The following is a 72,089-nucleotide window of genomic DNA, read 5'->3' as shown; positions in this document are numbered from 1 at the left end:
TGTTTAACTAAAACTTTAGAAAGTCTGCTTTCTTCTGTTTATATTAGCTGTGCCAAAGGCTCTTGCATTTCATCAATGGGGTGATGAGTATTTTTGTCTCCATCTTAATTAAATTTAAATTCCAATTACGAGATGGCAGATACTCTATTTCTTGATCTGGTTGAGCTCTCTTGTGATCTTTACATCCCACCTTTGGGAAGACTGCTATGCTTGCTGATTCCTTTTCTGGGAGAGATATAAATAGCATGCATATTCAGGATATTCTTTCTGAGTGTATATTATCTGTGTGGGTAATTTAGAAAATGTAAGCAGTACTTAATCTGTGCACTCAGTTCTGTAGTAGGATTTCATTACGCAGAAGACTTACGAATGTCTTCTGTGTTTGACTGAAATTCATTCCCAAGGTCTTGTGAGAAAAAAAAACTGTCCAGACTGTTTATTGTGAATGTGTTTTTCATGACCAAAAATTTGTGAAAACAAGCAAGTGTGGGAAGAGAGGCAGTCTCCCAGATGTAATTATATCTATTCCTATGCAGCCTCAGTGTCTCTCCTTCCTTTCCTGACCATCTCCAAAGAATCACATTGTAATGGACAACATAGCATACACCAAAATTTACATTTTCTCTCTATTTCAACCTTTTCCTTTTTCACAAAAGCAATTTCCAGTACCGTACAAATATTTTCTCCCAAGTACCCTTGGTCCCGATTCTCAGTTGATCTGTGTATAATACAAGGATCATTTCTAATATTTGGGAAATCTCTATCAAGTGGGTATCAATGGAAATGTGATATTGCCATGTGCAGGAAAACTTCACAGCATCTGAATAGCTATTAAAGAATGCAATGGGACAGAAAACCATTGTGCTGACCCAGTGTAGCCAGGACAGAACAATAGAGGCTGAGAGGCAAGAAGGGGGAAACAATTCCAGAGAGGCTCCTTAACTGCAGCCATATGGAGAAGGACTTGGGGATTTTGACGGATAAAAAGTAGGACGTGAGCCAGCAGTGTGCACTTGAAGCCCAGAAGAACAATTCTATCCTGGTTTGCATCAAAAGAGTAGCAGCCAGTACAGTGCAGAGGGTAGTTGTACTACTCTACCCTTGTGGAATCCCATTTGGAATAGTGTTTCTAAGCCTGTGGTCCCCAGCACAAGAAGGATGCAGCACAAGAAGGATGCTTTTGGAGTGAGTCCAGAGGAGGACCAGGAAGATGATCAGAGGAGAGGACAATCTCTCCTTTGAAGACAGACTGAAGGAGCTTGGTTTGTTCTGGCTGGAGAAAAGAAGGTGTCTCCACAGAGACACCTCATTGCATCTTTTCAGTAATAAAAGTTTGGTTATGAACATGTAGAAGACCGATCTGATAGTGATTAGACAAGTGGGAATAGTTTTATGCTGAAAGAGGGGAGACATAGATTAGATGCTAGAATATATATTTTTTTTACTCAGAGGGTGGTGAGATACTGGGACAATCTGTTCAAAAAATCTGTGGATGCCCCATACATGGAGATGTTCAAGTTGCATGGGGCCCTGTGTAGACAGAACTAGTGTCTGACTGAGTGACTAGCAAACCTGCCTATGGCAAGGATTTGGAATTAGATGGTCTTTGAGGTCTCTTCCAAACCAAGCCACTCAATGATTCTGTGATATGCTCGGTAAAAAAAAAAAAAAAAAAAAAAAAAAAAAACAGTTGTGCAGAGATGTAAATTGTCTTAGTGATAAAGGGCAAGGTTGACAATTAAGTAGTCATATTTGTAATACATGCTATCAGCTCCATCATTATACATATTCTCTCCCTATTGCATTAAGTGATGACTTGGCAAGTCAAAGAAATTGCAGCAGAATTAAAAAAAAAAAACAATTCTTCATAATTCATTCTAAGTCCTTCTCAATTTTTGGACCTTTCTCTAATTCTCTTTCAAAGACATCAACACCTTTAGTAAGGTTCAGAAGAAAAATCTGAGTTTACTTTGATTACATAAAGAAACATACTCACCTTAATGCACACCAACATTCATCTCATCTCTTCATGTAACTTCTTTATTTCTGAGATTTTCTCATGCAAGCACAGGTTTCCTTGGATTTTTCTTCTAAAATCAGGAGAACCTTATTTTAGAAGATATTATTCTATTAGACTAATAATTATGAATGGAAAATAAAGTGATCAAACTAAAATGTGCATTTTCTATATCCCCTGGATTAGGAGAACATCTGTGATAGCTGTTTGACTACAGAAGTGCTAAACAATTAACCACAGTAGGTTATAAAAAAGGAAAAGAGGGCTCTGGGGGAACTTTATAGCAGCTTTCCAGTACCTGAAGGGAGCCTACAAGAAAGCTGAGGAGGAACTTTTTATAAGGGCAGATAGTGACAGGGCAAGGACAAATGGTTTTAAACTGGAAGAGGATAGAATAGATATCAGGAAGAAATTCTTTACTGTGTGGGTAGTGAGACACTGGAACAGATTGCCCAGTGAGGTTGTGAATGCCTCCTCCCTGGAAGCATTCAAGACCAGACTGGATGGTACTGTGAGCAACCTGGTCTAGAGGGAGGAGTCCTTACCTATAGCAGGGGGTTGGAACTAGATTTTATGATTCTATGACTATGAAAATTGCTACATTACGTGGGAAATAATGAAATCATGCCTTCTCTTGGAGTTCTCCCTAGCTTTCATTTGACATCTTGTTATAATTATATAGTTTAAATAATAAAACTCAATCTTTAAATCAGTCTCCTTCATGAATTTCTTGTTTTGATTTTCTCTGTACAATCACTTTGGTATCGGGAGATACAATTCCCAGTCTTAAGATTCTGTTTCCTCATCATGGTTTACAAATTTTGCACACAAACATTTCTGGAGTGAAGATTTATTTCACTTAAAAGAAAAAAGCCGTCAGATTGTTCAAAGATTAATGAGATGTAGATTTATGTGATCTTATAGTTGCTGAATGTTTTATTTACTTATTAGGGAATACCTTTTTAAAGGCTTTCAGAATTTGCTGTATCCCTTATAGAAGGCAAGCCTTCATTTTCCACAGATGCTTTGTTTTTATTATCTCTATAGCAGTTCAGCTAGCAAAATAATAGTACCTAAAAGAGAATAAGTGAAATGCCCTCTTCCCCCCCTTTTTTTTCTGTTTGTTTTTCTTTTTTATTCTCCTTTATAATTCACCTGCAATCATGTTTTGCTTCAAATCTTAGTAAAGATCACAAATTTGAGGGGAAAGAGTAAAGGTTACATAGCGCACCCCATAAAATGGTCTACAATCTCTGGAATTGGTATTAACCTCATGAATCTATTTCAGTTTATCACACTGGATTGAGTAGTCCCTAATAATTGCCTTAAATGTCCTGACATCCCTCTTTATAACATTTGTTGTCCGCTGGTTTGGTAGCATGGGAAAGCTATTGGACATCTTTCCCATTGCATGGGAAAGCACCTGGACAGTTTCTAAATGTTAATGTCATGCAATGTTTTGAACAAATGGCACCATGGAGTAAATGTCTGAAAAGGCTGCCTTCTCACTGACTGACAAGCATCAGGAAATTCTGCATTGTCTTTAGAAAACAAATTTGTAGAAGTCTCATGGTTTGAGTCCTGGTAGGGAATTTGTGTTCTCAAAATCTCAAACATCAAAGCTGCAGCACAAAACAAATTTCCCTGGGTTGGCACAAGTTAGACAATGAGGGAAGAGAACAGATAAAAGGCATGCAGGTTCTCTATCTTCTGCTGCTCAGTGGAAGTAACCAGAAGCCAAGGAGTTACAAACCATATTTGGAAAAGCACAAATTATGTCCTGCTGGGATCCACTGACACTATTCTGCTTTTGCTGAGTTAGATATAGAATAAATAAAATTTAAAAATCTGAAATTACAGAACAGTGCTGTGGCCTGGAAGCAAAATTCATAAACCATATTTCTGAACTGCTCTGTCATTAGGCAGGCCTAATCCCTCATTCCATTTTAGTTTAACTCTTTGGCTTTCCAAAATCTGCGTTAGACTGGGGGTCAACATGTAAACCACTAACTGCAGCACTAACTGAAGGAATAGTCTGTATAGGAATTCATTATTTCACCCAAGGAAATGGCCAATGCCTTACTTCTATCCTAAATTCTAGAGTGAAAAGACAAAAAGGAGTTTTGTCAATGATTTTAATGATAACATGTTTGTTTGGTGAAGTTGCTGATGCCTCTGGCTTCCATTTCCTGTGTTTCACTATTAACAAAATCTGTGTCCAAATTCTGCAGGTCAACAAGGACTGGTAGATCATACCCTTGAAATCTTCCTACTGCATCTTCTCACTGCTGTTGAGCCAGAGGAAATCTATGCACTCATAAATAAATATCTTTTGGATTTGTATTTTGGTAAAAAAAAAAAAAAAAAAAATCATTAAAAAAAAATTAGATTTTGAAAAACAATACATGCCATGACCTTGTGTCCAATTTAACAAAGTTGTAAGGCTGCACTTATTTGAAATGATCAACTTTTGGTGTAGGAATGGTCAAGGTCACAGCAAACTCAGCCACTTTCCATTTTATGATGTAGATTAAATGTTTTGCATCTCAGCTTCCATAGTAAATAAAAAATACTGTAGTTAAATATATGACTCTCATCTTCAGAGCCGAAGGTCATATAGGACTTGGGACTGAATACAGAAGAGAAGGAAGGCTGCTGTACACAGCAGCAGAATAAAATTAGAGATTCATCTTTAATATTTTCTTATTTGTGCTTACTGCATCTATTTCTCTGTTTCCTTGAGCTTTAATAATTTCCTCTGATATTAAATACTTAGAAAAAGACTTTGTTTCACATCTGAAGCCCAAAATATTCAATGTCAGAAAAGTAAAGGATTTACAGTATAAAATATCATGTAGTTAAGATAGAGATGTTATTCCCTGTGAACATTTTCCTCAAAAATAAAAGGAAATAGGAAAGAAAATCTCAAATAAATACAAAGATTCCACTTCAGAGCAGCAAGATTTTTTTTAATTACATATGATTATCTGTGCAGTTGATATCAAGAGAGGAAAGCTAGGTTTTGAATGAAATCACTGCATTACTGTGTGTTGGAATAATATTATGTAGAAAAATGCATTATTTTTAATAATAACAGTCAACTTTTTTTTTAATTTTCTCTTTGAAATTTTCAAAATACTTTGTAAACATTTGGACTTCAGATGGCATTAAAGAATAATTATTGACTTAGTCTTTGTAAAATTACAATCTATTGAATAGTCCAGGGTGGAAGGAACTGTTTTTCCTGAAAAAATGGTGTGTGAAAGGATAATTTAAAAATTCATTATTGCTAATGAATAAAAAAGTAACGCAATATCACAGACTTCTCACTAAACATGGGAGAAATCCTTTGAAGATCTGAAAAGTATAAAGTATAAAATATAACACTGTGGAAACATTTCAGTCAGAATAATGATTTTCTAATGGATTCCTACAGTAATATAATGCAGAGTTTTGAGAACTGAAGAGAATTATATCAGTTTTCTTGCCTTCTCCCTGCAGTTTTTCAGCTTGGGTAGACAGTCACTTAGAAGCCTTTATCAGTGTATTCCAAATTTAGCTGATATGTGATTCCACAAATCATGACGTTCTTGTAACAGATGCAACAAACCATGCTGTCTCATGTGTAGGAAAAATAACTTAATTATATAATTTTCAAGTGGAAACCCAATTTTTGACTGCACCTGAGTTTTATCTTAGAGAAATATGTGTGTTATATACTGCTAAAGCAAACTTTTAAAACCAGAAGAAATTCAGAAATTGTAGTGAATAAAAAGATGATGAAAACATGAAGCCTGCTTTTGAAAGGAACAAAGACAGTCATTATTTCTCCTGGGACCTGTAGAGATATCAATATACTCAGGAAGCAGAAAGGGCCACTGAGTCATGTAGAGCCTTGTGTCGGATGAATGAGGAACCCTTGCAAGTTGCAGGTTTTCCCTGTCTAGTGCTTGGTGAGCAGCAAACAAGAGGGAGGAAAGCAAAGGAGAGGAGCCACCATGACACAAGGAGTGAATATATACAGTGTCCAGACTGTAAAGTTATCACTATTTAGTGATAAGTGTGTCACTTCCCATTCTCATTATGTTTTTTGTCAAGAGAGTGGATTTATGTGCTGCCATTTTCAGTGCTCATTACAGTGTTTGTCAAGTTAATGAATGGTCTGAGAGCTTGAATTTCCAATATTGAAGGTTGAATTATGGTGCACGCATTAAAATAACTCTTCCTTTTTCCTAGACTCAGTATCCCAAACTAATAGACACTTGATCTGTTTCCTGTATGAGCCATCAGGAACTGTAGCAGGATAAGAAGTTGTGCTGAAAAGTCCTGAGTAGGTCAAAGTATAGAAGCTCACACTTCTATAATATATCAGGCTTTAAACTTGTAGCACCTCATTTTTATGACAAAGCATAGACAGAAAATGGTATGAAATTAATTGGTAACATTTTATTATAAGTACTGAATTGTTATTAATTTATTTGATACTCCTTACAAAAACATTAATCATAGCAAGCACTCTTGGACTTACTCTGACTGTTGATATGATCATCTGGAGGAATTTGGGTGTAACTTAGCATTAATTAATGTCCACTTACTGCAGAGCTGTAACATATTAATCTAGTTTCTGTGACCAAGGAAAGAAAGGAAATAAAATAGAATTAGACACCTTTTCTTGTAATCTCAGTGTTTTACTCCAGCAGCCTGAAATGACCCAGATTGCATCATAAACTAAAAGTAAAAAAAAATTGTGCGTCATAATCTTTCATGGTATCAGAGGTTAAGGTCAAGTTAATAAAGAAAATAAGAAGAGAAAACAAAGGCACCGACTTTTGTTTTAAGGAGCCAGAATGTGCAGGAACAAATTATCACAACTAATGCTTCTAGCTAACTTCTTTCCAAACAGTGAATAAAAAGCAACCCACTGACACAGTGGGCAAGAAGCTAAAAAACTTGTAAGAGCATGTTCTCTCAAAAGTAGTGTTTTGACTGTTAGTGTGACAGTTCAGCTGCAGTTCACCTACAGATCAGTGCAAGAACACTTAGTAAGAAAAAAATCACAGCTATCAGCTACGTAAATTATATGATAAAATAAATGTTCATGGAATCATAGGATGTTGAAAAGTACCCAGTTTAAATCCCTAGCCATAGACAGGAACATCTTTGAGTAGACCAAGCTGCCCAAGGCCCCATTCAACTTGGGAACTGAGATAAGAGGTAAATAGTTCCAGTGCCTCACCACCCTCTGTGCAGTGCCTCTTCTTCTGAAAGAAAACAGTGATCAAAAGGCCAGTGTTTTAGATCTTGAATAGGTGGATGACTCTTTCTTCTTACAGAAGAAATTGTCCCAAATAGCTAAAATTCTCATCAGGAAATTCCAACACTCTCTTGGAACTGTTAAACATATGTGTCATCTCAATATACGGCTGCCCATCTTAAGGCTGTTATTCCAACTCTCTTCTTGTATTTGCATAAACATACATTTCCTGTAATATCTGTAGCATCCTAAGATGACACTTCCTACATTAAACCAAACCACACATAGTTTTCTCTAGCCATTCTTTAATTGCTTAAACACACACACACACAAATCTTCAAAAACATGATTATTCCGTTAGTTTTGTAACACCACCTTATATGTTAATAAAATAATGAGCTTTGTGTGTGTGTGTGTGTGTAATTCAACTGTGTTGCTTGCTCTTGACGTTTCTTTTTGTTGGGTTTGTTTTTTTCATTTTTTTCTTTTTTCTTTTTTCTTTTTTTCTTTTTTTTTTAAATATAAATTGATCTTCTCTTCCTCTTCATCCAATAACTAACCTCTGTGAGGCAAAAAAGTAAGAACATCAGAGACAAAACTAAGACCACCAAGAGGAGCCCTGAGGTGAAGGATTTGGGAGTGTTGGTTGATGACAGATTCAATATGAGCCAGCAATGTGTGCTTGCCAGAAGGCTAAGCGTATGCTGAGTTGCATCAAGAGAAGTGTAACCAGCAGGTCAAGGGAGGTGTTTCTGCCCATCTACTCTGCTCTCATGAGACCACACCTGGAGTACAGCATTTAGTTCTGGAGCCCCCAACACTAGAAGGACATGGAGCTGTTGGAGCAGGTCCAGAGGAGGACTACAAAGGTAATCAGAGGGCTGAAACACCTCCTCTACGACTACATACTGAGAAAGATGGGTCTCTTCAGCCTGAAGAGAAGGTTTTGAGGAGACCTTATAGCAGCCTTTCAGTACCTGGAGGGGGCCTACAGAAAAGCTGAGGAGGGACTTTTCATAAGGGCAGGTAGCGAGAGGACGAGGATGAATAGTTTTAAACTGGAAGAGGATAGATTTAGACTAGAGATAAAGAAGAAATTCTTTACTGCAGGGGTAGTGAGACCCCGGAACAGGATGCCCAGGGAATTTGTGGATTTCCCCTCCCTGGAAGCATTCAAGGCCAGAATGGATGGGCCTGTGAGCAACTTGGTCTAGAGGGAGGTCTTCCTGTCTGTAGCAGTGGGTTGGAATTAGATGATCAGAAAAATCCAATCCCTTCCAGTGCAAACCATTCTATAATTCTGTGATCTAATCACTAGAAAGGGCGGAGCTGTGCCAGTTTTACATACAGGTTGTCATGTTCAGGCTATTAGACTGAAAAAATCTCTCCTTTCTGGGCACACAGACAAAAGCAAGGCACATGTGATGTTTTAATCATGGAAGACTTTCTGATAAATTACTTCCTTTCATCTGTCTGGCCGAACACTGGCTTTTGTCAGTTTCTGTTGTGGGACAGTCTGTGTACGTATGTTATTTCTACTATTTTCTGACTCCCCATCTTTTTCTCTGGTTCCAGTCAAGTCAGCAACACTTAGATGTAGGGCTCTTGGTTTCACTTGTTATCCAAGATGAAGTGCTTTGTCATCATCAGTAAGGCACCAAAGTCTACTTTTCCCTGAGGGTAGGAGAAGAAGCTCTTATCTAAGTGAACCCCATGGTGAATAATTACTATATGAAGACAAATAACAGAATATTTATTAATTCTCATCTCTTTAAACATTTATTACCTTTTAATTCAGAGTGAATATCAGGATTTTTTCTTTTTCGCCTTGAGATGACAGTGACAAATGCACTCCTGAGACGTGATATGCCAGACTTAGAATGGTTATTAAAATAAAAACTTATTAGATAATCAATTTCAAACTGGAGGAAGAGAGAAGAGAAACATGGTATCATTGTGGAGCTTGTGGATAATCCAGCAGCACTAGTATCTTTTCTTTGTTAGATTCCAGAGACAACCAAAATGGCTACTGTTATGGTCTGCAGTACTTTCTCATGTTGTGAACCAATCACTTTTAAATAGTGCTTACACTTCTTTTCTGAGTTTGCACAGACAAGGCTTGTTGTAGTGATTTTTGGACCCGTTCAGTTGATGTTTAAGAGGTGGACTATAGAGTCTCTGCTCTTTTCTGATACGAAAAATGACTTATTAATTGAAAAGAAATGGCTGAAATCATTAAAGGCTAACACTGTAATGAAAATTAAGATGAGTTTAAATATAAGTTTAGGAAAAAGAACAAACTGTAGATCCAGTGATGGGGAGAAAACTATGTGCAGGCCTTCCAGATAAATAGGTGAGATACAGATGAGAAGCTGGTGAGGAAAGGCAAAATGTCTGCAACTCGTGTTAATGGAAAAAACTTCAAATATGTGAATAGGTATGTGCTAATATAAGTAAAGAAGTAAAAAGGGTAAAGAAAAAGGTACTGTTCTTTCCAAATGATGCCATACAAAGTACCTATAAAAGCAATTTGATTTTTGTAATGTTTTTTTCTTAAAATATTTGTGGTTTTGATTTGTTTTTAATATTTTTATCATCCCACCGATATATCATATTGGAATTTACTTCGGTCTGCATGTGGTCATTTACCACATGCATATCTTTATATACCTGATTAATTTTGAGAATTAAAAAAAAAGAAAAAAAAAAAAACCTTACCTGAGGTCTCTCACTTTTCTGCTGGTTTCGTTTCCACATTACATTTGTTGTTTGACACAAACAAACCTCCGTGCCAGCAACCAGAACTTAGGAACAAATAGGAATCTTCAAAGTGAATATATTACAAGAAGAATTTTTGCTTTATATGAAATGTAAACTTAATGCCAATTCCAAAGCTGCTTCATAACTCAAAGGTCTCACAAAGGTCTCACTGTGAACTGACATGTCTCAGATAAATTGAAGAACATTATATAATGACCTTAATAACCAATTCAATTAAGAAAAAAGGATGAAAAATAACACGGATGAGACCAGGACTAAGAATGCACTTTTTAACCTCTGATGAAATTGTGTTACTATTTACTTAAACTGCCTTACATTTCTACAGTGAATTGTATTAGTCAGTAGCTGCAGACTATATAATGATATCATTATTATATTTAGACAGTTGACTGGTTTTAAGACATTTCAGATTTCTTTTCTTTCCCAAAGATGGATGTAGCATGCTTGGTGATGGATATCTATCACCCTAATTCTACAATCATGTCATCTTGCTTCACTTCCCTCCAACCAAATGCATTCTCAGTAGCCGAGAGCTTTACTGTATAAAGCCAAGAATCTGAGTCTGCAAGACTAGATTTTATTTATCTATCTATCTATCTATCTATCTATCTATCTATCTATCTATCTATTTAATATCCCAAGTCCTACAGCACAGTTAAAGAATGTCTTTCAGTCCTGAAAGCATTTGTCCTCTTAACATCCCCAGAATGATATTATATCCTTTAAACACAGGGGAAATAGTAGTGCTGAAAGACAAAGTGACTTGTCTGAGAAATCCTGCACTAAAGCAGAGACGCGAAGCAGAATTTTACAAATAGCAATAATCATCAAAATGTCGTTCTGTTCATAGTGCAATCATATAGTGACATAGTGGGGACAAACATTTGTTTCCTTCACAAAAATTACTTTCCATTTTTTCAGATAATACAGAACTTTATTCCTAATTATTTATTGTTTTCTACTTTTTAGAATTAAAAATACAACGTAACTCTTTTAATCCAATCAGAAAAGAAATGCTTTTTAATTATTTCTTTTTTTAAACTACTATGCTAATGCAACATGTCAGTGCTTCAGAGAGAGAACGCTATCAAGTCAGTGGTTGTATGATTACTGCATATTAAAATTCCAATTTCCAGACTTTCACAATAATTAATAATATCCATTAGGTAATATGCTGATGATCTTCATGACGATACAACATAAATGTCCATTTCCTTAAATTTCTAATACCATTTCATAGAGAAAGAAGATCTAAATTGCAGTTAAGGCTTAAGGATAACATTTATTCTCCTTTTTTCCCCTCTGAAATACCATAGCACTAATATTAAATTGAAAGCAATTGAGCAAATTTAACTGCTTGTTTCCCAATAGCCCTTCCAAAGCTAAATAAATAAACAAATAAATAAATAAATAAATGAAAATAACAACAACAACAACCAGAATAAAATCTTGAAATCTAACAGCTGATCAAAATCCTGGCATTACTGATGTTAGTAACTGTTTTGGCATGAATTGAAAATAGCACCATGATACATTTAAGGAAACTGAACTAGCTGGAAATCATAGCATAAAACTTAATATTTCAACTTGTCATAAGAAGTTGAAAAAAATCAGAGTGAAACAAGGCAACCAAAATTATTTGAGATTGCAGAGGTTCATGGCTCCCCAGCTCAGCACCCATCACTGACTCCTGAACATAAGCACTGCACTACTGAAAGTTTTTGTTATAAAATTCTGGCAGGTATTTCCCAAGCCACTTCAGCAAGATTTCCCTCTTTTTTTCCATCCATGGAGAAGCTTTCCATCATTTCCCTGCTTAGTGGCTAGGAAATCTTCTCAGATGTTATGCTTACATATTTACTTTTCTCTCACTCAGACATTTATTTTGGGGCAACAGTTCACTTTTCTTTGATTAGCTCTTCTCCTTTCTTGATTTGCAGTCTTACTAACTAATTATACAATCTTAATAGCAATAATTTCATAGGAACAGGTAAGTGTAGTTTTGGTTTGTTTGGTTGATTTTTGTTTGGTTGGTTTGGTTTTTTTTTTTGTTTGTTTTGTTTATTTGTTTGCTCTGTTTTAGTTTTTGTTTTTTATTCCTCTGTTTCTATTTCAAGTATGTAGACTGTGAAAAATCCTATGGAATGTTGCTCCTTTTCCATCTTTGATGAAAATACTTAGTGTCACACATACTGAAATACTGCACATCTTTTGGATGGTGTTATATCTGTGGCTCATGATCACTCAGTGATCAAACAGCCAGGTTTCTGAGATTTTCCAACAGATGGCCTCATGTTCTCAGCAGAAATTACTATTATTCATCCTCTTGCACTTCACTGGTAAATTCAGTATTTTCCTGCCATCATTTATTTCATAGATTTTCATCTCTCTCCTTTGCAGATGCTCAAACTATACTCATAACTCCAATAGAGATTTTTTGATGTGTTGCACAGTGCCTTTAATATTGTGCTGTATCTAGTTATATTGGTGGACCATGCTGGTATTTGTCATGGTCCTTCCACATTTCTGGCTAATAATCTTCTTTGTTCACTCTGATTGTCTCCTTGTGGATCATCATGTTGGAGCAGTAGCCCTTGTTATCAATCTCCAAACTCACAGCCTCACTTTCCACTAGCACAATCATTGCAATGACATTTTTATTCCTTCTATCCTCACTTTCATTGCAGCTTTCCTATAGGATATTCCTGTCAGTCCCAGTTTCTAGCTCAAGAAAATATTATTTACTATTTGCCCAAAGAATAAACCTGCTAGAAAATTCTCCTTCATCATGTCAGTAATGCCTATTGTTATCTGACTCCTTACTAGCTGTTTGTCAAAAGAGCTTTCTTACCGTCATCCCATGTTCCCTCTTGATAATCAAGAATTCCTGTGATTTATTGTATCAGAATGCTAAAACAAATCCAGATCTGCTAAAAGCTTTTCTTTCTGACAGATACACAAGGAATTTCTCTTTGCCATTTTCTGCCCACATCCAAAGTTTGGATTATTCTTCTCTCCAACCAAGCTTCACACACTATTAAAATCACACCCCAAAATACAATTTTCTGAATTGCTTTTCCTGTTGTCTAAATATACATCATAAATTGTCTGATCTTCACACATACACCTCATTTCTGAAATTTAATTTAATTTCAAATAAGTATTTTAAAATGTATAGGAATTCTGATATTTGTGTATGATTTCAAATATATTTGCTTTTTATATCACAAGGCACTTCTGAAATTTCTGAGGCAACCTCAGAACTTTTAAATTTCTATGCATATGAGCTGTTACTATCAAGAAAGATTGGGCCACTGGACATTTTTCTAAGAATATGAAAACCTAAAGCAAAAATTAATAGAAGAGAGGAGAGCCTGGAGGAGGAATGTTGGATTTTGAAAGCTATTGTGTCCAGAAGGGTCAACTGCTGACAAGCCCCAGTGATCTTTGACATGCATATCCAAAAGCCCTGGCCTTCTTAATGTAAGAATAGACCTAAATATATACACTAAAATAATTCTTGAGGGATGTTGAACTGCAGAAATAAAATTTTATATGGAAATAAACTTTTATGGATTATGAATAATTTTGCAGATGCTTGATGCATTTAGGGAATCCAGCTGCTTGCTTAAGTCAGAAAGGTCTCACTGACATGCCCATAACCCTTGTAAGATAGAAATCCAGGCATCAACCTAGATTTAGGTTGCATATTTAGGAAGCATATAAACAGGAGGAGGTATGACTGTTTACAGAGGTGGTTAGTGATAGGACAAGGGGGAATGGTTTTAAATTAACACAGGGGAGAGTTTGATGTTAGGAGGAAGTTTTCACACAGATGGTGATGACACACTGGAACAGGTTGCCCAAGGAGGTTGCGGATTCCCCATCCCTGGAGGCATTCAAGGCCAGGCTGGATGTGGCTCTGGGCAGTCTAGTCAATTGGTTGGTGACCCTATACACAGCAGGTGGGAGGGGGTGAAACTAGATGATCTTTGAGGTCTTTTTCAACCCAGGCCATTTTATTATCTGGAGCAAGACATTGGATGAGACAGACACACCCATTTTCCCTTTCTTGGGAAAATGCCTTTCCCAAGAAGGTTGCAAACACTCAGCTACCTTCTGCAGCTCCTATCATTCATCATTCTCTTCCTCAATTTCACAGTTTCCTGGCTTTATTCATTGCCTTCCTGGGTTTTGCTGGTTTTTATAACAGACCTCAATTCCCTAACAAGAAAAAGAACTGCTATAGTGTTACAGGAATCTCATGAGAATGTAGCTAATAAACAAAGTGAGCAAAGTCTAATTTAAACATGTCTCAGTAAAATTAATAACACTATTGGATATGAGAAAGATCAATTTGGTATGATCAGGGAAACTGAATGTAATTTTCAGGCAAAGGAATCGTTAGGCGTAAATATTTTTACTTTCTCAAAAAATATAATTTGTATTATGCAAAATATTTGTGCAAAACCTCATATTATATCATACAGGCTTCTAAATGGAATTCTGGCAAAATCTTGTACATTTCCAGATAAATCATAATTATGATTTATAAGCTGATTTCATAAGCTTGTATTTATTAGAATCATCTCCAAATCAGCCTTATTTTTTAAATTTTTGCTGCTTGTTTACCCTGGACACTCTTAGGTGTCTGGCAAAGAGGCAAAGAAGAGAAGACACAGTAATTCATACCAGTGGAAAATGCATAGATTAACAGATATACTTTTCATGCTGGGCATTGTTAAAGATTAAACCCTAGAATCTGGCACTTGGAGGAGGTAGAAGGATATTACTTCTTGCCTGGCAGTATCTTAAATAACACTTTCTGTCAATGACAGTTATTACTCCTCTCTCCTAAATGATCAAGTGAATATGTTTACCGGAGTAGATCATTCACATTTATGAGCCCAAACTCACTAAACAGTTTTATTTAAAAGACAAAACTCATAGATGCATTCTACCAAAATTGGTATAAACATCTAAATGGAGAGCAGAAACCTCACTCACACACCAGGAAGGTAAATGTTTCAACACAAATTTTCTATGTAGTAGTCACCAGAGAATCCCCATAGTCTACCTCTACCAAAGAAACTCAGATTCAATATTTTATTCCCCAATGTAATTATCACTCCTCATTTTTCAGACTGAAGTGAGCCCAGCTATACAGACAGAGATCTCAGTGGAATACAAACCTGCATGATTCCCTCTCTCAGGAATCCCGAGCCTTTGAACAAATGGTTTCATTATGGGAAAAAGAGGTGAAGTGTTTTTCTGCACAGCCAAGGTTCTTCATGTCAACAGCAGCCTTTCCCAGCACTGTAACTGAGTTTAAATCTTCTTTTCATCTGTAAGCTTTATGTAAGGGCTTTGAACTGGTGAGCCACTGATTGATGGTAAGGCGAGAAAAGTGGTATTTACCTTGCAGATGTGCCTCTACCAGAAATTCATCCACAATTATTAAGAATTGTGTTGGTGTAACTGAGGCACATTGAATGCAACAACACTGTTACAGCGCAGAAAGTCATCTTCCACTGCAGAGACATGATCAGCTTTCCTCCTTGAGGAAAGCAAAATGAATGCCATAAAACCCATGAAAACCATGGCACTAGAGCAATGAGAGACAGCCCAAGAGATAAATGCTGTATTCTGCGTGAAAGAGAGCAGAACTTCACTTTATTTACTCCAAAAATAACTTCCCTGATAAAGTCCAGGTTCTAACAGAATTGAGTAAGCCAAAGTATTTTGATACAGAGAGGAGCTTTACCTTATGACAAAAAGTTTTGTGGAATACAGCCTTCAGGATGCTGCTAATGTAGTAGTCTTTAAAGCAAATCTCACAAAATCCCTTTTTAAGGGCAAAAAATAAGCACCTTCAGTTTTCTATGGCAGCTACTACCAGTGCTGGACTGAACAACAGCACAATTAATCCCAGCTCATAGCACTGGCAAGATACATTTTCTACTGACTGTTTGTCTCTGCTGTCAAGGAAGGATTGAAATACATGTCTGAGTGCTCTTGTTCTCTCACAATTTGATTTTGAGATCTGACAGAGAAGACCTGGGGATAATTTTGCAACTGTTTACAAACAAAAAATAGAATATATACACACATAAAAAAGCACAACCATCCTCTGCCTGCCGAACTCAGGCCAAGAAAAACCAGGCAATTGTGAAAAGTCAGATGTATTTATTTCTATTTTTAATAGCCAATCAGTGTCTTCTTTGCAATCACTGTCTCATTCTTTTTTCCTAATGGGAAGATACCCACAGGGAAATTACTGCTAAAAGAGGCGGGTCCCTTCATTAGTCCCAGGAAAAAGTATTTGCAGCCAATCATAGCTTTAATTAAGGATCTGACCCCACTCCTAATCCAGACAGTGGCAAAACAGCCATTAGCTCCAGAGAACAGGATGAGGCACTGAATAAAACCCATTGAACCTGCAAGCAAGTTGCTTGTAAGCTTATCACAATTCCCATCAATCATTGAATATGGGGCTGCAAGGGACCTCGAGGGACTGACTGGTTTGTCTCTCTACTCAAAAGCTGGCAAACTGTTCCTAAACTACTCCTGACAGCTGCTTCTCTAACCTGTCTTTATAGCCCCCTACAATGCTGGAGTTTCCTCTATTTCCCCCAGGCAGTCTCACACCAATCTCTGAGCCTTAGAAAAGTTTGAATTTTGTTTTTCCTTCCCCTGCTGCATGGTCTAAATCTTCTCAGACATGGTTTAGCTGACCACTGGACCCTTGCTCTGGGTTTCATTCTCTTTAGCCTCTTACCAGTGCAAAGAAGGTAGAAAGCTTAATATTTCACAGAGTTGATGATATTTCAGACCTGAGCTGGACAAACAGTACGCCTTCAGATGTGACATGGGTCACCTTGTCTGGAACTTCACTAGAACTTGAGGGAAATTTTCAGTTCTCCGTCTTTGGAAACATGAAGCCTTTGATTAAATTCACCATTTCCCAGAACTGCTGCTTGAGGATGATAATTGTAGCTTCAGGAGGGCTGACTTTCTGGTGTTAAGCCTCCCAATCATTCTAAGAACAAGGAGCTGGAATAATCTGTTCAAAAGAGGCACATTTTAAATACATTATTTATGCCACCCTGCAGGGGGGAAATTGTTGTTATTCTCAGTTAACCACCATTTGGTGACCCAGGACTCCTCCCATTACCTGCTGAGTCAAGTTAGCATGTTGCAAAATGCAAAATAAAACTTAATTTATTATGATTAAGCACTATGTGACAAGTAAACAGTCCCAGCACAGCAGTGGCCAGAGTGACTTTCTTCCTGAAAGCTCCAGTTCTCACTCCTCTGATACTTGGACTTGTGTGTCTCCTTGATGCATTTCTCCCCTTCTTCATTGTTTGACACTGTTTGGGAATGTTTTGTTTCCTCTCAGACTTTTACTCTGTCATGCAAATAAATAAACAAACAAACAAACAAATAAATAAAATTAAGAAGACAAACAGTAATAATAATCTCCTACGCTAAAACTCCGAGTTATTGCAAAAGTAAAAGAACATCCCTTGATGGTGATAATGCTAAGAATCACCTACGGAGCTCTGCCTGCAGAGCTGTAGGGAAGAAGTCAATGCATAAACCCTCATTCTCTAAGCAGAGGGGGCTTCTGCCATTCCTACCCTACACCTGACTATCTCTCCAGGGATGACACTGCTCCCTGTACTACTTACTGATACCCACTTGCAAACTTGCAATTTCAGTTGATTGGAAACACCAAATTGAATACATGCTTGTCCTGGAATTGGTTTACCACCACATTTTGGTCTCTCTGGACCACTGCTGCCAGTTTTTAAGCCTCACAGCAACTAAGCACTTCTTTCTGTATTATTTGCACAGATTTCCTAGAATGTGATCAAAAGCTCAGTAAGGGCAACAGATAAAAGTCTGGCTGATTTCAGGGGACATCAAATCAAAAAGAGTCACTATCTGATTAAGATTTAAGCATTAATCCTCATTAGGCACTAGCAAAGTACAAGTGACAGTATTTTTTTATTTTTTATTTCTTGGTCAAAATGCAAGATTTAACAGTTGTTCAAATGATTGTGCATTAGCGGGATAAGAAATGGAATAAAAGATTTTACTTGAAGCAGAAGTCATAAATAATTTAAGACCTTCAAAGCACTTCAGAATATTGGGACTAACCTTTTGCATGCTACAAATCATATCATAGAATCACAAAATGGCCTAGGTTGAAAAGGACCACAGTGATCATCTAGTTTCAATTGCCCTGCTATATGCAGTGTCATCAACCTCTTGACCAGACTGTCCAGAGGCGTCCAGCCTTTCCTTGCATGCCTCCAGGGAAACAGCATCCACCTCCCCGGGCAAACTGTTCTAGTGTTTCAACCAAATGGTAGAGCCTGAAGGTGTTTTCATTCCTTAAAGCCTCTCCTCTTGCAAAATGTAGAGCTAGAAACAGTTGTAGCTCTTCTCTGAAGTGACCTGCAGAAACTAACAATTGTTGTTCATTTTCTTTTTTTGTTTTTTTTTTTTTGTTGTTGTTGTTGTTTGTTTGTTTTTAATTTGATTTGTTTATTTTGCATTTCCAATGCTAATAAAAATTTGACCTTATTTTCAGTATTCTGTTTCTTTCTGTGTTTTACACAATGAAAGCAATGATTATAGTATCAGTGATAATATAGACAATGAATGAATTTTATGTCTGAAATTTCCTATATGAGATGGATTCTTTTTTGCTTGTCCTTGTGATTTTGCATCATAGTTCTAAATATTTGGCACACGTTATCTCTCAAATGTTGGCCATATAATCCAACAGGATACCTTCTATAGCTTGTAGATAATTAAGATGTGGGCAGGACTGCCTCTCAAAATTATTTGCACCTTTTCAATTGCCAGAGTGATACAAAGAGGTACATATAGCAGTTGAAATGCTGAAGTACACATATTTTTTTCCTATTAGAAGTATAAACAGTCTCTGCTCTTACATAGAGGTTAAAATGGGTCAGAAAGAAAAGCAAAACCTATGGTTAATTTTTCACCATTCAAGCTTTATATAGTTCTGTATAACCAAGTTTCAGCTTTGCTCTGTCCCAGTTTTTGATACCAGGTACTTCTGCTGTATCCTAACTCATTCAGCACTCATACAGGAAAATGTATTTGTCAGTTTATCAGTAATGTAATCAAATTGTGTCAGAAAGGAAGGGGAGGCTGCAGGGATTTAAGGGTGAAACAAGATTTTTTCTTTTTATGAGTCCAATTCATATCAATCAAAGTCAAAAGGAAACAATTCCAATATCTTATTTTAATGCTTTTGTTTATCCTGGAGTTCAGTTGCCATAAAAACTGTATGTTTAAAGTGTCCTTTGGGGAGTTAAAGTCCCATAAACTCTTGTAACCCAGTGATGTGAGATAATGAAACTACCTATAAAAGTACGGCAAAATTAGATTTTTTTTTTTTTTTTTTTTTATTGTAATCATCAAATAGTTTTCCTCAAGGTATTGATTGAATTATACATAAACTTTACATGATGGTGGAAAAGAAAAAAAAAAAAAAGAAAGTAGAAAGACAGGGAAAGTGAAAAGGAAAGGGAAGGAGAAGGATAAGGAGGAAGGGAAGAGAAAGGGAAAAAGGAAAGGGAAAGGGAAGGGGAAGGGGAATGAAGCTGTTTGCAGAACTTCTTACAAGCAACCAAAATAAAATCTAGGCTAGCACTTGCAAACAATAATATTTAACTGTACATGTATCCACGGTTTCTTTTCATAAAACATACATGCAGAAATGTCCAAGGACTTCTTTGGAAGACTGGAAGAAGCTTTTACTTCCCAAAGTTCTTTTTTGAAGGTGGAAAATTCCTTCTATTATCAAAATTTGTCTCATTAATAATCTAAAATTACATGCTTCTAATCCTTTCAGAATTTTTGTTTTACATTGATTTCACTATTGGATATTTGTCCCCTGAAATTGAACCTTCTGCATAACCTAATGAAGTTCTGACAGATATAAATGGGTTAAAAGCACCTGTTGAAATGGGGATTCTTCTTCTACTCATGATTTAGCAGTGGCATTTAGCAGGGCTTCACTATGTGCTACATGACCCCAGGACACAGCCAAGTGACAATTGCCTTCGGCACTCAGCAACTGTCACCAAAGCTGTGATGATCAATGTTTCACTTGGCCTTCATGTCAGTGAGAATATTTTTTTAATGTGATCAAGTGTGAAACTTTCCTTGAGTTCGAAAGCAGTTAATTCAACAGCAGAGATTAAAGGAAGACACAGGTGATGTGAAAGGAGGGGAGGAGGAATGCCACTTGCTCTGAAAACCAGACAGCAGCAATCACAAAAGCCTCAAGGTCTTTCTTGCCTTGTCTACCTGCTCTCAGTTCCACAGATGTCAGGGGTGATGTTTTTTTGGCAAGATACCAGTGTGTGTGTAGATAAAAGAGCATTTGTGGCCGGACAGACAGCCTCATGTCTGTTCCTTGATGATGAGCTTAACTGAGTTTTATTTTTAAAAAGAATTTTTTAAAAATGTTTTAAAAAGTGGTAAATGAATAAAAGTGAGATCACTAATTCAAAGGGAAATTTCTACATGATCAGAATAAACCTGTGTTTATTTCAGCTGTACACCTCCAGTGACATCTATATCAGCATGCAGTGCAAGACCAGGCAACAATTCCAGTGGCTGGATGACTGTAAAGAGGAAAGGGACCTGGGGTGTTGGTTGATACTTGGCTGAACAAGAGCCGACAGTGTACCCAGGTGGCCAAGAGGGCCAATGGCATCCTGGCTTGCATTAGAAATAGTGTGGCCAGCAGGAGCAGGGAGGTGATCATCCCTCTCTACTCAGCACTGGTGAGGCCGCACCTCGAGTACTGTGTTCAGTTTTGGGCCCCTCACTACAGGAAAAACATTGAGTCCAGAGAAGGGCAACAAAACTGGTGAGGGGTCTGGAGCACAAGTCTTATGAGGGAGCTGGGATTGTTTAGTCTGGAGAAGAGGAGGCTCAGGGGAGACCTCTTTGCACTCTACAACTTCCTGGAGGGAGGTTGTGGTGAAGAGGGGTTTGGCTTCTTCTCCCAGGCAACGAACAGGACCGGGGGAAATGGCTGCAAGTTGTACCAGAGGAGGTTTAGGTTAGATATAAGGAAGAACTTTTTCTCTCAGAGAGTGGTTAGGCACTGGACTGCCCTGCCCAGGAAGGTGGTGGAGTCACCGTTCCTGGCAGTGTTCAAGAGGTGTCTGGATGAAAAGCTGTGAGATATGGCTTAGTTTGTGGTAGCAGTGGTAATGGGAGTATGGTTGGACTAGATGATCTTGCAGGTCGTTTCCAACCTTATGATTCTATGATTCTATGATCTATGCTGGCTGCTTGAACTTCTGTGAATCCAGACATCAGAACTTAATTATCTTTGCAGTTAATTTAAAAAAAAAAAACAAACAACAACAAAAAAAAAAAAACAGTTTTGGGCAGAATTAATTCATTAACATCCTCTGAACACCATTTCAGAAGGCAGCATGGCTTAGCATCATTCCTGGTAAACCAATCTAGATGCAACTGCGTCATCCTGAGCAATAAAGCACTTCATTAGAATGTACACTGTCTGGTCTGTGCTATTTGTGGCAGCCTGGTAGACAGCTGGTGTGTTTGTGCAGATGGAGATGTATGGGGACAGAAGGCATCACACCTCAAAGCCTTCAGTGTCTATCAGATTGCCAGTGAGAAGTCTCCTGTGGGCTGTGTGGACCTCTTTCCTGCTTAAAGAACAGAGCACAATTAGATTTTCTTCTTTAAACTCAGACATAAAGCCCTCATTCTGAGATAGGGCCTGAAGGCAATAAACAGCAGGTCTGAATGAATGGGAAAGCAGAGCTGATGTTCTCAGCTCCAAGGAACAGTCTGTTGTGTGTTCTGAGATGTATACTTATATAGAGAAGCACATATATGAACACGCTTGTACAGTTACCTTCATATTTTATAATTTTCAGTTGACTGCAAATATTTTCCTATAGATTCCAAAGGTTCTCTTTCCTGTAAAAAAAATTTAGAATATAAAAAGGACAGATGATAATAATATCATTCCATTCTCAAACCATTACAAATATATTTATATAAAAATATTTCTACAAAGCCATCTGAATCTAATAAGCATCAGGTCATTTTGGATGAGTTATTTTAAATTTCAGCCTTAGGTAGGTATGAAAGTAAAGAATGAAAAATAGGAACCATTTTCTTTAATTGGATCCATCACTGACTTATAATGAAAGAGTACTTCATATCTCCCAAAATTTAAAAGACAATAAAATATGTCTTGTTTGGCAGCAGACTGAGATTTGCTCTTCTTCTGCTTAAAATACTGGAGCTATGTATGATAACTATCCCTCTTAATTTTAATGAGTCAAAAGTAGTGCGCTGATACTTTTCTTACATCAAGGACTGGTATGTAACAAAGCTAATTTTTTCCCTCCTTTTCACTAACTGAAAAGTTTACTCCTTCTGGAGTGGAATTAATATAAGCAACACTTATTGAGGACATCTTCCGCAGAGAAGTATCTCTGTTTATGTCCAGATGCGGGGAGATGAAGGTCACAGAAGCTTATTTTTCTAGGCTGTATTTGAGCTTAGACCGCTGCGTTAGTGCCATGTTGAAACTGGAAGATAGCATCCAAACACTGCAAGGGTAAGGAATTCACTAAGCCTAGAGTATGTAAGGCTAACGTTTCCAAGGTCCAGAGCTCAGCACAAAAGAGGAGAGGTTAATAAACAGGCACTGAAGTATCTGGATCCCTATGGTTCATGCCTATTTTTGTGCCACCAAATACTGTGGAATGCATCACTCTCTCAGAAACACAGAGTAAAGCTAATTCTGATTGGCATTGAGAAAGTGCAGTATCAACCACAAATTAAGATTTTACAGGTAATTTTTTTTATTACAATGTACCAGCAAAGTTTACCCTCCCAACATCATATTTTGATTTTGAGAGTGGAGTGTATATATATTGATATATATATATATAGTGATAAGAGATGATAATTTCAAGCAAGACTACAGGCTTCCTGCAAAACAAACTTTAATTTCGTTAACTTTAATTTCATTAACTAAAAAAAAAAAACAAAAACAAACAAACAAAAAAAACCACCACTAGTTGCAGTCAGAATTGCATTTTCCTTTATCATGTGCAAAAAAACAAAACCCAGAGAACACCAAGGGTTGTAAAGCAGGTAGTTATCTACTTTTCCCAGAGGGGTTAGAGAAAATATCTTACTCGGTACATGACTCTCTTGAAGCAAGAATACACTCATTTGCCAAAATAGCATAAGTTAGAGAATTTTAAGTGATTTTTCCTTTCAGTTCTTCAGTGCTTTGCCATTATCCCAGGAATTGCAATACAATACAATACCTCCAGCAGTGGCAGAAACAAGAAACTAAATTGTTATTACATTTCTATTTATTGAACAGTGGAATTACAGGCCCTACTGAATGATAACAAAGGATTTTTGTCTTTATTATTTACACAAGATTCAGGTAACTTTATTTCTTGTCTATAAATAGAAACTTTCTTTTATCTTACCAGTGAATGCAATGCTGGTGACTCAAGAAAGGCAAGCTAGATAACTAGCTGAAAACCAGGAGTTTCCCAAGAAAATAGGTAGCTTTAGCCCCTTAAAAAGATGACTTTAAGAGATCCAGCTACTCTTCCTGAAGGAGCAGGAGGAGCAGCTGAATCTTGCTCCTTACGACCAGACTAATCTAGAAGTTTAGTCCTCCACATCTCAAATGGAATTTATGTGTCTCAGATGTAAAGAAAACTGTGTGTAAAGGGACAAAGAAACATAATAAGAAAGAATTACTACGACTCAAGAAATTTGCTAAATTAAAGGGAAGGATGTTCCACAGGACTTTGTAGGATCTGAGTTTCTGTAGAGAAGCATGAGCTTCTCCTTTCTAGCCCAGACAGTTCTTTAGTAGTTGGAACACTTCCCTGAAATAGGAGTTGAGCCACATTACTACCTAAGAGGATACAAAGGCAAGTGGCTAAAGTCTTCAGTCATTCATGAAATAAAAATATCTTTAGTTGTCTAGTACTGAATTTGGGACATGCTATCCTTAAAAATACTTTAAAGTGCATGATATGTTGGGCTGGGGTGTCAAGTTGACAAACTTCAGCTGTGATTAAAGCTCCTATAAGTTTGCCTATGTCTTTTACTACCTTTGGTACTTTGCAGAACGCCAGAACTTGACCTCTTGTGAGTCTAGCCTACTCGATGCAGATTGACATGACACATATATATTCACCTGAGAGTTCAGCAAAGGCTTTACTTGTAAAGCTTTACTTTACATTTTCCTACTTGTAAGTGAATGCTTAGCTCAGTTTTCACAACTATGTCTTGAATCTCCTGGGGGTGCAACTCTACTGTGATTTTTGATCTACTCATTCCTGTATAAAGCAAGCATTTCAGCTCATTAGATACCGTGGTGCAAAAACAACAGTATTTTGCGCCAGTACCTACATCATGCAGGAAGAGTAAATACAGCAGTTTTACCCAAAGACTGCTAGATTTGAACAGCCCAGCAATGATCTAATTTTCAGCAGCTGGTCTGAGAACCTGACCTCACCCCTCTGGGCTTATAGCAGTGAGACTGCAGCTACAGCTACTGGGGATTGCTCTCCTGGGCTGCATTTGAGTCACTGATCTGATAATGGGTCTGCTTTTTCTATTACACTCCTCTGAGTTTTTCAGCTTCCCTTCAGTTTGAGAAGTTTCATTTATTTAAGTGAAATAATAGCAGGTGAGAGAGATGTTCATTACTAAAGTAGGCTCCAGAATGAAGCAGCTACATGTTGGCTTATAACCACTGCCCAACACAAGCTGGGCAAATACATCTAGATATAGTGCAAAAGCAATGATATATGGAGTTCAGCATGGCCTTTTACCCGAAATGGTATTTAAGCTTTGAACCTTCAAGCAAAGACTTCCAGTTGCACCTCATTTTGCTTCCTCAATTTCTAATTTGTAACCAATACTTGGTTTAGTAAATGGCAGGAAATAGCTCAGAGGATGAATGAAAAAGCCTCGGGAAACTACTGACCTACTTAATAAAAGAATACGATAACTTTACTGGACTTAACATTTCAGAGATCTATAAAGATTGGATTCAAAGGATTTTTTTTATTTTTTATTTTTTTAATTCTCTTCTGCACGGGGAAAATAAAAGACCTGGACCACACAGCTGGCAACAAGATACTTTATGAAGTGATAGGAACAGAAAGTATTGGTTTTTTATTACAAGCCTGAAACAGGCAAGTAGCACACACATGCACACAAAAACACCTTTGAAATATGTGCCACAGGAGGTGAAAGGAGTATTTGCTTTTCCAGGGGTTGTTCTTTTTTAAAAGGAACTGAGAATTTAGAAGTAAATATAAAATCCATCCTAGATGTTTTGCCTTCAGATTTATACTTGTTTTTACTCCTGCTTACAGAAGATGTTAAAGGATTGCCAAATCTAATCATTTTCTCAAGCTGTTTTGTGTGAAGCTGCCGTTATTCCCTTTTAGAAAGTGATTCTTCTGGCATGAATACACAAGCTGAAAGGTGCTGCAAGAGCAAAACCTGGTCCTACAAAATGAAGATTTTTTCAAATATTTGTTCAGCTGATCATTCAGCAAAAGATTCCTTATGTTCAGCAGTAAAACAAAATAACGGCAAAGATAAACCTAATAATCTACACTTTTTAGTTGAATTCACTATAGGATTAATCATATCTGGCTTTAACCACAGAAATGAAGTACCTCAATTTCCCATGTAATTAAAAGCAACACATATATACTATAGAATCTTTTTTTTTTTTTTTTTTTTTTTTTTTTTCCTTGAGAAACTTAATGGAATTGAACATGAAGAAAGCTGAGATTTCTCAGTGATTTCCTTTCCTGGCATACAAGATGAATGTGCATACCTAAAAGCTATGGACTGAACTTATGAAACTTGAAACTGCATTTGGAACACCTAGAGACAATTTATTTTTCTTTTGTAAACTGTATTTTTAATTCAAAAGAACAAAAAGTAATTTCTTAACTGAAAATTATGTACTTCATTCTTTCCACCTTGTCGGAAATATGGCATTTCCATCATTCAAACATGTGAATAAAGAAATCGTTTAAAATACATGTACATATATATTTCCAAAAATATTAATTTTCTGGTCTTGAAGCTAGAATATTACTGAGTAGGCCTACTTGATACAGAAATTTAAGTAGTACAGGCTGTATGTAAAAGGTCTGGAACAAATGAGATTTTACCAGTCTATTGAGGCTGACTTCTATTTGGGAGATTGTTTTAAAATTTGATGGTGAGAACACTTTATTTATCAAAAGACAGCCAGAGGGGACTGATGATGATCTGACTTGTCTTTAAGCATCCTATTATCCTTAAATCAAAATCCAGACTTTATTGCACCATGCAAGCAACAATAGGCTGAGCTCCAAAAGAAATATTGTGAACTCTTCTAAGCATTTTCATGACCAAAATACAATTTATGAAACTCAGAAACTAAAGAAAGTGTTTTTAAAATGCCTTGTTTGCAAGTGAGTTTGATATATGAAATATTGCCACTAAAGACAATAGGAAGTCATTTGCAGGAGCACCAGTTCAGGCCCTAATGAAAGAATATTTTCAATAAAATTGCACACAGAAGTGAAGTTAGATGTAATAAACGTCTTCAGGTTTGGTCTTTTTACACAGGTATCACTCCAAATATACAGAAAATAAATTTTCTCTGGGCAAAAATAGTCTAAAAAAGAGAAAGAGAGAAAGAGAGAAAGAAAGAAAGAGAGAAAGAAAGAGAGAAAGAAAGAGAGAAAGAAAGAAAGAGAGAAAGAGAGAAAGAGAGAGAGAGAGAGAGAGAGAGAAAGAGAGAGAGAAAGAGAGAAAGAAAGAAAGAGAGAAAGAAAGAGAGAGAGAAAGAGAGAAAGAAAGAAAGAGAGAAAGAAAGAGAGAAAGAAAGAAAGAGAGAAAGAAAGAAAGATAGAAAGAAAGAAAGAAAGAAAGAAAGAGAGAAAGAGAGAAAGAAAGAGAGAAAGAGAGAAAGAAAGAGTGAAAGAGAGAAAGAAAGAGAGAAAGAAAGAAAGAAAGAGAGAAAGAAAGAAAGAAAGAAAAAGGAAGGAAGGAAGGAAGGAAGGAAGGAAGGAAGGAAGGAAGGAAGGAAGGAAGGAAGGAAGGAAGGAAGGAAGGAAGGAAGGAAGGAAGGAAGGAAAAATGAATGAATGAATGAATGAACAAACAAACAAATAAATAAGATAATACAACCCAACACATAACCATAAGTGGAAAGACTTTAGAGAGAGTTAAAGTCACACTGACATGAACACACCTGAAATAAAGGCAGGATATCTGATCTAGTATCCCAGGCACAGTGATCAGGAAAGAAATGTTACAAAGTTTTAAGTGCCTTCTTATGTTGTTACTACAGAAACAATGAGCAAAGCCACATCATTTCGATTCTAGTGGTGCGTTGTCTATGTGCATGAAAGGAGTGTTAGTAATGGGAAAAGGAAAACAAACAAACTCTGCAGAATTCTACTGAGCTTTCAAATATTTTGGGGTCTTGGCAGTTGTTCAGGAAAAAAAAAAAAAAAAAAAAGTATTTTGCTAGGGACAGGAAGCAAAAGCTGTCTCTCTGGGTTTCATTGCATTAACTGATTAGACATTAGTCTGAAGCAGAACCTGAAATAGATTCACGACTCCAAGGTCCAGCTTCACACACTCTTTGGGTTGATGAGATATTCCTCTCCCAGACTAGTAATCTTGTCTACTTAAGGAAGGCCAGATCTTGATATTTACAACCTTACCTCATATTTCTTCATTCATTTCAAGGAAATATATAACGAATGATCCCCAGCTCTCTTCATCATCTAGGAAAAATACTTGCCTGAAGAGGTTAGCAACATCATTTCCATTTTACAAATGGGAGGAAAAGGCATGTTCAGGCTACACATTTATCATGCTTCCCAGATTGATGCCTTAATGGCAAGCTGCACTGTTCACTCCACAATCCTTCCTTCTGTACCTGTGGTCATCATCAAGTCTACTCTACTTTTATTTAATGAGCACATCAATTATAAATCAATTAGATGCATCACTATTTTGATTTTCTGCTGGATATACGAAAAAATAATAATAGTAATAATAATAATAATGAAATTACATTTCATACACATAAGGTCATCTTTCTGTTTTGTGTATTTCCTGCATGCAGAAATTCTTTCTGGAGCACAGCTGGGGTCAGTGTTGTGTGAAGCATTGTTCTTGAATCATTTGGACAGACTCTAAATACCTGAATAGGTCATAGCATCAATTGTTGAAATTTTAGAAAGGCATAAAAATCCCTTATACTGATGTTGTGTTAACACGTCTACACTTTGTATTTACATACAGCTGTTTGGATGTGAATCACACCTCCTTTGGACCAATAACTCACCTCTCCACAGGCAAGACTTCAAGTAGTGGAAGGACTTTGTGAATAAAAAGAGAAGGAAAATTCAAGAAAGGTTAGCAATCTCTATCACCTACTTCCAAAGTTGTTAGAACTCTTTTTGGGCGATCAATAGAAAGAAGCTTTTGCCATCTCTAAATTAGATGAAGCTCTCTCTGATACTCTGCAACCAATATATTGCCTGTCTCTCACCACCCCACGGGGGCTTGCCTTCTTATCACTTCTTTTCGTATTAACACTTTTCTCTGCTAGTAAGAAACAAGCTACCTTTTTTCTCAAACTGACAAATCGACATAATGAAGTTAAACTCAGAGCAATTATTCTTAACTTGCAAGTACTTTTGACATTTGCTGTTATTTCAGGCTGATGAAGGAGCTAGAGCTTGCCTGCTCTTCTGTTGCTGGTTTTGTTTGCTGCTTTTTCAATATAACATTTGCCTAATAAGACTTGCTCAGCATACTACCAACATAGATTAATATAATAAGCCTTGGATAGGCTCTGAATGCTCCTGGAGGAATTTAGGATGCATGTGCAGACCCAAGGAAACAGACCAATAGCATACCAAATCCTGGTGCTGCAAATATGAACTTACAGTTTTCCAAGGGCTTCAGTGGAAAGTGGTTTTCCAGCCTCTACTGGCACCATGAAACAAGAGTGACAGCAGCTGCATAGAGAGCATGCAGTCTCACACTTTTGGCTTCCTATCTCACTGGAAGGGCAAGAGGCAGAAATGCCAGAAAAGCAGCTTGTGGTGCAGAGGTCACTATTGTTGATAGTGGTTGTGCATTTAGTCGTATAGCACTTCAGTAAACTCACATCTTCTTGGCCTGAAGATGATTAGCAAAGTCCTCATTTTGCTACTTGGAAAGCTGTAGAAAGAGCATCCAATGGAGACTCTCAAATCTTATCAAACAGCTTTCAAAAAACAAACAAACAAACAAACAAACAAACAACAACAACAAAAAAACAACAGAATACAGAAATTGCTAAGTATAAAAACAGAAAGGCAGTAGTTTCAAGAGGTAGAGAATATTTGATGATCCGTGGGGGGGGACCCAAAAAGTCAGAAGGATCATGAGGCCCCGCTTTCACGGTCTGTATTCGTACTGAAAATCGAGATCAAGCGAGCTTTTGCCCTTCTACTCCATGGGAGGTTTTTGGCCTCCCTAAGCTCACTTTACGACACCTGCATTACGCTTTGACAGGTGTACTGCCCCAGTCAAACTCCCCACCTGACGCTGTCCCCGGAGCAGGGAGGGAGGGAGAAAGGAGATAGAGGATATTTGACGATCCATGGGGGAAGGGGGAGGGTGGGAGGGGGAAGAGAATTTAAAAAAATGATTTTGTTCTATTTGATTCTGTTCTATCAAAATTTAGAATGATTACATCAAACTAAGTAGCGTTCACACTTTTTTTTTTTTTTTTCCAATTAAAATTCTTTTTAGATTTTTGAAGTGACCAGAAGTCTGGCCTATCTAAATTTTCATCTATAAAACCTCTCTGAAGAAAGTGGTTTTATTACTTTTTATTATAATTTGTCATTATAAATCATCTAGATTACCATAGTGCCTAAAGCTGTAAATGCAAATGATAATTACACTGACAACTGGGCATCTTTTTATGGAGCTTTATATGTATCCTGAAGGCATTTCCAAAGGACACAATTAATCCATTATATCTATCTATTTATTTATTTATTTATGCCTCTTTTCTTGAAATAAACGAAAACTGAATCGAGCCTTTCCACCTCATTGTACATGTGGGAAAGAGAAATCCCAAAATCTGTCCAGCTCTGGTTCAAGTGAATCAGTCATTGCTTTGACCACACAGAGAGAGGCTGTGGTGTCAGTGAGAAGATGTCAAGAGAGTAGTTTTCCTCTGTCTGCCTTTGACCTCATAAATAACTCAATAAATATGACGATTCTGCAGCTCTGTGAGCAGATGCTGATGGATTTCCCTGGCACTGAGGCACTGTTCTCTCTTTTCTGAATCTATTATTTATTGCACAGCTCTCAGCAAGTGTTGTCACAGCAAATGAGAGACGGTTTTCTGTTGCCCCTGCTTCAAAATCTACCCAAAGGTGGGATGATTATTGAAGACAGATCAAATACTAGGAGGTATCTTGCTGCCATCAGTTTCACTGCAGCATAATGTCTGGGCTACTACAGCACCATGACTCAGTTTCCCCTTGTATGAATCTCAAATGTGTCTTTTGAGAGGAGACTAATTTCTGTTTTGAACTGATATTATAGCTGGATTCTGTCATCAATTCTCTGTGTGATTGTCAGTTAGGAATTCAGGAATTTAGGAACTAATTTGCTCCCTGGAACAGGGAGCTCTGAAGCAGGAAGAATTCCCCACTTTCATGGTTATTGATGTATATATACATCATTCAGCTACTTTGGGCTAAATATTCCTTTCATACATTGCTCTCCACAAACAAATTCTTTTCTCTGCTGATATATCTCAGTTCTTAAATGCTGTATGCGTGTACTGGAGCACTGCAGTTCTTCTGTGGCATGAGAGCCCTTTGCATGACTGGTGATGCCACCTCTGAGTCTGTGATGATTTGGAAGCATTGAGGTAATAAAAGTGACCTAGACTGCCATTTCCTGGTGAAGTGAAAACATATGTTATTTACATAGTGCACAGGGGAATTAGTCCATCCTCCACCCCAGTTCTGCGCTGCATAACACATCCTCAAATATCTCTGATGCAGGGAAATATGCTTTGGATGAAGATACAGCTCACAGCAGAGCAAGTGAACAAGAATCAGACAGAAAGCTGATGCTGAAGGAGCCCTAATCTCTGTCTAAACACAAGAAAAGTTAAGGGTTTTGATATTCTTCGCCCTGCACAGGCATACATTCTCCCTTAAGGCATTAGCGGCTAAATCTCCTTTTTATGCAGCATCAGCAGGGAAATGATGTCTGTCTTTTCAGACTTACAGGAATGCTTTGCATTCAGCTCCAGTTCCTGCCACTAGGATTTGCAGTTGCCTTCCCAGAAAAGTCAATATCAGTGGTCAAAAAAGATTTTATGGTATGAAAAACTTACTCCCAGAACACAGGCAGAGGCAAACCTAGGCAAGAGTAGAATGCTTTTAATTATCCATCTAGTCCACCAAGTTTTAACTGAGTCTCTGAAAAAGTTTTCCCAGATTGCTGTGGGTGAAGCACTCCTGGAAGTGTTCAAGGCCAGTCTGGATGGGGCCATGGGCATCCTGATCTGGTGGTTGGCAACCCTGTCCTCAGCAGGTGGGCTGCAGCTCGATGGCCTTTGTCCAACCCAAGCCATTCTACGGTTCTGTGATTCCATGAATTTATGAAATAACTCATCTGAGGATGTATAATATGAGCCTATTGACTGGAATTTCCCCAAACTATTAGCTAGATGTCTGCCATAAATGTCTTGAGAATTCAGAGCCACGTTTATTAGTCCATCCTCAGCATCTAATATACAGAGAAATAAAAATTAGTTTTTCAAATGCCTTGAAGAGACTTCGCAGTTTGAGTAGACCTCCTGGCTATGATAGCATCCTTATTTCCTTTGATGGATGAGGAATCAAGAAACTGTGCCAAAAAGTGGATCCAACCAAGTATGTGTACAGGATTGTACCATATATGTATGGTTGGACTGGACAATCTTGTAAGTTCTTTCCAACCTTGTGATTCTATGACTGGCTCACACACAGAGGTCATCTCTGAATCATGCAGCCATGGCAAGAGGAGGTCAGAGCATTCAGAATTCAAAACCTCTTTCACTTGATTTATAAAATGAGAACAAAACAACACAGACTTCTTGAGACTGACAGACAAAAGGTATAAAGGCAAAATAATAGTATGAGGCAGGAAGCAAGCTTTCTAACTTCCCTCTAGGGAAAAAAAGAACAAACTGCTTTATTTTTCAGCATTTTACAGAAGTACATATTCTTTCTTAGTCCAGAATACGATATTATAGAACATCCTTCAGGAAAAAAGTCATTTGTCTCAGAGTTGAAGCTGTCCATGAGCTTGGCAACTGTGAGCCCTTGCACTTAATACGAAGAGAACAGTGACTGCTGCAATATCCTAACTTGAAAACAGTCCCTATTGCAGTGTTTGTTCTTGCACGTCAATGCCTCTAGGCCATATAGCTATGACATACGGATGCACAGACATGCTACAGACAAACTGCTATCTTTGGATACTCCTCCTGTTTCCACAGTAACCTTACAGAAACAGCTAGCAGTCAATAAAGAAAATCAAAGGCAGGGATAAATCATAATATTAGGTTAGGAAGAAACAGACCTTGAATACTGAGCAACTGATACACAGCATAATACAATTTAGAATGGCTATTATGCTAACCCAGGGCAGGAGTGCGTAGGCATATGATGTGGCATTTACGACACATATTTGCTGATAGCTAAGCAGGAGCACAGATGAGTGAGTGGGTACAGAGATCTTTATGCTCGCAGGCTGTTTAATAGCTCAATCCTCCTGTTAACCAGAGCTGAGTCTTGCTTTGCACATGATGTGTCCACACACTGCTCCAAAATGCGATGTGAGGCACAGCTAAACAGATGCCCTCAGCTTTGTAAACAGAGGTTAGTATGGGGGAAATAACAGTAACGTGAAAAGACCAATCAAATATGTTAATTCAGGAGTGTCAAACTGTTAATATGAATATTGCTCATTAGTGTGACAAGTGTCACTTAACTTGAGTCCTTCTTTTTGGTAGTTGTCAGTATATTGCTTGAATTTCATAAATAGTTTTTTCTCCCCAAACTGTTCACACTAGAGAGTAGTTTGGGCAGCAGTCAGATGAATTACTTGGTGAAAATTAAAAAGTGCTTTTTTTATTAGCCATTCAAGGGTTGTACTCCAAGTAAGAAGCTTCAACAGCTCTAATCTATTCTCCTCCAGACCATCAACTCACTTTGGATCCTGATGGTAGCAAGCGCAGGATCCCTGGGTAGCCCACTTGCTTTCAAGCACTTGAGAAGCAGTAAAATTGTAGATGCAGTTACAGGGTGACTCATGTTCATGGCAGCTCTGCTCTAAATATTTACCCAATATTGCTCAGTCTGGTGTTGAAATCAGATTAGGTTTCATGCTACTGATATTTACCTAAAGATTTCAGCGTTAGCTTGTGCATGTTGACAAGAATATAGGATAAAATAGCACAGACAAGCTCCACTCTGTAAGAATATCAGTGCTGTGTTAAAAAATTGCAAAGTCCTATGTCTGAGATCAAAGCCTATCTAACCTGACTCACAGTGACATTTCAAATTGAAACCTAACACTAGATATATAATCCTATTGTCTGTTATTTAAAAGACTTATTTTTATCTAATATTTTTTCTTACTGGTACCTAACAAAATAACATTAAGGTAGATGTTGATCATGATCTCAATGTTCTCCATGGAAATGTGTGTGCTTTAAGCCAGATAGGACACAGTGTCATACAGACGGACTCACTAGCATGGCAGCACATTTACTTGTTTGCACAGCACCCCAGGAAAGGTAGACTGTGTCTGGCAGTCCAGAGCACAACATGTGTCTGTGTGTGGCTGACAGTAGACATGCCCGGAAAAGGCCAGGCCATCCTTCAAGTTGCAGCTAAAATAGAAGGCAGTAGAGAGGCAATGGCAGCTTTGTTTTGCAAAGGTCAAGGGGCTGAGTAATTCCACATGAAATCTCTCCATTGCAGATAGTCTCTGTGATTTTGGAAAAATTCCTATGAGCACCCCATTCACATAGCTCTGAAGGCATCTGGGGTTTGACTTTATGTAGAATTTAATTGCTGTGTATAGAAGTACTGAGTCACTCCTCCCTGTCATGACCACACAAGGTAGTGAGAAAATGAGGAGACTTAAAAAAAAATTTATTGCTCTTTTTTTTTTTTTTTTTTTTTTTTTGCTTAAATTCTCTGAAAATCATTGCCTAGTAAATGGGCTCTGGAGTGATCCTCTAGCATACAGCAAGTAGTGAGCTGATCAGGCACAGTAATGCCATCACTGACATGGTTGGTGGGAATACCATCTCCTGCACCAAGACACAGTTCTGTACTCCGCAAGACAGAAAAGAATTACATTGAAATGAGCTTCCATGCCTTTTTTTGTGGAAGGACTTTTAATCACTAAGTCTTGTTTCCTAGGATACAGTAAACCTAATAACTGCAAAGTGATGAAAAAAAGGAAAAAGAAAAAGGGGAAAAAAAAAGAAAAAAAAAAAAAGAAGAAGAAGAAGAAGAAGAAGAAGAAGAGAAAGAAAAAAGAAAGAGGAAAAGGAAAGGGAAAAGGAAAAGGAAAAGGAAAAGGAAAAGGAAAAGGAAAAGGAAAAGGAAAAGGAAAAGGAAAAGGAAAAGGAAAAGGAAAAGGAAAAGGAAAAGGAAAAGGAAAAGGAAAAGGAAAAGGAAAAGGAAAAGGAAAATGCATGAGTAGACCTCAGTCAGGAATGAAAACAAAGATTTTTGATATTTTAGGAAAGCCTGTCTTGATCTCATTCAGTCTCCAGGCTTTGTCTCGCAAGTCCAGCCATGGGAAGAGATTACCAATATATTTTTGGCTCGTCTGAGATGTCTGTATGTCAGTGACCACTACACTGGCTGCTAGGAAGACAAATGTAGGTGCTTAACACTTTTAACCTGCATAGGAATCAAAGGCTCTACCTCAAGCCATGAACTCTACAAAGAACATCTAGTTGCCTTGTTGGATTTCCCAGTAGCATCTCTTGGTTTATCGTGTGATCTTTGGAGATCTTACTTCTGTTTCAACTCTGGGGTCTGTTGTAGAAGCTGTATGTTAACAGCTACAAGTCATTAACAATTACAGCAAAAAAGGCAGGGAAATCTCCAGTTTCAGAAAAGGATTTCGTAATAGGAAGTAATGCTTTGCTGAGGGAGTCTATATCAAATTGCTTAGACCTAAAAAGAGACTTCAGACAAACCTTGTTTATTCAGGAAAAGTCAAAGTCTGTAATTTTAATATCGTTTTGCAGGTTTCTTTGATCTCTCTAGGAAATCTTGTGAAGTGATAGATGCACAACTAGCTGGCACTCTGTCCACCCTATCCTGCTTGCTAGATTAAACCACATCACACCCTCCAACAGAAAATACAATACTAAGTGATGTTGCAGACTGTATAATGGTGCTTCTGCTCTTTGCAGCACATTTCAGTGTGGACATTACTGAATGAATGGCCATTTCCTAATAAAAGAGTTGAATGGGCTTTCATCTTTTCAGTCCATCCAAGGTTGTGCTTTATGAAGGCATATGTATTCCCTCCTTGACCATAATAAAAGCAACGAGGTCATGGCATTAATAATAATAATAATAATAATAATAATAATAATAATAATAATAATAATAATAATAATAATAATTTTCAGGCTTTTTACCAGGAAAAAAAAAAAAAAAAAAAAAAGGTGAAGGAAGTGCCCAAAGTGTGCAATCAACAAACATTAAAGCAATAAAATATTGACCCTAATTTTTCCTTTTATCTATTCCCTCCCAGTTCCAACTTCTGAAGCAATAATAGTAGCTAAAAATCAATGGGTTCCTAATGAGAGTAGTTCACACTACAACCACAATAATTATCTTCTGAAAAATCAATAGGGTAGGAAATGTGAAAACAATTTGATAGAATGTGCTACTTCCTCCATTTTTGTTCATACTTATATGCAACTTTTCCCTCCCCTCCTCTCCTCACTCCCCTCCCCCATTTCTCCCATCTCAGAAACAGAAGTTGTCTTGGAAGATAATCACATAATTAAGATGTATGAGATATGCCTGCCCAATGACATGTGAAATAAAAATATAATGAAGGAAACAATGCAAGCATGTATAAAGGGAGACTTCTTACCCTCAGCAATAGGATTTGCTGCCACGAACAATATTAATAAAAACATAGTCTTTCATAATAGTCATGCTATATCCAATGTTATTCACAACAGATGTGGGATGCAGTGGCTGAGGAGGTATCCAAATGCAAGAGTTTTTTTGCTGCATTCGATGATATTCACAATAGAATCTAAATTGCATGGCTGAGGAGGAATCAAAATACAGAAATAACTTTGCTATGAAAAATACAGGAAATCACATCCCAAACTTCTTCCTGCACTGGATGTTTCTTTGTAGACTGTGTCATTGCTGGAAAATAATCCAGTAGATGTGGAATGAACACAGAATTTCAACCTAGTTCCACAGATACAGAACATATCCAGTGACTTTCAGGTAATACTGTACAAAACAGAGAAGATTTGAGCCCATTTCAATGTGTCACAAACCAGTGCAGCAACTTTTGTGTTGAAGGATAAAAGTAGTTAATGCTGCTTTTTCTGTACTCATGGACTTTTATTTGTCCATTATCTCAGAAAATAAGTTTATTTCTTAACTTGAGGGTGAGAGCATGGAAAACTGCAGTGAATTCCCATGATTAGATATGGAGGTTTTTAACAAACAGACACTGAGAAATGCAGAGACTGTTATTTACAAACTACTGGACTTGATATGAAAACTCCTGCAATAAGCAAAGAAATATTTACAACCAGCTGCATAAACAATGCTGGTTATGATGCCATCTGAAGCTAGCTCAGATTAGTCCCCTTTAACTTTGCTAAACATAGGAAGGAATGTCACTGGAAATAAATGAGTAAACTGAGATTTCTATCTGGATACGGTGATGATGGGGAATTAGATCTCATCTACAATCTAGACAAGTAGGGCAGGAATAGACATCCATTCAGGTGAAATGAATGCCCTCCCACTGTTACCACTCACACTCTACTATAGCATCAGGACGTTTCTGGCTTTAAATGAAATGTCAAATATAATTTGGCTCTGGATACAGAAGATATATGATTGCCCTTGGAGAAAGTTGATAACTCAGTGTACTCTGTGTCAAATGTGTATCTACCTGATAGCTCACTCCATATAAACCAGCCTGCTTTCCCTCAACTATATGAAATAGTCAGGCTCCAAACAGACCTGCCTGCAATTTACACAAATGAGTCCATTTTAAAAGAAAACCTTCATATCAGAAAGGGGAAAAAAAAGTGCTTATTGAAAGTTGACTCCATGTTAAATTTCCAAATGGCACTACTGCACATTACATTAGCATTCAGTGATGGGAAGGCAGTTACCCTACCCCAGTGGATAGCTCAGCATCAGATGAGGCATTATGTTAAATGGCACATTTGGATTTCTTCAACCTTCATTTGGAAACTTTTATTTGGAAGCCTGGTGTGTTTTCAGAGTTTTAACTGCTTGAAATCCAAGAAGGGCAGAAAACACAGAGGGAATACTTATGATTATTGATAGCTTCAAAGCTCCTTATGTCTAATGCGTCAAAATTTTGTGTTGAGAGAACAGATGGATTATCCAAACACATCTGTACATTTCCTTGTGTAGACAAATTTTTAAAATCAGTGGTTTTTCATATTTATTTTTTGTTTCTTTGCCTATTTTTCCTTTTTTTTTTTTTTTTTTTGAATATGCATAAGCAAAATAATGTTTGCCTCTAGAGAATATACGTTGTCATACCAGTTGAGAATTACTGGTCACTGCACTGGATAAAGTTCCTCCTATTTTCCTTAAATGTTGCAATATAGGTAATCTAAGCTGAATTTATTGCAAGACTTCCTGGACATTTTATCCTAAAGTTGTCAACTTCATTTTGCTTATATTTTTAATTATGTTAGTCTATTCTATACATTTATTTTATTTTGTATAATCAGAGACATAGACCTGTTGGAGCGCTTCTAGAGGGGGGCCACAAATATGATCCATGGAATGGAACACCTCTCCTATAAAGACATACTGAGAGACCCGGGGATGTTCTACCTGGAGAAGAGAAGGCTGTGAGATAGTTGCTGATAGTTGCTTTCAATATCTAAAGGGAAGCTTCAGGAAAGAAGGGGACAGACTCTTTAGCAAAGGCTGCTGTAGTAAAACAAGGAGAAAAAGCTCAAAGAAGATAGATTTAGTTTAGACATAAGGAAGAAGTCTTCTACAGTGAGGATGGTGAGACACTGGATCACATTGCCCAGGGATGTGGTTAATGCTTCATTCCTGGAGACTTTCAAGGTGAGGCTGGATCAGGCCCTATGCAACCTGATCTAACTGTTGTGTCCCTGTTCATTGCAGGGAGTTGGACTGGATGGCCTTTAACAATCCCTTCCAACTCCAAGAATTATATGATTCTTTACTCAGTGTGTCTTGTTCTTCTGTAGTCCTTCCTGTAACATATTTCATTAGATACTAGTATCAATACAGAGAAAAACAATAATAACAATTCAGTACTGTAGGGCAGCAATTGCAGTCTGTGCCCTTAAAATCTTCCGCACATCATCAGAAGAAAAAAAAGAAAAAAACAAACAGATGGCCTTGCAGCATGACCTGAAGGTTAACAAAGCTAGACCTTTTTCGATGAGGTATAAGATTATTGTTACTTTTCTGTCTAGATCAATATTGATTATATGTTTCAATTTCACTCAGATATTGAACTTGTTTTATTGGGCAAACAGCTGTAGTTTCTATTCAGTATCTCTTAGCAAATATTATTTCAATTATTTTGAACTAACACTGTACAAGTATGACTGCTGCACCCACAACAGTTTTTTTTTCTCTTTTTTTTTTTTCCTTCGTGAGATACAGTCCAGAACTACGTAACTACGTTCAAACACAAACTGACATACTAATTTTCCTCAAATAAATCTTCTTTGTGCCTTTATTCTCATGCTAATAAATTGAACAGTGGTTCTGTTCCTGTGAACTGCATAGCACTTGATCCACTGTGTCAGATATGCTGTTGTCACTGAATGAGAAAACATGATACATCAATATTATCTTCACAGAAGTTAGGAAGGGGAGTATATGGTTGTCACTTCAACAACAACAATAATAATAAAGAATAACTTAAAATTAAAAGATTAACTTATCTATGAACTCAACACAAAATACAGAATCAGAATCACAGTATTGCAGTGGTTAGAAAGGACCACTGGAGATCATCTAGTTCAATTCTCCTGCTAAAGAAGAATCACAGAATCACACAATGGCCAGGTTTGTAAGGGACCTCAAGGATCACGAATCTCCAATCCCGAATCTGACCTCATCTGATGGAGCCCATGATACCATTTGCTTTCCGAGCTGCAAGAGCACATGGCTGGCTCATGTTAAGCTTTTCATCCATCAGGACACCCAGGTCTTTCTCCACAGGGCTGCTCTCAAGGACCGCTCCTTCCAGTCTGTATAGATGCCTGAGATTCCTCAGCCCAAGAGCAAAACCTTGCACTTTGCCATGTTGAACGTCATTAGGTTCACCCGGGCCCACTTTTCCAGCCCGTTGAGGTCCCTCTGAATGGCATCCTTTCCTTCAACCGTGTTGACCACACCACTCAGCTTGGTGTCATCAGCAAACTTGCTGAGGGTGCACTTGATTCTGTCACTGATGTCATTGATAAAGATGTTAGAGAGCACCAGTCCCAAGACAGACCCCTGGGGGATGCCACTCGTTACTGCCTCCACCTGGACATAGAGCCATTGATGACCACCCTCTGTTTGCAGCCTTTTATCCATCAAGTGGTCCACCCATCAAATCCCCTCCAATTTGGAGATAAGGATGTGGTGGGGAACCGTGTCAAAGGCCTTGCTCAAGTCCAGGTAAATGACATCGGTCGCCTTTACCTTGTCCACCACTGCCATCACTCCATCATAGAAGGAATCAAGAAGATTCCCTACCTGACCTAGGTCAGTTCTTGAATAGCTCCACAGAAGGAGATTCCACAACTTCTCTGAGCAACATGTTCCAATGCCCTTACCACAAAGCAGTTTTGCCACATGTTAGTACAGAATTTCCTATGTTCATGTTTTAGGGCATTACTCCTTGTCTTGTCACTACACACAATTGAGAAGAAACTAGCCTCATCCATTTGCCTCCCACCTTCTTTTAGATATTTGTATACTTTTATCAGATTCCTTCTCAGTTTTCTTTTCCCTAGGCTGAACAGACCCATATTACTCAATCTTTCCTCATATGGGAAATGTTCCAGGCCCTTTATCATCTATGGTCCTCTGCTGGACTCCTTCTAGGAGATCCCTGTTATTGTTCAGCTGGGGAGCCTAAAACCAGACGCAGCATTCTAAATGTGGCCTCACCAGGGCAGAGTAGAGGGGGAAGGATCATCTCCCTCAACCTGCTGGCCATATTCTTTTTAATGCACCCCAGGCTATCTTTGGCCTTCTTGAACACAAGGGCACACTGCTGTCTCATAGTCAACCTGTTTTCCACCAGGACCCCCAGGTCCTTTTCTGAAGAGCTCCTCTCCAGCAAGCCAACACCCTACTCTCTACTGATGCATGCAGTAAATACGGGAATGTTGGATTTGATCAGGAAAATAAATAAATAAACAAATAAATAAACAAAGCTTGAGTTTTATTGTCTTGACTTTTGGTTTTAATATTTTGTCATCTATGAGAATAGATGAACTCTAAAATCCTCAGAACAACTCCTATCACAGCTATAGCAGAAGCAGAAAATTTTATTATATTGTCTGAGAAAGAATGTTTAAAAAATTATTATAACTACAGTGCTGAAAGAAAGCTAAAACACTTACCAAAAAGATTCCAAAGAAAATGAAATAAGTGAATACAAAAATAATCATTTGGTAGGGGCAATTGTAATTTACTTGCAGGAAAATGCTCAAATTTGCTTAGCTTGTTTTGTAAAATGGAGGATTAAAGAGATCTCTGCATCCCTATCAATTTCCAGATTCCTTTAATTTGTAGAAATGTAGATATAGATGAACAAAGATTTCATATTCAAAACCATCCACTGAATGACTGTGAGACTCACAACATTTAGCAGATATAAAAATGGAAAAAAGATCCTTGACATTCTTGATACGTAGCTGAAGACTCACAAACAGGGAACAGACCTATAAGGTTAAGTATTGGTATAAATTATACAGAAAGCACATTTGCTCTAGCACTGGCCTTTCCAACTGAAAGTGATGGTATGATTAAATAATTGAACTGTGTCACCTTCTACAGTAAGACAGAATTCCAACAGGAATAATTATTCCAAAATGGAAAAGAATGCAAATCAAGCTCTTCATCAGGCTAGACAGTATAGTCCACAACTTGACTTTTTGCTGCCTTCTGGATGGTAGTGGGATCAAGATCAATGAGTTGCATTCCTTTAACTTTGCAAATGTGTCAATTATTTCATGAGGATTGATCTCTACATCATTAATTTTCTTTATGAGGAAAAGATTTGGCTATTGCTCATGTCCAGCAGTGCAGCAACAAAGTGCCATTAAATATTTCTTCAAACAGTTAATTCTTGGTTTCACTCAGCATGTCATTTCATGCCCAAGAATCAGATCTGGCATTTTGAAGAATTTATTTCTCAGAATGCCTGGACATTTTGTATGACATATAAGCAACACCAGGCACAGCATCCACAGAAGGGTTTCTGCCAAGTACATATCTTCATTGTCTTCCCCTTTATTGTACGTATTTTTTCTTGACTTTCAGTCAGTGGGCTGCAGTTATAACATTTCTCCTTAATTTTCTGTCTTTTCTTTTTTTTTTTTTTTTTTTTTCTTCCTAGTATATGTAAGTACATTCAATTATTTTTTTTTCCAGCCTGATGGGAATTATTCTCCTTCTCCAAAAATCTCCCCACTTTTCTCACCTTCAGATTCATCAACAATGATGTTTATGATAATTCAAGCTTCTCTGAATCAGGGAGTTCTTCTGATGTCACTGCTACAGTTCTTCCTCTGAAATGAATATTTATTTACCATTGTTTCAATGACCCATTCTTGAAAAACTATAAGCAACTGTTCTCTGCCCTCAATCTCTTTTTCAGTTCTGCAGCTTGATGTTCACTCAGACATTTTATTATTATCTTCTTCCTGTTTAGCATTTATTCTAAACAGTCAATGTTAAGATCTTATTTCTCATCCTTCTCTCTCACCTGGTGGTTCAAGCAGTTGAGGACCTGAACACGATCTTTTCTTGTTCCTTGTCAATCCAAATTCTTACAGTCATTTTAGCATCCTTGACATTCTCATATCAATCTGTATCTTAGTGTCAAGAAACTCTGAAGAAAAAAATTTTAAAAAAGGAAAAAGAAAAAAGAAAAAGAAAAAAAGAAAGGTAAAAAGTAATATTTTGTTTAAATAAATAGGTTGTATATAATTTTAACTTTTATTTCCTTTTAATGAATTTTAAATATTCACAGAAGAGTTGAGTATTGTGAAAAAGCAAAATTTTGCAAATCTGCAACACAGCAGATTTTTTCATCTCTTCTGATTATCCATCACACTGAACTTCAATTATATCTTTACCTGGTGTCCCAGCAATAATTCATGCAAAAGTTATCCCAGGAGAAGATGTGGAGAACACATGTTCATGCCTTTGAAATTGTATTGGAGATTATATCACTGGAAGAAGAGTGCATGAGAAGAGGGATGGGGTGAGGCAACCTTACTGTGCTATCTTCTGCTTAAGGTGTAAGAATTTGGGATACATTGTGCATTCCTCCTCTTTGTGATATCTGTGCTACTTCCCTAAGGACATAGCCATTAACATGTCAGCCCTGTCAGGGTAACAAAGCAGAAATGTTGCCTGCTTTGGGAGTGCCTTGACAACAAGTTGATGAGTACAAAGATTTAGCTTTTCTTTTTTTTTTTTTTTATTGGGACAGTGGACTAACATGGCAAATTGTCATCCGTCTTTAAAGAAAAGTCATTTCAACTCCACAGAGGTGGTCATAATTGACACTGAAATCACCCAGGTAACCACAGTCTGTGGCTTTCTCATCACATATGCCAATTATTCTGGGGGTTTGAAACATCGTAGTGATTAAGCTTTTAACATTTTGATCAGTATTACTGTTAAACAGATAATTCTTTATGCTTTTTGTCATTTCTTATAGACACAAACCATTCATTTGTGGCTAGCTGTGATGGTGAATTAACTACTAAAGGAAAATATGCATAGTAACTGTTGCTTTATTTATATTGCTGTTCTCTTATGGGTCTCCTCTCAGTTAAAAACAAAGAAATAAAAGGTAGATTGAGACCCAGAATTAATTCCTTTTTCTCCATCATCTCTTCATCTGGTATGGAAACAGATTCTCAAGTGTAGGGATTTAGGGAACTAACAGTTTTTGATAATCTTAAATTTTTAAGCTTCATTTGTGCTGCAAATAGCCGTACACTAGGGAGCAGTCCAACTCAGTAGGAAAATGGATGGTTTATGGGCTGGTTCGGCCCAGTTCCGTGACTAGTGGAGTGGAGGGATTTCACAAAATCCATGCCTCCAGAAAAGTGAAACAAAGAACCCCATAATAATTAAAATCAGCAGCAACGATCTGAGGAGAAACAAACTAATTTACTAACTATGGTATTGGAATGTAAGATAACACTATAATACAATATAGTTAGAATCAAAGCTAATAAACCAAATATAATGAAAGATTGTCCAAAAGCTCTTCAGCTTTACACTAGCTTTACACTGCTGCTGAAGTTATGTGTGCGGTTATAAGCAGCAGAGAGGAGAGCCTAGCAAAGAAAATGTCAGATGACCTACAAAACCTTATATCTTTCCCCCTGAGCAGAAACTATAACAACACGGCAAACAATCTTCTGGGAAATGTAGTTTTTCTTCTTTTCTAAGACAGGTGCCCAGAACTGGAGCATTAACATTTTAACTCCCAGCACACTACATGATGTCATGATGTGGAATACTGATAATCAAAAGCCATAAAACCATGACAGGCTTTTCCTCCACTTGCACCAGGTGGTCATCTAGAAGACGACAAGTTCTGTAGGCACTGAAGACAGCTGGCAAAGTAGGCCTCAGGGCTGCTTCTGAAACAGTGATGGTTAAACTTATGCTGTCATTCTATAAAGAAGAGAAAAACAGTTCCCTATGGTGGATAATTATTGTCATGATGTCTCTAGCAATGATTCTCAGAGGCTAAAATTCACCTGAGAAATTAAATGTATCAAATGTATCTTGGTTTATGAAACAATAAAAAACACAATTCATTTTTCAAAATTCATTAACACTAAGACGCTAATGACTTCTCAATCTATTGTTTTTAATAAATTTATTCTAATCTGCATGAGCTTTTCAAGTTTCAGACAGATAAATCCAGATGTTCCCAGTTCAATGGATATCTGTTGAGTAAAGTCAGTGGAGCTTGAGATACTCTGCAATCTAGTCCCTGGGTCAGACTTTAAATACCTATATGCAGACTCTGCTGTAATTTAAGAGGCTGTATGATATTCATATATTTATAAATATTTCTAGTGAATGACAGCTAACACATGAGACCATTTCTGAGTACCAGTTTAAAGTCAGGTAGACAACACTTGAAGACATTTCAGTTAGCTCTGAATGTGGGAAAACCCTAAATCTCTGTTGACTGTAAGAGGAGCTCTACATATAGACACCTTTTTAAATCTGTAGGTAAGTATCACAGTAGGTGGCTCATAGAAGTTAAATGAGTGAGATAAAACTAGCTAAATCAGTTTGCTAACATTGCAGAGAACTGTTCTTACTTTCCCAGTTGACAGACTGTTACATCAGTGACTCCCCCTTTTGATGTGCCTTTTTTCTCATCTCTCCCTTTCAGGTACACTTTCGCCAGTTGCCTACATGAAACTGGTGGTAACATTTCTTTTCACTTGTCATTTTGTGCCAGCTATTCCAAAGGTCTGTGTTCCTAACACATGCAGTAGAATGAGTTACATCCATATTTCAAACTGCTTTGCATTTCTGTGCATGTTGATAGAAAGATTAACTTATCTCTTCAATGATGTAATACAATAACACAATCTACAGATAGCAAGAGCAGTTGGGTTTGTTACAGAAAAGTATTTCTAGATTATTTTTTGTTAAAAAAATCAGGAATGGGCAGTAAGTAAGATGGCATAATACTTTCATACTTACCTGGCATCTCACTGCTTGTAATGTCTCAGTTATTAAACAGCATTCAGTACAAAACCCAGTCCCAAGCTACTTCTCCAGGTCAGGGTTGGGGCAGACACTTAAAGAAGACAGGGTTAATTGTGTCTTCCAGCTGTATCTGAAATCATAAAAAGTGTTATCTGTTTGCTTGTACTAGTACAGCAACAAACTGCTAGTTGTTCTTTGAAGAGTTCTGCAGACATCTGAATCAGCTATCAGCCTATTTAATGGGCTAGTGGAAGCTGACTGTGCTTCCTACTAAAGCAAGCAATAAAAAGAGCAACATTTTTGCACTTAGTAGCTTATGTACACAGCAAAAATGAAATAGCTGGGTACATCAGTTTTTCTGTGCACTTCTTAACACATAGTAATGATATCTTCCATTGAATAAATAAGCCAAGGCTATGCTCACATTTGTTTCAGTTGAATAAACTCCAAAGGTATTACAATATTTCCAACTAAAAAAAAATAATGATAATAATAATAAAAAAAAAAATTCAGAAGAAAATAAAAATCAAAACAAAAGCGGGGGAGGAGGGGAGGGAAAGAAAGGTTGCTGGACAATAATGATAAGTATAGCACGACCGGTTACAACAGGAGTTGAAAAAAAAAGGAATTAAAAAAACATAAGCTTTTTCCCCTGTATTTGTGGTACAATGGAACTTCTTGATGGGTTATCACAATGATACCAACTATCTTGGAAATTGTCTTTATTGTAAAACTCTAATCCCTTAAAAAACAACACTGATAAGCACTTTTAATCTACTAAGTCATATGATAGCATTCTTCATTCAACAGTAACTTGTTTTGAATTAAACCTGCATCAGCAGGTTTATTTCCTCTGAGATCTTATTTAGGGGTCAGGCTTTTGTCTTTGCTTTGTAACTGTATATTTTTTTGCCTTTAATTTTTACTTTCTGTTCAGTTCTTTATTTATTTGTTTATTTATTTATTTATTTTAATATAAAACTCCCAAGTCACTTTGTTAACCATGAACTAGGAGCATTTAAAAGTAACCCATCATTGATGTTCAAGATAGAACTGTGAGTGCTGGCACAAAATATTTACATAGATAACAGTTAAGAGCTTCGATCTTCTATAAAGAGGCTTCACTCACACAGCTATTCTTACAGACGTCAACATAATGGACCACTTAGTAAAAGGGTTACTGAACCACCAGTAAAATGTATTCAATTTACTTCACCCTACTAGATGTTTTCTTTTGGACCCATTTGCAAAGAAACTTATTGTAATTAAGAATCTGGTTCTGAACATTCAACCCCAAGTAGCACAGCCATCTTATCTGCTTTTTCATTTTATATTCAGGTAAAGAGCACAAACATCATCTGTGAGTTTCTTACATCAAACCCACAGTACAAAACATTAAGCTGCCTTTTATTTGTGATTAAGTTGACAGAATTTAATGCATAGATTCTGCTGTGATAAATTTGGAAGGAAGGAAGCCCACTCATCAAAAGGCAATACAGAGCATGAAGGATGAATTCTGTCTGAGTGGCGTCAAAGAGAAAACTCCCAATAGCTTCGGAAGGGGTAGGATTTCACCCTGGAATGTTATTAAGGAGTGAGAGAAAAGAGATGGAAAATATGCTATAACTTATGAGACAGGGGATTGCCCCACAGGTGACTTCTGTTCTCCTTAACGTTCAGTGCTTATGTGATTCACGCAGTGAAATCTCTGATCACTCAAAGATATTCATTTCATAACTGGTATTAGATGCAGTTACAGGCTGATAGTACTTCAGAAGACAAGGTTGCTAATATTCAAATACAGAGTGTAGCATGTGGGAACAATGCTTTTACACATACAAAGTTATAAAGAGATACAATTTTTCAAGGAATCAAAATGCCCGTCAAGTCAAGAACATGTATTTTCTACCCTCTCCCCCTCCCTCCTAAGGACCTATTTACCACCTAAGCTGTTATAACTCTTAACCTTCTGTCCCGCACTCTCCTTCTTTACATTTGAATGTGATTTTTAATCTTGGTTTAATCACATTAACAAATAGTTGATCAAGTCTGAGCTTAGCATTTTTTTTCAAAAACGTTTTCTTGTAAAATTTCCCGCCACTGTCTTAGTGTAATTCCACTTCTTAATAAAACTGCTGGTGATGTTGGCAGTGATAGACCACCTCCTTCCAGTGGGTAACAGCCTGTATCCTGGTTATCACAGAAGCACAACTCCAGGAATAGTCTTCTCCCCAGAATTTATCAAACCTGCTAAAAATTATGTAGCATACATCCCATTAAATCTTCAAGATTTCAGAAACTGACACTTGAGAAGACATTAGCTCCTGTTCTATATTGAAAGTAGAAGGATGCTGGATGGTTAATAAGCTATCTCTTTAAACACACTGAAGATATTTAAACAGCAGTAAATGAAGTGCTTGCTCTCCTGATATTTAGATGGTGAGCTATGTGGCTAAATACTGTCTCATCATTGCCTCTGGAATGTGTATTACTTGTCAGTGAAGAAACCATATTATATTGATATATTAAACACAGAAAATCATTACTTCCATTAATATTGATCTGCATGTGCACTCTTGGTATCAGCATGTAAACTTAAAAACTATCAAATATATTGCAACATTCTGATACAAGTTAAATATATATATAATATATCTAATTACCAAAATCATCACATTTTCTTGAAAAACTGCTTTACTGCCAAGACTTTTTAGCATCATCTTTATATTCTACACATTAAATTGTTCCCCAGCAACTTGGATATCCATATTGCAATGACCTTCATGGGTATTTCTTCCATTCTTTCATCACTCTTAAAGAAATACTGTTTTCAACACATATCAGTTAAAACTATGAGCTGTTACATATGTATATGTAAACAAAGGTAGTTCTTGGGCCTTTTTAAGAGACTTAATGCTTGCTTGTAATATTTTCCTTAAAGGTTGGTGGTATCCCAATTCAATCAGTGTTCTATTATTCATTATTATCTTTCCAATCCTGAAACTCACACTCTCACCTCCGAGTTCTTTCAACTCAACTCTTTCAGTACAAACAGCATTTAGTCCTTCTGAGTCATTTTCTTTCTTTTTTTCTTTTCTTTCTTCTTTAGCAAATATATTCACTCCTCAATTACTTTTCTGCAAATGCTCACAATTGAAAGCCCATTACTGAAATCAGCAATACAATCAGCTCAAACTGCTTGGTTTTGTACTTACATCCTTTCAAGATTCAATCTACAAAAGGAACCAGAGAGCAACCATGGTATTAGCTTATTTTATCTTCAACTCACAAAGCTCCACTGAGAGAAAAAGATCTGTGTGATCCATCCTTGCATGAGGACTTTTTTAAAATGTGCTGAACTTGAATTAATGCAAAACTAAACTGATAATTGATAGACAAATAAATTATTATATGGAGTAAAAAATCTCCTAGAGAGAATTTCTTACTTATATGAGAAAAGACAGGCAAGAGTTCAGATGACAGTACTTTTTAAAAGATTAACTCTCTCTAAATGGTTGACAACACTAAAAGGCTAAGTCAGGCATGTCCAACCTGTGGCCTGCATGCGGTCCAGCACAGCTAACAGTAAGACAGTATTTCATGACATTTTGTTGTTGTGTAACAGATGGCAGCAGAGGGGCACTCCAACAAATCGGTGTCTGACATGGAAGTGCATATGAAGCAAAGGTGTGGCATTGAATTCCTCCATGTGAAAAAAAATTGCACCCAGTGACATTCATCTACTCTTGCTGAACATTTATGAAGACCAAGCGGTGGGTGTGAGTGCAGGGAAGCAGTTAGTGTTATGCTTCAGCATTGACAACAGAAACAGTGGGTCAGCCTTGCTGATACAGATTTTTATAAGCAGGCTCTTGTCCATTGCTGGCAAGAATGCACAGCTCATGGTTAAGATTATGTGGGAAAATAATGTTTTGTAGCTGAGAATTTCCTCAATCAAGCTGAGTTATTGTGCTCTTTGTATCTAGTACCATTTACATGGAAATAAATAAGAGGCATTACTTTCAGAGCAACCTACAATATGTGGCCCAAGGCAATTCCTCTGCACTCAGTGCAGTCCAGGAGAGCCAAAAGGTTGGACACCCATGGACTAAATGGTTAATTTAGTACAGGACAGCCTGTACTTTCTCTAATACATTCTAGCACAGGAGTCCACAGTTATCTTCTGTGTGTCTTGGGAAATAAAATAAAATAAAATAAAATAAAATAAAATAAAATAAAATAAAATAAAATAAAATAAAATAAAATAAAAATTGTTTGGATTACTGGAAAAATTATTAGCATCTTAGGTGTAAATAAATTCAGTTTTTAATTTTGAAGAATAAGAAATCATACTAATTTCATAGGGATTTTTTTCTGCCTGCTGTTTTGAGTTTATGCCTCCTTGAATTCTCTGGCAGCAATCCTAAAACACAGAAATTTAACTCAGGCATCTTAAAGCATTTATTTATTTATTTGTTTGTTTGTTTGTTTGTTTGTTTATGAAAAAAGGCAAGAGTGGAAGTATAATTGAATAATTATTCAAAGAAACTATCAGAAACCCACAGAGTGTTTCCTTATCAATTCCCTTGAATTAAGGAGAGTTTTATTACTGATTGCAATGAAATCACCCTGCCATTAGAGAGCTATGTTGAAATTATTCAATTTAAGAAAAATATTTCACAACAATGATACACAATAAATCATAAAAGTTACACCCTGGGGCTAAATACCAGCAAAATTTTTAAGCAATTAACAAAATAAATATTGCAAATCTCTTCAACTTTGATATTTCTCTTCTTAAAAAATGAACAAAAACTGATTAAGGCCAAATAGCATGAGCAGTGTTTATGACATTTAAACTGTGCTTGCTGCCTGAGGCTACCTGCCAGTTGAGTTGACATCTTGCAGTTTCCTAAGCTGCCAGTGCAATCCTTAGGCAGCTTGCTCTGGGTGCTTTTTGAAGAACTGCCTAATATTTTGGGAGCTTGATATTTCTCTCTGTAAACCTGCACCCACTGCTGGGCACTTTTTTTTCAGCAGAAAGGCTGTCTGTCAGTGTTTCAAACACAGCTTCCTAGTCCAATAGATCTCATTCATTGCTTGAGTTGGTAGGTTGGTTCTTTTGACTTTGACTTCTACCAGATCTTTCTATCTGATTCATGGTGGTTTGCAGAGGGTAAAAAGGGGAAACCAAAATAATTAATAAAAAAATTAGAACACCTTTTTGTTGTGTTGGTGAGGTTTTGTTTGTTTGTTTGTTTGTTTTGTCTGAATACTCATTTTTCAGCATATGCCTTAAAAACAGAAGCTCTTCTTGCAAAGTCTTATTAATATTTACATTTCTGAACTGCTCTATTCTCTGACATTCTGACATGTTGCTTATTGTTTTAACTAGTACTTCATTTTTCTGCTCTCTTCACAGTTAACAGTCCTGTAAAGAGCTAATAGTCTTGTAAATGAAGACAAATTTTACTTTTTTTTTTTTTTTTTTTTTTTTACTTTTTTACTTTTTTCACACCTGTATTAATCTGTGAGCAACATCATACCTGCAATGTGGTACAGAATATGCTTATATTCGAACAAAAGAGTCACTGATACATGGGAAGCTCAGGGCCTAAATCCCTAACTGACTGGAAGAGAGGAGGAAGACAAGAACAATGAGAAACACCACAAGACCTGGGTATCTTTTATACTCCTTGGCAAATGCAATTAAAAGTCTCTAGAAAGTCAGGAAATAGGGAGGAATGGAAAGAAATATTAAAAGTTTTACATCTCACATGTAGTCAGGCTGACAAATAATAAGAAGCTCATTTTCTCCAAAAACGTGATGGGATAGGAGAGCTAGTGGGAACATCAACAGTTCTCAGTGGTGATTTTCTCCGTTTTCAGAACTAGTAGAAATGTAGGTGTTCAGTAAAAGAATGAAAATTGAGATTTTACTAAGCTTTAATTTACATTAGAAATACAACTTCAGAGGTTATCTGCAACATATCCACAAATCTGATTCCTGTGAATAAAAAACTTTGTTCTTCTTGGTCCAGATTCCCATGCTGTGCTGAAAAAGGCTTTGTCCTCTTACTTCAATGTATGAAAAAACAACAATAACAACAACAACAATCGCATTCTATCAGCATTCATGTTAATTATTTTTTATAATTTTATGTCCAAAGTTTTTTAAAATCTTTGTGCATACCATTATTCTCATGTTACAGATGACTGAAGAGAGACCAGTCACATGGGGCTCTCAAGTCACAAGTTCTACAGAAAATGCATCCAGCACAGCCAACCATCATGAATGTACAAATTTAACTGCGTGATTGGATCTAAATTAATCTCCCTAATCTCTTTACTAAGCTCCTCAGCGTCTTCTAAGGCACTCACCATGTAATCCAGACTCAACCAGCCCTATGGTATAGCATGCTGTGATTGACTTAGATTTTCATGTATTCATTGAGTCTTACCTGTTGAACCTGAGCTTAAAGAGGGGTAAAGAAAAAGTAAATAAGCCGTAAATAACATTCCCAGTGCTCAGGGAAATGCTGGCCCTTTAATGATCCAGCAACTGGAACAAATGATTGCTCACGCATAACGTACATATTGCAGTTGTCATAGAAACGCACTTAGCAACAAAGAATCCTTGACCTTTTCCCCATCTGTTTTGAATCTTCACAAAGGCACATTAATACCTATATATTGATTTCTCTTCCCCCCTCCACCCCACTTTTTTTTTTTTTTCTTTTTTCTCTTCTTTTTTCTTTCTTTCCCAAGAGGGAAATGACACATTTTTGCGTGGCTCCCAGACACCAGCAGAAGCCTTCCAGCCCTTCTGCTGATACGCTGCATGGATGCACTAATACAGTGTCTCCTCACACCTGCTTGGAGTTGAGCACCTGAAAAAAAGATAACTGCAAATTAAGGCATACAGCCAGCAACTCCACCTCAACTGGTAAACTTGGAAAACAATTTATTTCAACCTGAGAGGAACCAGAGAGGCTCAGAGCTCTGTGGTTTTTGACATAACCATCCAGCGAATGTACACTATCACACTCTGTAATAAAATCAGAATAACCCCCTTAAAAGAGATGCAGACCATCCAGGAAGCAAGACTGTGTTATCAACGTCCAAAGTGTATATAGCAACAACAAAGTGAGATGGAAACCACCCTGCTACAAACATCATGGCTAAGTACCAAAAAGATACAGAAATGGATGAAATTAATCCAGAATCTAAGTGAGCTGAAATCATAGCAAGTTGGAAAGACATGGAGCTTGTAGATATAGCTTGGTAGATCTGATCATATTAGCCATCAGATTTGCTTAAGGTTTGATTTTTTTTTTTTTTTTTTTTTCCTCTGTTATGAATCCATGTTTACTATTTTATAAACAAAATAAACTTAACTCAAAGCTATTGTAGGCTAAAAATAAGGAAAAGCAAAGTAAAAGTTTTTACAAACAATTTCAGTCATTTTTAAAAGATCCAAGCTTTAGGGTTCTTTTTCTTAATTTTACTTTAGGCCAAGTGGATGTTTTTTAATAGCAATCTGTTCTCCACTCTTGAAATATTTTGTAGACTGGAAGAAAAAAATGTACATATACATATGAAGTGCACATACACACACACACACACAGTCTAAATATCTGAAAGGAACAATACAGTGTTTTTGAAACTCCTGATGTTTCCAGTGGAAAATTATAAAATACATAATTTTCCAACTAAAAAGAATTTTTGAAAGAATTTCACGTGGCTCTTTCTATACATCTTAAATGTTTTCTGAATTAGTCTAGAGAAAGTATTGCAAATGAATGTCTCTCATACACATAACAGCCCACAGTTTGTGCTGAGGCACTGGTGGCTTTACCAGAGCTTCTGATCATTATCGACATTCAACACATCTCCTGGAACATCACATATTAATAGCAGACTTTTTTTATCTGAAAGTCATACTTGAGGATTAGTGTGTGTTATCAGGATTTCAAACATCAGTTAAGGAGTATCTCCTGGTTCACTAGTTGCCTGCACACTGTAGGTGAGGTACTAGTGGTGGAAGCTTCTACCTTGGTTAGAGAGATGAACACTGTGGCTACAAATCATTCTCCATTTTGTCTGCTCTGACTATTCCAAAGAGAAATAAAGGAAACACACTGCTGTGAAAACCTGGCACGTGATCAAAGGAAAAAATAAAACAGCCTTTTCAGGACTGAGATGTTCTGAATACTAACTTTAAAGTTACTTGTCTGCAGTTTAGCTAAAAACAATTATTAGACCCAGTATGCCTATATCTAATGATCCTCAGTTTTTAACATTTAGAATTCCACTGCAAAAAAAAAAAAAAAATATAGTAAAATAGTAAAAAAGATCGTAGAAAAAGAGAAAAAGAGTCAAAGATGGCAACACAAAATGTAACAAATATATATATATATTCAAACAGTCATGAAACACAAAACTCAACTAGGGCAGCATTCAACAAGTACAAGATGATGCTTGGACTTTGTTAGCAAGATAAAGCTCCTCAGGTCACTCCTTAACAACTATTTCAGCATTATCTGCATCAGAAAATTTGTTAGGTGTAGAAAGAGTCAGGAAGGATGACCAGGCTGCTTAAGTCAAAATCTTATATACATAAGTCTCTCTCAAAGTAATGCCTCCTATTTCCATGGAAACAACAGATACAAAGAGCACAATAACACTAATTGATAGAGCACACATTCAGTTACAAAATACTATTTTTCAGTGTAGTCTATCTTCAGCCCTGGAAGTCATAAGGCAACAAATCCTGAGTACATGGTGGGTGTGGTAGGACTATCCACCCAAGACTGGCAAAGTGTTCCATGGTCTTCAAACAGGTATCAGGCCTGGCTTAGCGTGTTACAAGAAAAAGGATCCCATAGTTTATATCTGTAGGCTATTGTAGGATGCATGTGTGGTGGTGTTCTCATAAATGCAGGTTTTTTTCTGTCTGAAAAACAAGCAGATCAGAGGAAAGAACTGAGGGGCTGTGTAGAAAAGCTATAGATTTCCAGGGCTGTAGATTGCTGGTACTTATAGGAGCTGGTCTGTGTTCAGCGTGTTTGAAATGATTTTCTTTGAAAGTGGAGAATTCAGGACTGTAGCTTAGATTCTCCTTTAAAATTAGCCATGGCTTTGAATCTAATAATCAGCACCTAGATATTTACATAGAACAGCTCTGTCTGAAGAATGTGGAGGTTACAATCAGAATCTCAAAAAACTTGAAAATTGTTTGCATTGCACAGAACTAGCTTCATGTCCATTTCATTTGGCAATACAAGTTGGAGCCCTCTGAAATAGATAATTTCTCAAAGAGTGTTCAACTCTATGCAGAAGGTGATTTGTAAACATACATCCTTGGTAGAGAGTTGTCAGCTGTCCTTCTTGGAAATGTGAATGAAAGTAAGATACTTGTAAATCTTCAGAAAAACAACAACAACAACAAAAAACAGCAAAAAAATGGTAAGGAATACAATTCATCCAGAACTGAAATGCAATTTTTCTGGTATGTCACAGTGCTCAGTTTGTGAACATTGTCAATGAGCTCAAGTCAATTCTCCAAACACTGTTTATGTGGTCAAGGTGCTGTCCAGTCTTCTGAGATACAGAGAGAGCATGCAAACAAGAACTACTATGGGCTGTGGTGGTGGAACACCTCAGGCAGCTCAGTCATTATTTCACTCTCCTGAACAGGCAGTTCCTCCAAACAGTCCTCATGAAGTTGGGATTTCTCCAAATGAAAGTAGCTGCTGTTCATAACAGTTCAGTGTCTACTGTGCAACTTGGACATAGTCCAAGTCCATAGTCCAAGTCCATAGTCCAAGTTGCACAAACAGTCAGGTTTGTATCAGAAAAGAGTTTGAGCTGAATTTTCCAAGTCCCTTTAGGGAGCTTGAACCAGACATTTACAGGATAATACATGGATTTTAGCAGATCTTCAGGTCTACAGCATTTTCAACTTGCTGGTATTTATGTTGGTGACATAAAAGACAGATAAAGGAACTCCAGATACTTCTGTTGATAGGAATTAAATAGAAATCCTCAGCATAAAAATCATTGAGTAGTATCTTGATTTTTGAATGGTTATATTAAAAAAAAACAAAAAACAAAAAACAAAAAACAAAAACATTAAAATTGGCAGAAATCACAGGGCAAATTCTCACATAAATCTTTCAGTAAACTTCAAATGCAGAGGCAAATACTTCTTCAGGATGTGTGGGACAGACATAATAGCATGGTTTCAGAGAGGCTGTCTCACAGTTAATAAAGCCATTCAGCCTGAAATACATCATTTTTCAAAGAGTGATTCTCCCTTGTAATTTCTTTATTAAAAAGCAGGGAGGGGACTACAACAGAGAAATTAAGTCAGTCTGAAAATAAATAAATAAATAAACAAAAAACAAACAACAACAACAAAAAAACACAAAACAGCATCTCTGTCTTAGGCTCAGCAAGAAAACAGCTGTACATAGCATCAGACTGAACAGAGAAGGGTGAACTGATTTCCCATTCAGAGAAGTATCTTATTTGTCTGGGTACGCTGCTCTTAATTTTACACCTATGAGCACTGCTGACATTGCAAGGCATAGGAAAATGGAGAAAGATTATAAATCTTCCAAAATCAGGTTATTTCCTCAAAGGCTTTTCTCTGAAGGGCTTTACCCCACACAGTGCGGTGGGGACAGCTGCTAAATCTACCATGTTGCAACATGAAGCAAGAACAAAGGACTCTTTTCTCCAGGTGTTTCCAGAGGGAGGACTTGATATTTATTTCTTTTCCTTTCCAAGCAATAGGGAGTTATCAGAGTTCTGTTTCATCCCACCAAACTTGAGGGGGTTAGAACAGATAGATAATCTACAGAGTTCTTTCCAACTCCTGTGGCTCTGATTCTGTGAAATTTCAGAAGGGGAACATTGTGGCAAACACCAGTGATTTATCATACAGACTGTTCCTGCCATTTGACCTCCTGCATGGCTTCTGCTGAGTACATCAGTTTGAGGTTGAGGATTTACTGGGTGGTAGGACATAGAGTGAAGCTTATACCCAGAGAATCAGTTTGCCATGGTTCCATCCCTAACCAAGTTGTACTATTTAAAGCATACCCATACAAATCACAGTCAGAGTTGGAATTTGGTAAGGACAGAGAACAAGCTGCATTGAGCAAGTTCAGGGATTAGTCAGGAAAGTGATTTTCACACTTAAGTTTCTCCAGCTTTAGTCCTTCTCCAGCTTTAGTCCTTTAGTCCAGCTAGACACCTTAAGAACAAGCAGTTCAATGTGCTCTATTTTCAATGATTATCAAATCTTCTTGAACTCCTTCACTTGTTCCTCTGATCCTCTCCTGATCTGTGCTTATTATTATCATTTGTCTTTAATCAAATAACCTGACAATTTTCTTCCTACTGCAAATGAGGTTTGTTCAGAAAGTAATGGCTTTTATTCTATTGTTGGTGACGTGAATTTGCCATCAAAGAAAATGTTCAAGATACAGCTCTCAGTAGGTAAAATGATGTGTACTGTCTTTTGGGATAGGAAAGGTGGGATCCTTCTGCATTTCATGAAAAGTAGACATACCATCACATCTGACTACTTCACTGTTACACTAAGCTGAAGGTCCAAACTTCCAGTCAGACAAGAGAAGAAGAAAGCCTTTCTCTTGCAACACCAAAGCACCAGGTCCCATACCAATTTGCAGACCACGGAGCACACTGCCTATCACGCCTATCATACAGCCCAAATTTGGAACCTTCTGAACTCCATCTTTTTAGATTGGTGAAAGTAGAACTGTATGGACAACATTTTCCTAGCCATGATACCATCACAGCAGCTGTGAATTGTGGGTGAACTGTGGGTCACCTCTGCTAGTGCAACTGCATGGCACGCAGCTCTTGTTCACTGCCAGCAAAAAATCATAACCAAGGGTGGTGACAATGATAAAAAAGTGTTCTGCAGCTGAGAATTTGCTCTATCAATCAGTGTTATCATGTTCTTTGTATCTGTTGCAGTTTCCATGGAAATAAATAGGAGATATTACTTTCGGAGCAACCTACTTCCTTGGAAAGAGAGTGCAATGGAAAGAGAATATTTGTAGCATGGGCAGTGAGTTCAGTCTCTGTGCAGAGCTGAAAGCAAGGCAGGAATTCAGACAGGAGTAACATATCTCCTGTCTGCTACCCCAGGCACTATTCAACTGCCCAGCCCAACCACTCTGCACTCTCTGTGGAGTAGAGTTACCTTGGAGCAATGACCTTTCTATCATTCACCAAGATTCAGTCCAGATTTGAATAGGGAAAGATAATTAATTCGTTTGAAAATGCAATATCAAATAATTCCATTTAAAATATTTGCCATAATCTTCAAGGCATGAAACATAGCCCATGGTCCTCAAGCTCTTGTATGTTTCTAAAGGCTTGTGAAGGTTGGGGAAAAATAAAATCCTTTTAAAACGCACCGGTAGAAATGTAAAAATAGTCACGTTTTTTGACACACAAGCTTTTCTTTCAGTTTGAAAGAGAAGCAGCAACTGCCAGTGTTAAATTTAGGTTAAGAGCAATTGTTCTGAGCTGAACTTGATATGGTAATTAGTTAAATCACTGGAGAGAAAACGTTGCTGGGATCTGTAAAGCAAAAATAAGGGTTTACAGGGAAAAAAAGGTGATGAGGTGATTATCTCCTACAGGGAGAGCAAAGCCAGGTGATTTATCACCTCTGGGAGTGATAGGGGCAGCAAGGGGAGGGAAGAGGAAATTGTAACACTCCTTCTCTCCTGAATCCATGTCTTACCATGCACAGTTATGAATTCTAGTTCACAACTCATCTTCTGAGGGATGGGGAAAATGTTTTTCATTTGGGGTTGTTTTTCTTTTGGAAGGAGTGGGATGTAGATTTGTCCCAAATCTCTTAGGGAAGTTAAAAGACCACAGTTTGGATAGTTACTCAATATGACATCTCCTCTCACTGATAACCTGAAGTTTCTGTCCCTTTTTATCCCTAGATGTGTGAGCTGGTGCACAGCAGTGGTCTACTTCTGCATGTGCAGTTACTGGGAGAAGATATTTTGAATGGCATGTAGATTATATCCAAAAATTATCCAAGTATAACACATATAAAACCTACACATTTTGAAGGCTGTTTTGTGGATATAATTTGTCATGCTGGCAGTGAAAATACGTTGGCAAACTTTACTTGCAGTCTCTGGGAACAGCCTGGTTTCATCCAGAGCACATCACTCCTCATACCGAATTTACTTTTGATAAAGAGCTTTGAAAGCTGGGAAATGTTTTGCAAAGGCTATTAAATATAAATAAATAAATAAATAAATAAATAGAAAATCATTGTGCAAAAAAGACAGTTGTCACACTAAGCACAATGCAGCAGATAATGCAATGTTGGTGATCCTAAGAAGTTATTCACACTGTATGTACTATAAACACAGGCAAACACATATGGGTGTACAGAAGATTTTGTCACATTAATGACTGCCATCAAGTGGCTCTGAGAGGCAAACGCAATCGAGTCAAAACTGCAAAACTGCAAGCACTCCTCCAGCTCAAACAGGTGAGATGAACAAGCATCATTATCAAATAAAACTGGATAAAGATAGTAGTGGTGTGACTGCCCGGGGGGGGGGAGAGGGGGGAGGAAGGGGAAGAGAGAGAGAGAAAAAGAGAAAGAGAGGAGAAAAACAGCAAAACAACCAACAGCCATGCAGCACTGCAGTTTGCTTGAAAACACAGAGGCAAGATCATTAGTTTCCAAAATTTGCACTCATGACTCGTTCCCTCATTTACACTTCTTCCTATTTCTTCCTATTTATACTTTTACACTTTTAATGATTACTATTTGTTATTACTATTACTGCCCCTATTTGGGATTCTTGTCCTAGAACACACTTCTAAACAAATATAGCACCATGTGATAAAGGAATGGTGTTAAACAAAGATGCAGCATTTTCCATTGGCTCCTAGTCCAGGAACATTGCCAAGGGGAAATATCTTGGCACTGTTGACGGACCAGCCTCAGGAAAGCTTAATTTTCCAGTCAAGGTCAGAATTTTCTGTTTGGATTGAGATAAGGACTGAGCTGCAATGCTCAGAGAAGATCTTTCTTTACCAAGAGAGTGGTGAGATGTTGGAACAGGCTGCCCAGAGAATGTGTGGATGCTCCGTCCCCGGAGGTGTTCAAGGCCAGGTTGGATGGGGTCTAGTATTAGATATGGAGGTTGGTGGCTCTGCCTGTTGCAGGGGGGTTGGAGCTTGGTGATCCTTGAGGTCCCTTCCAACCCAAGCTATTCTATGATTCTATGATCTCACATTTGCAGAAGGAAAGTCAAAATGGCTGCAGAATGGTATGGTCCCATAGATAATGAAATCTCCTTAGTCATGGCATTTTGAAGTGGAAAATGGATTTAATGTCCATGTCTTGGTTTAGGGCTTGAATGCTTTACAGCTTCATAAATCCTCTTATCTCAGATCGCTGCCTATCCTGCTGGATCCGGTCCTGCCCTTCTTGTGGCAGATACAGTGCTAGGTATCACTAAGTGGGTGTAAGGTAAGCTCCAGAAGTTATAGTACTCTGGCATATTTCATGGAGGCACCCAGTGTGCTTCATGTGAGAGGGAAACAGCCTTGCCACAGCCCTGAGAGTGGCTGCACCCTGACTTATGTCAAAACTGATGAAAATGATAATAATAATGAATATGACAGTAGATCAACATAAATGCTTTTCTGTCCTATAATACTTTCAAAAGTGGAAGTTCATTATAAAATAATTTTACAACATCTATAAGAATTGAGAAGCCTTAAAATCTTGACACTAAAAGGAACCAGAGTTTTTGCTTTTTTTTTTTTTTTTAATGAAGGATTTCAATAAACTACTGAATTTGAAGTTCTCCAAAGTTTCTCTAAGCTCTCTCTCTCTCTCTCTTTTTTTTTTTTTTCCCCTGAACAGGCAAGAAAATCAAGATATATTAGTCATCATTCCAATTTCACCTCCTCAACTCCACTGACAGTTAGAATTACTCCTATTCACACTAGCACAAAACGATATCCTGACAGATCCAAGTAAGCTCACATGTATTAAAAGCTGTAAATAATTGTTATGATCCCAGAGAAGCAACATCTACTTCTCAATTTGTTTTGTGTATGACTTCAGAGATTAAGGGACCCTGCTACTTAATTGCTCAGAGGGACACTAATCTTGTAAAGCTCTTTTCTTCACAGGATCTATGAAATAGGAGCAGGACGCCTTAATAAAATTTTAGTTGTGAAAATCTCTGTTTTGCTGGGAAGTTACCAGAAACAATCACCAAAACCATTTCTAGAAGAATAATCTGATCTCTTTACCAAGGTTTGAAAAATTCAGATAAGCTAGAACTGAGCATTTAGTTCACAGTCCTTTCTATAGGTCTATATCATGGGGGAAGATTTAGACTGGATATTAAAAAAAAAAAAAAAGTTTTTTATTATAAATGAATTGAAGCAGTGGAATATGTTGTCCAGAGAGGTGTTGAATGTTCCTGGGTACATTTGAGGTTAGGCTGAACAGGGCTCAGAGCAACCTGGTCTAGTTTTAATTATCCCTGTTCATAGCAGGAAAGTTGGACTAGGTGTCTTTTAAATTCCATTCCAACCCAAACAATTCTTGGAGACAGTAATTGTGCGTTTTCAGTAAAATAATATTTAGAATGATTTTTGTCCATGTCTGAAGACATATAACCTGGAAAACATGATGTTAAATGAACTTTGTACAATTCACAGGTAGCCTGGAACACGATTCTGTAATATCTACTTTTGTCCATATTACAGCCTTGTTCCCAGAAGTTTCTGTTTGCAGACGATGAGAGACACAAAAGAACAGGACAAGCATTCAAGATACACTCCCCAAATACTCTCTGTCAGCCTTCAGCTGAATGGCCAGTAGAAGTAGCCTGAAATTCTGGACAGTCAGTTTGTGCTGTTATTAAGTATAACAGCAATGATGGTAGGTTGAGCAGGTTGCTTGCTGTTCTTCACTTGAAACTTTTTTGTGTAAAACTTAGAACTGATGCTCTTGGTGATGCAATGTTATATGGCATACCTAAGCTGGAGACATTCCCACTCCCCCCCCCTCCCCCACTTCCCCACCTCCCCACCCCAGGCTCCTCTCAGCTCAGCTCAATTCACAACACCTTTGGTGCATCTGACAAACTTAGTCAAAAATGAAACATCTGACTGCTTGACCAAATGGGATTTGCTGTGAAAAATAGTGCTCCTGTAGTCCCCTTGTTATTAATAATTACAGCATAATAAAAAGCATGGAGATAATTGCTGATCCTCTGTTATAACCTGGTAGATTAATAGAAACAGCTATTTCTTCTCAGGAGAGTGGGCTCACTTTTACATTACAAAAATAATTAAAATGTAATCAAGCACTGAGAAGTCACCCAGGAGGTCTGTGCATAATAGCCCACACATACGTTTTGCCTTTTGTACCAAAGCAGCTCACAAAGGACAAAATCTGTTCTGCCATCACGTCCTGATTCCCTCATCACATGTGATGAAGGAGCAGCCAGACCAGGGCATGGCAGCTCTGTGCTGTCACCAGGGGTCTGACACTGCTGCCAGTCCTCCAGCTGTGACTCCATCTTGAACTGTTCCTGAAAACACTCCATCAGCTCTGCAGAAAAATCTTCCCTTGCTCATCTGTATCCTGAGCATGACTACATTTTGCTTTCAGATGTGAAGCTCAGGGAAGAGGTTGTGGTTTGAGGATGTCTGTCTGTCTGTCTGATGGTAAATACTGCTACAGGTACATTAACTCAGTAAGTCCAAGCATGGAATGGACACAGTGAAGATCTGGGGTTGCTGTCAGAGTCTTGCAAAGGAAAACTCCCTGCTCTGAGCCCAGCGACGTGCTGCTTCTCAGGAAATCACAGGAGCTTGCATGTTCCCTGTGCACATTTCTCCCTCTCCCAGATCACTTCAGTACTACCTGCTGTTTCTATGCAGCTGCTACAGATGCCTTCCCAGCATCTAAAATAAACCAAAAGGTTGCTGTGGCTCTAACAAAAGCAGAAAACCACAGCTCTACAAGCACAGGCCAATAAATCTTTTTTTTTTTTTTTCCTTAATTACTCTTTTAATCTTGGAAGTAATTTGAAGAGAAAATATCTGAGACAGAATTCCACTCACACACACGCTTACTTTCTCTCTCTGTAACCAATTTGTAGCTTCCTTTCACTCCAGGGTGAAAATGTACTGAAACACTCATCACTTCTGTGCGCCTGTGCATGGAGTCAAAACTCCCCTGCAACCATCACAATGAATTCACAAGGTTACAAACTGGAGATCTTCATTATTTTAACTGTGAAACATTAAGCATTTATTCACATACCAGTCTTAAAAAGAAAGGAAGAAAAAGGAGCATAACTTAAAATTATGGTCACTGTAATGAGAAAGTGAATTTTCAGAGTCCTCATTTTGAAAGTCCCATTCTAAACTTGGTACAATGGGGAAAATTTTATAGAAATACTAACTCAACCAAAGATCAAAGTACATAGGTTAAATTCTACAGACTTAAAAGAAACCATTACTTTATCCTATCCCAGTGGACCTTTGATATCCTATTGCCTGTGTCTTCAGTATGTTAATGCAGATCCCACACCCCATTTCTTAGGCATTTCTGCCCTTAAGAGTCTAAAATTGTGAATCATAGAGAGAAAAAAAAAAAAGAAAAAAAAGAAAAAAGAGAACAAAATAATGTTAATGTCCAAAGCTCCTGGATTACAGGACCAAGATCTGTGCAGTATCTGAGTCTTATTTCAATGAAAACATAAATTAAATAAAACAAACTTTCCCCTCCCTAGAAACATGCCCCTAAAAACATGCATATAAACAAACAAGGAAGATCTCTGAGCGGTTTTGAGCATTTCATTGTTTCTGGTGTGAGTCAACACTCAAATGTTTTTTGTTTTTGCATTCTCACCAATGACATTAATGCTCACAGGGAAGCTCCGTTACATACTGCCTGTACCTGTGAGGAGAATGCATCTCCCACATTCCCGAAGTTATCAGTGGGGTAGAAAGTGTCAAGCATACCAGATGAAAGATGCAGTGATACACATGACCACTCTTAAAATCTTAAGCCTATTTTACTTCCAGTTCCCAAATGTTATATCAGATTTTCATTTCTTACATCTGGAGCAGAACAGTAGTTCTATCAGTGCAAAACTGGCAGAAGAATTGTGGACAAAGTGAGGATTTTTTATTTTATTTATTTATTTTTTTTTTTTTTTGGTAATCATTTGACATGGACAACATGTCGACTTTCATGCTTTTTTTTTTTTTAATTGCTGTCTGGTTGATGATTATTTATAGGAGATAGAGAATGTTTGAAGGCTTCTAGAGTAATTAAGTTTCATCTTTTTAGACTGTTCTTTACATGTAAAGGTAATTGCTTTTAGATGTTATAAATCTTGTGTAAAATTCCTGAAGCAATAAACACAAGCTGTATCTTAGTAATTGTCTATTGACTGCACTTTCCAGTATGAATTAATTTTCAGTTACAGACTTCCTTTCTCACTGTATCAGGCTAAAAGTCTGCATTTTGAACACGTAGATGTTCTCATCTTGTGTGGATTTCTCATCTTGTGTAAATTTGTCTCACATTATGCTGGGAAAAAAATAGAGATTCATTGTGCAACTATCAGACTGAATATCAATGCAGCATGACAATAACAGTATATGTCAAAACTTAGATTTCCTCTGCAAATTCCCAGACAGTAACAAAGACCCATTTGCAACCTTAATTATTTTTATTGCTGCTACATTATGCTCATCTCTACCGCTTCTTTAAAAGTTAATGGCTTGATTAAGAAAGGGATCTAAATTCAATGAAAATTCCACAGCAACTACAATTGCAGTCCATCCCTACCAGACTAATTAGAAGTATTTCAGAGGGATAAGTACCTGAGTTACTGAGGAGGGGTAACTGTAGTTCTGAGATGAGCCATCACATTCCTTTTTGAAACAGAAATCGCAGAAAACAGCAAGACTTTCACAGATGTTCATTTGAAGTTAGATGTCCTGCTTGCTGCTGTTTTCAAAAATGCCCCAAGTAGCCCACTCACATTCTGAGGTATGGAATGTTTTTTTCTACTTATAGTGGCCAAACACCATCTGACCACAGAGTCAGATGCATAGCTCTGTGGGTGAGCTTACAGAGTACTGCCAAGTTGAGATACTAGAGCTACGGCTTCAAATACAGGAAAATGCCGTAATGGTCTTCTGCTGTGTCAGAAGAGATCTTTCACAGCCCTAAGGTCTCATACTCCCATAAAATGACTCACTGCTGTAGGACACTGAGCTATTAAAATAGCAGAAAACCATTCATTCTTCCCTTCCTCAAGATATTTTCTCTCATGTTAGTGAGGTACATCAGCTCATGCAAAAGCTTTGAGAATGACAAAGCCAGCAACAGACATGTGAGAGGTGAGGATACCCAAACTTAGAAGACAGAAAGAGCTCCTACTCAATGTCACATGTTGATGCTGATGCTAGTAGGCAAGTTTTCAAAAATCTCACCTACATGCCACCAGGAGGTTCAAACAGTCCATGCCCTGGGTAGCTTCTGTGAATGCCCTTTGCATTCTTGGAAAAGAAGAATGAAGAAGCTTGGAGGAAGGAAGGAAAAAGGAAGAAGCTTGGAGAAGAAAAGGCTCTGTGGAGACCTCATTGTGGTCTTTCAGTAACTGAAGGAGAGTATAAATAGGAGGAGGAACAACTGTTTATAGGGGTGGATAGTGATAAGACAAGGGGGAATGGTTTTAAACTAAGATAGGGGAGGTTTAGGTTGGATAATAGGAGGAAGCTTTTCACACAGAGGGTGGTGACAGAATCAGAGAATCACAGAATCTCAGAATGGCCAAGGTAGAAGGGACCCCACTGCCACATGCAGCATCACCAATCTCCACATTTAATACTAGACCAGGCTGCCCAATCTGGCCTTGAACACCTCCAGGTGCAGGGCATCCACAACCTCTCTGGGCAGCTGCTCCAGCACCTCACCACTCTCTCTGTAAAGAACTTCCCCCTGACATCCAACTTGAATCTCCCCTTCCTCAACTTAAAACCATTTCCCCTTGTCCTGCTGTTATTAACCCTTTCAAAGAGTTGATTCTCTGCCTGTTTGTAGGCTCCCTTTAGGTACTGAAAGGCTGCAATGAGGTCACCCCACAGCCTTCTTTTCTCCAGGCTGAACAAGCCCAGCTGGTCTTCATAGGGGAGGTGCTTCAGTCCCCTGATCATCTTTGTGGCTCTCCTCTGGACCCTCTTCAACAGCTCTCTGTCTTTCCTGTACTGGGGGCTCCAGGCCTGGACACACAGAGTTCTGCAGATGGGTCTCGCAAGGGCAGAGTAAAGGGGGACAATCACCTCTCTGTCCCTGATAGCCTCCCCTCTTCTAATGGAGCCCAGGATACCATTTGCTTTCTGAGCTGCAAGAGCACACTGCTGGCTCATGTTAAGCTTTTCATCCATCAAGACCCTTGGGTCCTTCTCTGCAGGGCTGCTCTCAAGGACCGCTCCTTCCAGTCTGTATAGATGCCTGAGATTCCTCAGCCCAAGAGCAAAACCTTGCACTTTGCCATGTTGAACCTCATTAGGTTCACCTGGGCCCACTTTTCCAGCCTGTTAGGTCGCTCTGAATGGCATCGCTTCCTTCTACCTTGTCGACCGCACCACTCAGCTTGGTGTCATCAGCAAACTTGCTGAGGGTGCACTCGATTCTGTCACTGATGTCATTGATAAAGATGTTAAAGAGCACCGGTCCCAAGACAGACCCATGGGGGACGTCACTCATTACTGGCCCCCACCTGGACATAGAACCATTGATGACCACCCTCTGTCTGTGGCCTTTTAACCAATTTCTTATCCATCGAGTGGTCCACCCATCAAATCCACATCCCTCCAATTTGGAGATAAGGATGTGGTGGGGGACCATGTCAAAGGCCTTGCTCAAGTCCAGGTAAATGACATTGGTAGCCTTTCCCTTGTCCACCAATGCTGTCACTCCATCATAGAAAGCCACCAGATTGGCTAAGCATGACCTTTTCCTGGTGAAGCCGTGCTGGCTGTCTCCAATTACACGCTCATTCCTCATGTGATCAAGCATGTCATCCAGGATGATCTGTTCCATGATCTTCCCAGGTACAGAGGTGAGGCTCTTAGGCCTGTAGTTCCTGGGGTCCTTCTTGCTCCTTTTCTTGTAAATGGAAGTGACATGATTCTTACTCCACTGATGCACTGGAACAGGTTGCCCAAGGAGGTTGTGGATGCCCCATCCCTGCAGGCATTCAAGGCCGGGCTGGATGTAGCTCTAGGCAGCCTGCACATAGCAGGGGCTTGAAATTAGATGATCATTGTGGTCCTTTTCAACCCAGGCCATACTATAGTTCTTTGATTCAGTCCCTAATGGACTGAGGCAACCAGAATTTACAAAGTTCTTATAGTACTTAGGGAGACGTGACTCAAGTAGATTCTTCTCTGATGCTCATATGCTCCCCAAGGGGCTGTTGGCACTCCAGATCTTACCCACAACACCATGGGTGTCTTTGATACTTGACAGTATCTCAGATGGCCCTGAACATCTATATTTTGGCACCCGAGACTCTCTATCAGTGACCCAAAATCACTAACACTAAAACTTTAGTAATCACAGTGACTTTAGAGATGTGTCCAAGAAAAGTGGATATATTAACTCATCGTTTACACAGAAAGAATGAAAGAACATGTGTGTTCTTATACATAGTTTCAAGAAGAAGCATATTGAATGATTTTGGATGTAAAATAAGTTGAAAGATTAAAGATTTTCTTCATACACCTATGTGATCTGCGCATCTGAAATTTCGAATTTCTGAATTTCTATTTAATAAGCTCACCAGGATCAATGTTACCAAATTCCTGACACTACTGGAAAAACAGTAGTGTCCTGATGCTCCCCCTCTTCCATACGTGTAGATAATTGTACATTTGGATATTTATTTGACGTTTGTTAAGGGATTTTTTTTTTCTCTATTCTCTAATGTTTATTTTAGCTGGAATTAAAAGGATAAAAAAATCTCATATCTGAAAGAATCCTGAGAATGGGACTGAAATGAGTGCAATGTTACTAGCGCACTAGCACATAAAATGAGGCTTAAGCATCTTACTCAACTACTGCAACATGAATAACAAGATTAAAAATAATTGTCCATTTTTTAATATATATTTTTTTTCCCCTTGTATAAGATTTGCCCATCCACTGTTGAAAGGAATTATTCAGCTGCTAATACCACCAGATGGGCCCTTCGTGGTACTGTGTTTCTTCAGTGATATCTCAATGGAAAGAAAGGAAAAAGAAAACTTCAAACTTCAGCATTTCTGCTCTTTTTACCCTATCTTTTCACCTGTGCTCTGGAATTCTTTCTCTAGTAAGAAACTTTAGTCTTTATAGTATCTTACATTAAAAGGTGAAAAGACCTCGGTTTTACTATCCAGTACAATAACGTAGTGGCTTGCAAATTTCTCACTTGAGGTTAATTGTGTCTTCAAAGTGTGTGACCTACATTGAAGGCAGACAGAATAAAACAGTTCTGTATATATTTAATGGATTTATTTAAAAGGATGAGCAAGCAAATGTTCACTTAAAAGCACCTATTAGTGAGCTAATATACTGCATTTTTACTAGGATAATTGAAGACTGAACAATGCAGTGGTCACATTGAGATCACAATTAAAATTAAATAGTAAATCAATAGTCTCAGAATGATCAAACCACTGCATTAATACAATACATAATGGAATTGTATTATGAGGTTGATAGCTGATGAAATTGCTATATGATGGTCTTTGGTTATGGCTGAATTTAACAAAGAGATGTTTTTTCTTACAGTAAGTCTCCAGCATGTACCAACATGGTGTTGATCTAACAGGTAAAGGAACCAAGCATCTGTGTGTGTTTGTCTCTTGACCATTCTACTTGGGAAAAATTTAGCAGACAATAATGGAGTCTTGGCTTAGACAAAAAAAAGCAAAAAACAAAAAAAACCCAGCTCCTGTTGTGTGAATTTAACAGTCCCTCCTCAGCTCTCACCACTATTAACACATTGCTGTGGCTATTCTTAATTTCAACCATCTGTTTTTGCAGCGTAACATAAGATTTTCCTAAGGACTTGAAACAGGGTTGATGGCATTGGATAGGAACTTCATATTCTTCCAATGTGACATGCATTTATTGTGTGTGAAGTTTATTAGATCACACACATTGCAACTCATCTCATCAAGATTTGATCCAAGACAGCTGAATGAGCTATGTGTGACAACTATTTCAAGAATAAATGGCTGCTTCTGCAGTGACACTATCTCTGATGTAACTGATAGCATTTAAGCCTATTAAAATTCACATAGATTCTCCGCCTGTCTCCCTCCAATACATCCCTCCTTTTTGGTACTTGTTTGGAGTTTGTGCTTGAGTTTTTCATTCAGATACCCCAGCTTAATGAACATGCAGATCAGAGAGCTACTCCATCCCAAAGGTGTGCTGTGTTACAGAATAGCTATGGTCTTGGAATGTCTCCCAGGCCCTATGCAGAAGTGCAGAAGAGATTCTCTTATCTACAGTGAGAGATAAGAAAGTGAGAACCTATGCATAAAGAGGAGGAGAAGCTTAATACCACAATACTTCAAATGGCCACAGTGGGTGTGGAGTGACAACCAGCAATTCCTAAGCTCTGCATAGCTTGAATGGGTGGGGAAAGGAGAAAATAACTCATGAACTTCCTAAACAAACATCAAAACAGATTTGAATGCAAGAAGGCTTTGGACTATTATATTAAATAAAATCCATGATAGATAGCTAAGTCACAGGAGGCCAATAGCAAGCCTTTGCTGCTGTCAAATGATTAATTTCACTAAGAACATCAAAGAGAGGAAACAATGAAAATGGATGAGATGTGTGCTTCTTAGGAAGAGACAGCAGTGGGGGATTTTGTCCACATTAAAACTACAGCCCTATACACAGAGCTGGTGTTACACATTGTATTTCATTGCCTGGGATTCACATCATCTTGACAAGCAGTAAAACTCACTTTTCTCCAGAACAGCAATAAATAGGAGATACTGGAATTGGAGAAAGGAGGATAACAGTGCCAGCCTGACCTTGCCCACCCCAAAAATTGAGATGATGCTTAGGAATCATAATATTCAAGAAGAAGAAAATAAACCCTTAAGGTTTGATTTACAGCTTTCAGTTTTTTCTCAGGCGGAGATTGTAAACTCTCTGTAACTGAGAGAGAGATTTTTATCTTAAAAAAAATAATAATAATCAACAATTCTCACAAGAATAAACTGAATTCAGCTGTCAGGGCTTTATAAACTGAGACCAAAGGACATGGGACTCCATACCATTTCTGTCACGTTTCTGTGGAAAACGCATTGTTTAGAAGACTCTCCAATTTACTCATGTCTGTAGGAAGCTATAAGTATGGTCTAAAAAGATTGGAAGAGGAATGCATTATTTAAGCTGCAGCATGTCACTGAGTTAGCTTTTCTTTCTATGGGCCAGTGTAGCAGAATGACCTGGCAGATTGAAAGAAGTTTTGAACCCCAATTCTAGTTTATTGGTTGAACTTCTGAGGAAGCTTCAGGAAAAGTATAGACTTCAGTGAAGAGGAAAGATAGAAGAGAGGATGATTTTGTAATGGGAATCATGGTTGTTGTTTTTTGTTTATTTTCTTGTTTGCTTGTTTGTTCAGATTTAGACATTCATGAGGAGGGATGGCTGTTATCTGATATTCTGATCAGCCTCCAGAAGAGCCTGGTGCTACGGTGAACCTCCACCTAGCTGGGTGGAAGGTTAATTTGCATTCCTGACCAAACACTGCAGTACAGAATATCAGAAAAAAAAAAAAAAAAAAAAAGATGGAAAATGTAGCATTGAGAGGGCATAAAAAACCTGGTGCCTGCTGTCTATAGAGGACCTCAGAAAAAGACTTCCCAAGGATACATTTCCTCATTTTGTTCAGAGTCATATCATCTCAGTGCTTCAAGTGCTTAATGTGGAACCTCTCCGGTGTCTTTACAGGAGTTTTGACCCATCTTTTCCCACTATTGGAGTCTGCCATGGGAATTCAAGCCCACTAATACCAAGGTGGTAGAGTCCATTCTGGTGACAGAGGCCTGAGGCTTAAATAAGAAAGAGCCTTCCTCCAATTTCCATTGCCTTCTCAGAAACACGATTTAACCCATAGAGATGATAACTAATGTTAGCGACTTAAGAGTTCATGGATGTCACTGGAGTTTCTGGCTATATGAACTCAGAGGTGTGTATTCAAATGATGGATACTGTTTGTGAATTGAATACTTCTGCAACCAGTTTCATGTATGGGAGGTCTGAGACTTCACTTGTTCAGTGAAACATATAGCAAATGGCTATGTGTTTTACTGAATAACTTTAAAACATTTACTAACAGAGATTCACAGATTTTGAAAAGAATTGATCACAGCCCTCTGCAGGCATGACCTTCTGTTTAATACAGGCCATGGAATTTCACCCACTGTGGTAGAGGAAATTTTTCTTTCTTTCTAACTGAACACTATTAAGCCCAATACTTTGCTGGTGGCTGAACTATAGCTTATTGTTAAGTAAGACATGCAGTCTTAGCATAAATGCTACGCTGTGAATTTATCACCTTCTTTGATGTGCTTACAATGTGCTTATACACCTTGACAGAGTTCATTATTTTCCATTTGAATTTATTTGATCTAAACTTCCTGCTATTCAGTTCTATTATGCTTTAGCACACTGGATTAAATAACTCTTAATATCATTTCCCTGATAAGACTGTTACACCTCCAGCCATACATGTGGCTGAAACAAATATTTCCGTGATAAAATCTTCCATGTCAATAGTTTGTGATAGTTCAAGAGTGTTGCTCCATGGCTGGAGAAGTTATAACAAGAATGTCGTAGCCAGATGCCCTGCCCCATCTGCACCAGCACTCATGTTCCTGAGATTGTTCAGTAAGTCAATTTAGGGAGTTCAATTATAAGAAATCCAATACTACAAAAGACATGGATCAGGTTGTCGCTGGCTTGTTCCCTGAAATGGGTCATCACACGACTACCCAGCACTGGGACAGGGGAAGCAGTTCTGACAGGGCTGTGATGGACTCACTATTAATCTTAAGAACTGGCCAGAGCGTTCATCATCAAATCCAGGACTACTGGAGCAAAAAGGGGATGGAAGCAGCGACACTTTATTGATACAGTATGAAAACCAAGATGGGAGGCCAGACCCAGAATCCTTCTCACAGACAGCATGTCCTGAACAACCAACAAAAAAGGCTTCTGTGTTCAAAGTGAACCAGTGCGAGACAGATTGATGGACTGGCCTGAATAAAAGCGATGCATTTTTCATATTCCTTTGAAATATTATCTTTTCCCCCTTCCTAAATAAAAGGCTAGAATGTTAAATCAGCTAAGTGCCGATAAAAGCTATGCAAATGTTTATATATATATAAAGGCACCATCTATAACACTGACAGTTCAGATAAAGGCTTTAGTTTCAGTTTAAAA

General features: G+C 37.7%; 1 long non-coding RNA gene across 3 annotated transcripts; it reads right to left on the bottom strand.

Moving 5' to 3' along the window:
- Positions 1–17,303: 17,303 nt before the first annotated feature.
- On the bottom strand, positions 17,304–52,193 carry LOC116237704 (uncharacterized). 3 transcript variants are annotated; one of them, XR_016462293.1, is made up of 5 exons: positions 51,952–52,193; positions 45,485–45,620; positions 42,498–42,623; positions 22,003–22,067; positions 17,304–17,463 (listed from the first exon to the last, which is right to left on the bottom strand). It is a non-coding gene; the product is annotated as an uncharacterized LOC116237704 (long non-coding RNA). The 3 variants fall into 3 exon arrangements; XR_016462294.1 differs by lacking the exons at positions 17,304–17,463; positions 22,003–22,067 and adding an exon at positions 42,166–42,300; XR_004168781.2 differs by lacking the exons at positions 17,304–17,463; positions 22,003–22,067 and having other exon boundaries at positions 42,166–42,623.
- Positions 52,194–72,089: the final 19,896 nt, after the last annotated feature.

This window comes from Phasianus colchicus, chromosome Z (genome assembly GCF_987193195.1).
Source record: "Phasianus colchicus chromosome Z, bPhaCol1.hap1.1, whole genome shotgun sequence".
Lineage (NCBI taxonomy): Eukaryota > Metazoa > Chordata > Aves > Galliformes > Phasianidae > Phasianus > Phasianus colchicus.
This window is presented reverse-complemented; position numbering and strand designations above follow the sequence as displayed.